The 72,089-nt window shown below is 34.0% G+C and overlaps 1 pseudogene; it reads left to right on the forward strand.

Moving 5' to 3' along the window:
- The first annotated feature begins 24,673 nt into the window (after positions 1-24,673).
- LOC125842874 (subtilisin-like serine-protease S) lies at positions 24,674-43,298 on the forward strand (annotated as a pseudogene).
- The last annotated feature ends 28,791 nt before the right edge of the window (positions 43,299-72,089 follow it).

A 72,089-nucleotide genomic window follows, 5' to 3' on the forward strand; every position in this document is an offset into this window, starting at 1 on the left:
TATGAGTTGAGTAATTGAGTTTAACGAATTTAATGTAGTTTTAACCTTATGTATGCTTGAGTTTGCCTTCCGCTTGTAGTCATCCAGGATGAGGGTTCGCTTAGGGTCCAACAACAGTTCTCGAATCCCGGCCACATCCACGATGTAGGCTTGGTTTGAGAAAAACTTGGTATCAGAGTACAAAGTTAAACTGTCCTAAGGTGTCTATGAAGTCGTATCAATAGGATCATTTTTATGGGTGTGAGGAATCTTAGTACCGGTATATGAAGAGTTCAGTAGTCATAAGATAAGTGTTTTATGAGTATTAGAGTAAGCAAATGTAGACAAGTTTAGAGGCAATGGAATAGATCCATAAGTTTAAAGTATTAGTGATAAACCTATGGAGGAGATGATTAGATGAGAAACCAAGTCAAGTGTTGAGAATCAGATAGCAATATGTTCAGAAAGAGTTAAAGGGATATACCAATTCATTCATTCTTTAGCGTATCCATCAAAGTGCAATCATTACAACATCTTGTTGATGTTTCTAATATCAGAATTGTGTCTATGAACTATGCTCATACACTTCAGAGGGATTCACATCAATGCTTAGTTTCCAGAATGAGGGGTAAAGACTTTAGCCCATTGATCTCAATCTTACTCCATAAAGTTATGGATATCAACCGCATACTATGAACCTATTCATATAAGCACTCATGTCTCATAGTATGCTCAGTATCGCAAATTCATTATTTGATCCCAATGGCTAGCAACATAATGTTATGTCATGTATATTCTTCTATCAGAACTCTCGAATGAATCGTGCTTATGATCTTTCACCCTAAAGCTCATTCGATGATCCTTTTTGTTATAGAGTGATGTTGATGATGGTAGTTGAGTGATGATAGAAGGAGAAGGTTAATGTTTCTTATGTTGGTAGCAGTTCTCTGCTTATTCCATCTAAGATTATAAAAGTGGAGAATGGATGAATGAAGTTTTACTACGAGTAATTATTAAGTGAGAGTAGTTTGTTAGCTCTTGATAGTAATGCATGAAATTTCAAATGATACATATGACGAGAGGATGAGGAATTATTAGTTGGTAGGAGTCCATGGATTGCATGTAGTACTAGGCTTAAATGTGGTGTTGTTACAGGTGGATGAGTACATGATGCATTAGATGCCTCTTGACTAGGACTTAAAGTTTTGTTGAATGTAGTGGTAAGGAGTTGTATTCTTAGGATGAGATTCCCTATAGAGGTATAGAACATGAATCTTATGGTTTAGATTAGTATAAAAATCTCATGTTTAACATCTTGTGAATTAGAGATTTGGCTTGAACACATTAAGAGCAGTCAGTTTAACTTAGACATTGGTAAGGGTAGTCATGAACCCTTCTAGGAGTTATGAGTTGTAGCTAATGAGGTGTGGTATTCAGAAAGGTGAGCATAGTTGAAGAGTGTTGCTAAGCTTAAAAGCTATCAGCCATATCAGTCAAAGCATATTATTTTTACTCTTACTTCATACTCAGATACCTTTGTTTCAGGTAAAGATAGCTTCATATAGAGAGTGACTAGGTTCAAACTCATATCGTTCTTGACTTATGTGCTAAGACAGTTCCAAACTCTTAGTAGGAATCAGTTCCACTTATGTTAGTAGGAAAATTTAGAAGTTAGAAAGATAGTAAGAGTAACCCATTTTCATTCTCAGTCCAACAGTCATTCGAGGATGAATGATCCCAAGTGGGAGATATTGTAACATCCCATAAAATTTTAAGTCAAGACTCGAGCCATTCTTCATTTGTGAAAATGATTTTACTGAGTGATTCTAAACTTTTTTGGTGTTAAGGTCACTAGATATAACACCTCGGATTTCAAAAAGAACTAAAGAAATATTTGTTCAAGTCACCCATCAATTTTTAGTTTTGGGTCAACTTCAATGGGCCATATCTTTTAGCACATAAAAAGTTAGGTGGCCCAACTACCAAATTGAAGGTCTTTGATTCCTCTTTCCAACAACCCCAAGTTTGCTTAATTTTGAGCTCAGAGTAAAAAGTAATACTTGTTTGAGTGAAGCTTCTCTGTTTAAGGCATCTCATATTATAGAAGGGTATTTTGGTATTTTTCTTTCTCCTACTAAGTCTAGCAACGTTTTACTCACCCAATTAAGGGTCTTATCAGATGCTAAAGCATTTTTGGTCGTTCCTAAACACTTAGAAAAATAAGAGAAGAGTTCAAGAGGAGAAAGAGCTACGTTTTGAGCATTTGTCAAGATTCCATCAATTTTCACCAAGAAAATTATTCTTTGCAAATAAATAAGGCTTCCCACAGTGATGGACTTGTTCTTCCTCACGCCATACATCTAATTTATCCGCAAAATCATTGTATCTAAAGGATTCTTGCATATTTCTTGAGTTTGGTTCAATTTTTTAAAACAATGGAGTCATGAATTCTTTTGTATTGGGGATCGTTGGTAAGAGTCATGTTTCAAGGAGGTTTGTATGAGAAATTCTATGATTTTGTGTTGGGTTTGCGAATCAAAAAGAGTTTAGGAGAAATCATTCAATTCAAAACGAGTTAGGACCCTAAATTGAGAGGAAAAATTCATCGGTTTTCTAGGTAGGGGGCTGGGGCGGTGCACCACCCATAGCGCCAAGGCTGAACTTCAGTAGTTCAGGCCCTGGCGCGACATGTCAGCAGTGCGCCAAGGCCTGATTTCTGAACTTCAAGACCTGGGGCGACGCGCCACTAGTGCGCTAGGGTCGCCTGGTCCTTTTTCTTTCCGTGCTTCTTTCCTAACGTGTTCTTTTGAATCATGACTACCTATTCCTCTTTGTATTAGCTCCTAAAGGCTCCATTCATCCTTGAGATATCCTACATGTCTTAGTTCATATTCCAAACTAAAGTGAGTTTCAGAAAAAAGTACAAGCGTTTGTTGAGTTGATTTTGAGCTATTGAGTTCCTGATCGTTTTGGAAACTCTATTCCTAAGTTTTGAGTTGCTATATGTTATGCATTGAGGTTCTTGTGTTGATATGTTCATGTATATATTTCAGCATAAATCCTATGAATTGGGTATTCTTGAGATGATTAGTATCGTCAAGTTTTGAGTTCTTGAGGTCATGAGTTCTGAGTATTGAGTTTCCTATATTGTCATTGAGATCCTTGAGTTGATTCATTCATGTTAATATTTCAGCATGAACTATATTTTGAGTTATAAATCTTGAGAATCTTTTAAATCCAATACATGAGTTTTAAAATGATATTTTGAGGAAAGTTTAAAGAGACATTTTGAGTACAGTTTAAGGGAACTTAGTATTCCCAAATGTATCATTTTTACATTGAAAAAAGAGAAACTTTGATTTCTAAAATGAGTGTATGAGTTCAAAGGTATTTAAGAGAAGTTACCCTTTTTTTAAGAGGATAGTTTGAGCAATTATCTCAAACCAGGGTAAGAGTATATTTTACACATTTAAGCAGGAGTATATATTAGGAGTAGTAATGAGCACCGATAAGTGGATGAGTTCAGAAAACTCAAAATCCTCATAAATGATTGCATGCCAACATGGGTAAAGGATCATACTTTTTAGATGAATCATTAGTGCCTTCAGGTAGATCTTAGTGGATCCACTTAGTTGAGGTGTTCTATACCTCGGCAAGGTATATGACAGTTCTGGCAAAGTGAGCAAGATGCTTTATCATCATTTAGCTCACAGTGATGGATGCCGGTCATAGAATCTCTGAAATAAGAGTAAAGAGTATTTTTATTGTATTTTTATATACATATCTGCCATTTATGAGTCTTTAAACATGTAAATCTTTTGTTACTGCTTTTGTAATGAGTTGAGTTGAGTTTAGTATTTTTCCAGTCTTGTCAGTTCAGTTATCTACATTTTCAGTTCTCCTTGCATACTTGTACATTCAATGTACTGATATCCTTCGACCTGCATCCTTTTATGATGCAGATACAAGTGTTCAGGATTATCAACAGGTGCTTCATTGAGATCACTCTACACTCCAGTTAGCTTTTGGTGAGCCTCCTTATATTCTAGAGGATTTCACATTTACTCTTTGTTTAGTAGCTTTGAGATGTTGGGGGTCTTGTCCGATAACCCTATTTAATAGTAAGGACTTCATATATAGTTATAGTTGAGGAGTCTTTCAATATTTACTTTCTTTTGAGTTGTTTACAAACTATAAGTATTTCTATTGAGTATTTTCTAGACCTTATGAGTTGAGTAATTGAGTTTAACCGATTTAATTCAGTTTTAAGCTTTATGCATGCTTGAGTTAGTCTTCCGCTTGTATCAGTCTGGATGACGGTTTGCTTTGGGACCAACAATGGTTCTCGAGTGTCAGTCATGTCCAGGGTGTAGACTCGGGTCGTGATACATCAGACCACTAAAAACTCACAATCTGATGAGTCAATCTAGTCAAGGGAGATGTAATAGTAGAAAAGTCTACACAGATAGTCGGTAATAGCCCACAAGTCCTACAAAACTTCGAATCTCAATAACCGATGTGGTGTGGTCCAACCCCTCACTGCCTTAATCTTGACTGGATCTACCTGAAAACCCTCTTTAGACATCATGTGTCCCAAAAATGCCACATAATCGAGCTAAAACTTGTACTTAGATAACTTGGCATAAAGCTTTTCTTCCCTCAATCTCTCGAGTACAATTCTCAAATGTCTATCGTGATCCTCCTCAATCTTGGAGTACACCAAGATGTCGTCAATGAAAACTATCACAAAGGTATCCAGATAAGGTTGGAACACCTCGTTCATCAACTCCATGAATGATGCATGGGCGTTAGTCAAACCGAACAACATCAAAAGAAACTCTTAGTGACCATAACGAGTCCTCAAAGTTGTCTCAAGGATATCCAACGCCCTATTCATCAATTGGTGATAACTGAATCTCAAATCAATCTTAGAATACATAGATGCACCCTGAAGATGATCAAAAAAATCATCAATACGATGAAGAGGATACTTGTTCTTCACTTTCACTTTGTTCAACTGTCGATGATCAATACACATCCTCATGTGTCCATCTTTCTTCCTCACAAAGAACATAGGATCACCCCATGGAGAAACACTAAGGCGAATAAATTCCTTATTCTACAAATCCTGCAACTGATCCTCCAATTCCTTCAACTCAACTGGAGCCATACTATCAGAAGGAATAGAGATGGACTTGGATCCCGGCTCCAAGTCAATAGCAAAGTCATTATCCCTATCCGGAGAAACACCTGGATGATCAGTAGGGAACACATCTATAAACTGTCAAAGCACGGGCATATAATCCATGAGAGGTGGCTCAACAGTAGTATCCCGAATGAAAGTCTAGTAGGACAAAAACCTTCTATCAACCAATCTATGAGCTCTAATGAAGGAGATAACCTTGCTAGGGTAAGAACCACTAACACTATCCACTCAACTCTCAGGACACCCGGCATCGCTAAGGTCACATTCTTAGCATAGCAATCAAGAATAACATGATACGGAGAAAACAAATCCATACCCAAGATAATATCTAAGTCTATCATCCCCAAAATGATCAGGTCTACCTAAGTATCATACCTAGCCAAAGAAACAAGACAGGATCGATACACTCGATTTACCACTAAGGATTCACCCATTGGTGTAGAAACATGAATAGGCATAGGCATGCAATCAGAAAACATATCAAACCCAACAACAAAATAGGTAAACACATATGAGAAAGTAGATCCCGAATCAAACAACACAGACACAGGTCGATGGCAAACTTGGACGATACATCTAATCACAACATCAAAAGTCTCAGCCTCAAGACTCCTTAGAAAATCATAACACTGGTCATCTTGGCCGCCTGTAGTCTAAGTAGAACCTCTACCTCCACCTTGAGGAGCTGGAGTACCCCTACCAGTAGTCTTGTCACCTCTATCGGACTGAAATTTTCCTCGACTCCTGGCTGAAGGCACATAATTCCTAACTAGAGAAGTCGAATAACTACGTTGAGGTCCTAAATGAGTCTGTAAAGGACATTGCCGCATCATATGACATGGATCCCAATAAGTAAAGCAAGATATTTGCACAGATAACTACTGCGAACTGGACGAACTACCATGGCCACCTCGGCCAAAAAAATAGGATCCTCGGGCTAACTATCCACTCACAACTGTCACTACAACAAATTTGACTATTAGTGACAAATAAATTTGTCCATTCAAACTAATTCGTCAATCATTAATCTCTAAAGCATGGGTCACTAAATGTATACAGAGACAACTTAGTGTTTCGTCACTAAATAGAGTTGTAATTGATACGGAAATACTTTTTGTCCCCGAATGTATAGTATTGATAACGAACTTGTTTGTCACAGAAATAATAAAATTTTGCAGGTAATAGTATATTTTCATCACTAAAGAGGTTATTAAGGCCGACAATAATGATGCGTCACTAACTATTTAGTTTAATCAATGACGACATCATTTGTCTCTAAAGTTACATGTATTTTGCAGTTGAAAAAATATTATTTCATCACTAAAAACTATCTTTTACATACATATTCCTTTTTGTCCCTAAATGTATAAATTAGTGACAATTTTATTTCATTTACAATTTGTAGTTGAAAATGATCCTATCGTCACTAAAAATATTTCTTTTACTGACAAAAAAAAGAAAGTTAATATGTAGGCAATAAGAAGGCAATCACAATTTCGAGACAAATATTATTCTAGTCACTAAATATCATACTTTTTATGACGAAAATGTAATCGTCTTAAAAAATACATGTAGTCGTCACTAAAAGTTAAGACTTAAAGGATAAAATATTTTGTCATTAATCACAAGTATCTAATGACATCTAATTCATAGCAATACTGTTCACAATTGTATTTTTGATATTGCTTCATTTCCTAGTTTCGGAAGTTCCCAAACTGAGAGACAATTTTTCACAGTGGTGTGGCCTCAACTTAATTCAACGGCCTTTTGTAATGTCATTCAAATCAGTGTAACAACATAAAGAATGTAGCATCTGTGTTGTCAATAAACGCAATCAGTCACTTGGCCTAAAATCTGCCTGAAGTGCAGGAACTAATTGGCCAAAGAGGCAGCAGTTTTGACTAAAATGTAGCAGGAATCAGGCACAAATTACAGCAGTAAGTGGTCCCAATGCAGCGGTAAATGACCCAAAATTCAACGACAAAATGGCCTCAAATCGCAGCAGCAAGTAGTCCTAAAACGTAGAAATAATCAGCTTCAGATTACAGCAACAAATGGTCCCAAAATAAAGAAGCTCATCACCATAATGCAGCTGTAAATAGCCAAAAGTGCAGCTGCAAATCACCCAAAATTCGTCGGCAAAACGGCCTCAAATAGCAGCAGCAAATAGTCCCATAACATAGCAAAAAATCAGCTTCAGATTGCAGCAACAAATAGTCCAAATATGTAGCAGATCAGCCTCAAATGCAGTAACTATTTACAGTAAAATACAGTAGTTACAAGCAACACATAGAAACTGTCCATCGGCAACTCAAGAGTGCAACAACTCAACAGATACAAGATCATGTGATGCTTGAGATTTTCCTCAAGTTATGAAAAACAAGATAATTTAGAATGAGAGTCAAGAAACAATTAGATGGTTTAAATTAGAGTCGAGAAAAAATTAGCTTTTTATAACATGAGAAAAAACATTTTCAGTATCTTTATGAGAATGAACATAGAAGGCTGATTACAAACAAGAATACCAATATCAAACCTAAGAAATTCAAGAAATAAGGGCTATCACCATCCAATTTCCAATGTCGCACAAGTTCAGAAGTTTTCTAAATTCTTAAGCATGGTTGGACCAAATCCAGGAAGAGAGTGAGCATTGGAGAAATATTTTGTGAACTGAAAACTAAGATAAAGACAGTAAAGAAGAAAATAAATCAGGACAGGACATCACTGATACAAACGTAGGACGCCTTTAAACGTTGAATCTTGCAGTGGTCAAGAAGAAGAAATAAATGAATTCATACTTCCATTTCCCAGCCGTTTACTATGAAGGAATAAATTTAGGATGATGAATAGCGGGAAACATATAAATCAAAATCTAGAGGAGTGACAAAAGCATTCAAACATTTTGTTTGATCAATGTGAGAGAAAGGAGCAACACCAAGTGCTAAAAGATGTTACAAGCACACAAATCTAATTATATAAACACGATTTCACCAAACTATAAGTGCTACATGATGTTACAATATTGGAAAGGAGAGAAAGTAATCACTCAAGATTTATTTCCAGGAATACTAAATACCAAAGTTTTCATACATCTTGTATGCTTCTAAATCAGCCTGTACTAGTTCTTAAAAATAGTTAACAAATTTCAGGATGTCTAGAATCAACTTTCGAAATAAGAAAGAGCACATTTCAACTACATAGGAAAAACATCTTAATTCCTTCATACTTTTGACATTAGCGCATATTTGACCATAGAATGAGTACGACAAACATCAATCAATTCACAACGAACAGAGACTTTGCAACATATAGAAATATTCAAGCATAAAGGAATGTAAATGATCATGTGTTCAAGAAATTTTCACACCAAATCTACACCAACGTGAGTACTTAAGTAACCTACCAGAGTCAAACCATAATTTTTTTTCCAATACATACAGTGATTAAAGAATAAAATGAATGCTTCACCAATGAAAGGCCATGAATATTTGTATGAAACTCCTCGTTGGTGTCTCCCCGAGACTTGCTGGAGGATAGGCACCGTTGGGTTTTTGGTGATTCCAGACAATGGTGAGAGATCATGGGATGAACGAAAAGAGAATAGGGTACTGGCCTCACTGGAGATGGAGGCAGCGGCTAGGGGAAGAAAAGAGACGGAGGAAGAGAGAAGGTGAGGAGAGGTGTTTGGTGGTCTTCTAGTTGCCCTCGTGGAGAGGAGTGTGAAGAGTGGTAGGTTCTCATGGTTCTGGCCAGAGCCACTGGTGGTGGAACGACGGCGACCTTTGGCTTGTTCTTGCCGAAAAAGTGAGAAGAGCGTGGAGTTGAGAGGTACGGCAGATCTTTTGGGTTGCGGGAGATTAGGAAATTAGAGTAGGGTATATGGTAGATATCGAGTATTATGCCAAAATTATAATTTTAAACATCGTGATTTAGAAATTATGATATTTGGTATGATTGTTAAAAATTATGTTATTCGGTATGATATTTGGTATTTATAAAATAAGGGGTCGTTTGGTTACTGTATAAGAGACATCTTATTCATGTATAAAAAGTTGCATTAGCTTTACTGTGTTTGGTAGAAGTTTTGTATTAGGTATAAAAGTCAGCATAACTTATACCACGTTTGGTTGGTAAGAATTTAAATGTTGAATAATAGTTATTCATGTATTAATTTATACGGTGTTTGGTTGCATTTTTGTAGTCCTACATAATTAATACCAACATAACTTATGAGGGAATCTATGTATAAAGTTATGCAGGGTAGAAGGTGGAATAAGTTATGTGGGTATTAGTTATACATGTATTAAAATGATAGATTACATATTTACCCTATTAATTTATTTTTTATTTTTTAATTGGAAACTTTACTGTTTCCTATATACGTTTGTTGTTTTTATTTCTTTTTATATATAGATCATTTTCATTTCTTTTAATTTATTTTATTTTATTTAATTGGAAACTTTACTGTTTTCCTATCTACGTTTGTTATTTTTATTTCTTTTTATATATAGACTATTTTCATTTTTTTTTATATTTACCGTTTTTATTTATTTATGCAAATATAAATATTTTTTTAATATTAGAGATTTGATTGTATATTTTTTGACGGTACATATGCTAATCAAATATTAGCATTATGCTGGAGTTGTTCTATCAGTTTAGGATTTTTTTGTTTCCAAATTAGATTATTTCTAGTTGTTTTTGTTTTGTCTATTTTGTTGACCGACTTGGTCACTCTTGGACCTTGTTTGGACACATTTTTATTTGATGAATAAATAGACATGGTCCAATGTTGATTAAAAAAAATAAAAATATTAGTATTGTATATTATTCAATATATTCCACATTTTATTAACATGTATTATTATTTTGTAAATAATATATATTAATAATTTACTACAAGTTTAATATAATAGTTAATAATTCATGTATTGTAATCTCTACATAACTAAATAATACCTACATAACTAATATCCACATAGCTAATACCCGCATAATTAAACCCTGCATAACTAATACCTGCATAACTAAACCCTGCATAACTAAACCCTGCATAATTAATACCTGCATAACTAAACCCTGCATAACTAATACCTGCATAACTAAACCATGTATAACTAATATCTGCATAACTCTAACCAGTAACCAAACGGCCCCTAAATACTTAAGTGTCGAAAATATCGTGTCAAATTATGCAGTTATTACATATAAAATTCATATATATGTAACTAAAATATATAAAATAGTAATTAATTGTTTCGATGTTGAAATTTTGATTATTTTATCTTGATTTAATTGTTCTTTTTGGATGATTGATTAACGAATAAAATTATTTGTACTTTATTTTAAATATTTTTATATGTGTAAGGTATTAACATGACATATTTGAGATGTTTCTTGGAAAGTAAAAGTCGTAATTCTTTATTATACCAAATATATGTAAGTTGAAGTTGACCAAACAATGGTAACTGATTTATTGTACCGCAAAATAACAAAATCAAACTTTAAATTGTTGACCATACCAAATTAATTTGATATGATAATGGTGTAGTATTTTTGAAAACTGTAAATCGAAACTATCAAACCAAACTTTTCAATAGCATACCATGCCCACCCCTAGGTAAAAATAGGAAAGCGAGTGAGATTTAGAGCCCATTTGGATTGACTTAAAAAAATAGCTTAAGTCAAAAATAAAAGTCAAACATAAATAACTTTTAAGTCAAAAAATAAAAAGTAGGGAGAGACCTACTTTTGATTTTTAACTTATTTTAAGTTATTGTTAACATTGTCAAACAATTACGAATTTATTTTAAGTCATTTATTAATTTATTTTAAGTTATATTTATATTTAGAAAACATTTCTAGAAGTAAAAAATTGATTTAAAAGTAGATTTGACCAACTTTTAAGTCAATCCAATTAAGCAACCTCTTAATCTCCACCATCTGATTAGATCATATGAATAGTTGAGATGGAGAGTTGAGTTTTGAATTTGAATTTGGGCCATAGTCTGCTCAATTTGGCTAAAATAACATAAATAGTATAAGCTTTGACTAGAAATTAAATAACAATGGCTATAATTAAATTAATTGAAAAGAATTGGAAGAGATTGTTATATAATAAAAATACTTATAATTAGTAAATAAAAATAGGTAATCAATATTGCGTAAAACCTTTTTAATAAATAATAATATTCATATAAAAATAAGCATCTCATTAATTTATACGTATATTTTGTAAGTTATATACTAAACACACATATATATTTATATATATTAATTATAAAAATAAATATGAAAAATTCATCATTTGGTATCGATAATTGATAACAGTAAATAGCAATGTCACTTTCCCTTTTTCATATGATATAGTTCGACATTATCATATTTATCATTTGTCACTTGTAATTAGCAACATGTGTAGCCAAAACATTATTTTCTATATTAGTAATGCATTATTTTTTTTTAGAAAATAGTTAGATTATTTAGCTACAAATTTTATATAATCGCTATTTGAACATTGCATAATTTGTGACAAAACTATGTTGCCACTAAATCACAGGTTGATTAGAGACAATAAAATGATTGTCACTTACTGTTTATATAATTAGTGACAAAAATGAAGGTCACAATTAATAAAACAATTTGTGGCTAAAACAATCAACATTTAACTATGAACTCTAATTTGTTACTATTTCAACAACCTATTTTTCGTGATAAAATAATTTTTTGTCCAAATTTATAGCTACTTTTAAGACGAATAATAGTTTGTCACAAATTGAGTGTATTAATAGCGACAAAATAAAGTGTCACTAGTAACATTAAATTTGTCGCTAATGATCCTTAATAAGTGACACCAAATTATGTTTTGGTGGGAAACTTTAGAGGACAAAATTTTGCTACGAAATTAGATGTTTCGTCACTAAAAGTGTGTTGCTCATGCATTTAAATACGAAATGTAATTTTTGTCACAAAAGGTGAATAATTAGTGACGAATTTTGTGTCGTACCTAATAATTTCACAGCTAAATATCACATTTGTTGTAGTGTGTTGGCATAGAAGCATAAACCGGCCCACGACGCTAGAAGGAACCACTATCTCTATGTGTACCTCTGCCTCCAGATGAGGCATCAGAAAATTGACCAGAAGAATGAGCCCTCTTGGGCTCCCCAAACTATTCTTAAACCATTAACTCCGCCTCTTTGGCGGTGCTCACAATGGATTTGAAGGAAGTCCCCTCTCTAGCTGCCCTGAACGCATAAGATATGACGGAGAAACTCAACCCTCTCACAAACCGGTGAACTCTCTCTACCTCATCCGACACAATAGTGGTATCATGCCTAGAAAGCTCATAGCAACGGACCTCATACTCGGTCACAGAAAAACTGCCCAGAACCAAGTTCTCAAATCTCAGACGGCTCTGTTCTCTCATGCTCCACGACATGAAGTTGTCCTAGATAGCACTAGAAAATACAGCTCACTCTATAGGATGAAGTCCAACTAGTCTAAACCTCACAAAAGTCCTCCACCACTCTCTAGCACAACCACGAAGCTGAAGGGCAACAAATCGAACAACACGAGCATCCACCATGCCTACAGCCTCATGCATCCGTTGGCACAAAGTAAAGAACACATGAGCATCCTCGCTCTATACCACCCTGAAATTGGAGTGGTTTCATTTTTTGAAACCTTTTATAACACTCCTTATCAGTCGCTTTCAAGATAACCTCCAAAGCAATCTGTGCACCAACAGTCGGTGAGTAACCACGGGTGGCTGGCCCACGTAAACATGAACACCTGGAGTCTACTACTGACCTAGGGTCTGTGCCCATGGAGAAAGGCTCTCTAACACACCAAGCATCCTCAACAAAGTCTCATGAAAGAACAGAGCTCTAAACTCGGGAGGTGTTTACATCCCTACTTTATTCAAATAAGGCAAAACATTGTGGTGACTCAAAAAATAATCAATTAATTCAATTTTAAAAGAATTTTAAGAAAAAAGAGTTTTAAAAGAGTCGCTACCTAATTTTAGAAAAAAATTAGGAAACCAATTAAAAAATAAGTCTACGAAACCATTAGATTCTAGGTAAGGGTTCAAATTATTCCGAAGGGAAGGTGTTAGGCATCCTTCAAAATCCACAATTGTGGGTCCCGACTGAATTTATTTAATAAATTGAGGAGTAGAAAAAAACAATATACAAGTATCATGCAATATACACAAGTAATAAAATAAAACAATAATATAAGACACGGCCAAAGTTTGCCTAACATCGATATATACAAAATAATGAATAGAGATTATAATTTGAACTTCATTTGAATAACTTCAATGGGAAGCAACTTCGAGTACCTGTAAAGACACTTAGTAAAAGTATTAGTAATAAATAAATATGAATAAAAATAAATAAATTAAATAATATTTTTTAAAAAATCCATCTTAAATACATGGGAGGCATTGGAAATCGATAGTAATTTCTTCATCGACCAACTTTAACATATGAAAAATATAAACTTAAACTAAATGTCTGTCTTTTAACATTGGGGAAGCCTAGAAAACCGATGGAGGGATTTTTTCATTGGCCAAATTTAACTTACAAAATTTAAATAAGATTGACAGATAAAAATTCAAGTGAATAATGATAAAACTAACAGGCCAATCAAAACTTGAACAGTAGCAAATTTACCGAGAAAAAACTCAAAATACAATTCATTCAAAATCAATAAATAAAGAATCAAAATTTATGAACACGAAGTTTACTACTAGCTCCAAACATTCAATAAAATAAACACGAAATAAACTAGGCGAAATGGTCTGGTAAACCCTTGTACTTGTATCAGTTTGTATTCTGAACCCTTCTACTTACCTCCTTGTCGTCTGGACCCTTAAACTCAATTAAAATGAGACTTTTAAGTCCCTCCAACCATGTGTGTAGCTCACTCTCCTTTATATAATTGACATGTCATATCCACGTCAGATATATTAATGCCATATCATATCCACATTAGATATATTAATGCGATATCATAATTATTTCATAACTATTTTTTAAAATTATTAACCAAAATTATTTAATAAAATGTAAAATAATAACATTTTAATTTATTTTTGGCAATTTTTAAAGTGAATTTACATACATCCAATTCTCCCTATTTTCACTGTTTCACTACCAAAATCGATCGGAGAAAGTCATCGCCGTCGTCGTCGCCATTTTAGCCGGCGAAATCACATATACTTTCTCCCTCACCCATCTTCATCTCCCCCGCACACCATCACTATTTTTCTTTCCTCCTCCAACCTCCACGAAAACAACAACCTAATCCACCGCACCACCAGATCTGGCCGAAAAACCTCTTCACGGCCATGACCGTACCCTCACCCACCTCATTCTCCCCTCCACTAGCCAGTGTCGCCTCTCTCTCACACTAATCTACTGCAAAACAGTGGTGGCGTGCACCACCAGCGCCGTTTCTCTCTCTCACGCCACTGCGATTCAGTGGTCTCCGGAGAGCGTTGGTCCGCTTTCTCCCTCTACGGTGAATCAGTCACCAAAATTTGCTAAACAATCAACTTTGAATTTCTATTTCCCCATAAGAAATTTCAAAAAAAAAAAAAAAAAAAAGGTGTACCTTTCTAAGAAGTAAGCAAAGGGAGCAATGGAGATAGTAGCAAAAATAGGCTTATATGCTGACTGAACGAAACGATCCATCCCACTATCCATCACTAATTTTGTTATTAGTATGATCCCAGTAAATTGTGGAGAAGGAAAAAAAAAGTTTGGTCACGCGTGAAAATGGCCAAAAAAGACGCGGTAGTGGGCACTAGCTAGTGGGGGAAGAAGACTTACTTTTTAATTAATTGTTTTTTTAAAAAAATATTTCTTTTATAATTTTAATATTTTTTTAACCTAAAAAAGTTATTCACTCACCTTAAGGTGCGTGAAGTCACACACTTTCGCCAACTCAGCCATCTTAAAGACACATAAGCTTGGTCAATGGTAAGAGGGATTTGTTAAATTGTGTTTTATTGAGTTTAAGTGTCCAAATGACAAAGGCGTAAGTAGAAGGGTTCAAAATACAAACTGATACAAGTATAAGGGTCCACCAGACTATTTTGTCAATAAACTAATGAGCAACAACAAATAAATCATATTAAATCATCATTAGGAGTATATTGTTTCTATATACACCAAAGTAACAAAATAAGAAAATATTAAACAAATTAATAATAAAACAAATGAACCAAAATAACTGTAACTATTGATTTAGATATTATGTAGAAAATAATAAAAATTAGAGAAAAAAGTTTAAAAGTAAAACAATGGCTTACAGTAAGTGTGAGGAACGAAACTACCGGAGAAGAAATAACGGTGTCCGGAGTTTAGAGTTGTGATCGGTGGATTTGTTGCTTCGCCGGAGTTTTGAGCTGCTCCAGCTCGTTTGTTATGATAGAAAATGTTAGAAAGGGTTTTGGGTTGCCTAGCGGAGCTCGTAGATGGAACTGCTTCAAATCGCTGCTCGCCTGTATAAATGGAAAAACAAAAACGTAAAGGGGAAAAGGGATGGGAAATGGCAGTGTGCTATTATAACTCGGAGTTCACCGGAGAAAAAAGAAGATTAGCTTTGAGGTTTTGGGTTTGGTTTGGTGGTGGTCGAATTTTGTTGTTGTTGGTCGGAAAACATAGAAAATGGGGTCGGTTTAGTGTGTTGTTCGCTAGAGAAAGAAGAAGATTAGCTTTTGGATTTTGGGTTTGGTTTGGTGGTTGTTGTTGAGGATTATTTGTGGCGGTTTGATGTTGTTTTAGCTGCTGTTTGCTGCTGTTTGGTGCTGTTTCAGCTGCTTCTTAGGAGCTTATTTCAGGCGGCTGGAGGTCTGGTTGGGTCGTGAGTGACTTTTCCGGTGTTAAGCTGGCCGGAGAGGAAGAAGACAACGGTGGTTTTGCCAGATTCCAGCGTCGTAGCTTCATCAGAAAAAGCAAGGAGAAGAAGAAACGGGTGGTGGCTTGGTGATGAAATCTGATGGTGTCAGGCTGGTTGTGAAGGGAAAATGAGAGCCGAGATCTGGTGGTGAACCGGTGGCTGTTTTCTGGTTGTTTGGTGCCGTAAAAAAGAAGGGAATGGGGTGTTTGGGTGGTGGATTTGCCGGATTCCGGCGGATCTACGGTGAGCTTGTCCCCGGAAAATTGTGAACACTAAAAGAAACTTGTAAAGACTAAAAATTCTGAAAATTACCCCCTAAAATCTTATTCACCACCACTAACTTAATAACTAAGAAATAACTTAAATAGACAATCGAAAATCACATATAGTACAATACCACTATCTTAAAACCATGTGCTAAAACCACTAGCTAATAAAATATGTGTATGAAATATTATCCATATTTGAATGCATTTCTATATTGTGCAAAATATCAAAATAAATATTAACAAATGTAACGAATAAAATAATTATTAAAAGATGTAATGAATGTAACTAATGACATGTAAAAAATGCAATTTAACAGAAATAACGATTTAATCAAAATGAACAAATATATGAACGTATTAAACCGATTGTGACAAAAACATAATGCAATTAAAATTAACTAATAAAAAATTCTGAAATTTTAACAAATAAGGATAAATATCGATAAATTTATTTTAAAATTTGAAAAAAAATGTATTTTTGAACTATTGAATAAATAGAACTTAAAAGTTACGAATTTTAAAAATGTTAGGCCAAAATTGGGTGTCAACAATTGTCCATTTCGTTGGATATGATTGATGAAAGAAATCATTGAAATAGAAAATTGACAAACCCAATTTTGGCCGAACACATGACCTTCATATAAACGTGTGGTTGGAATGTGGTGGGAGTTGATCCTCAACTTGTTTCCAAAAGGTTCCACGTTGTGTTGCGTCCTTGTTGATGTAGCCCACACCTATGACTTATTTAAGAATGCATCCTCTAGGATGTTCTCCGAAAAACAAAGATAAAAACTCATTAGTAGAGATAGAATTAAAGAAAAATGTAGCATCTCTTTCTATACGACGAATGAAGATGATTCATCAATAGGATATAAATGCATGTCCATAGGTAGGACGAATAAAAATAATCCATCGGTAAGATCTGAATGTATATCCTTCGATGCCAACCTCTTCCGACTTCAACATGGAAAAGATAGAGTGTGCATCCTTCACCTATGAATAGATAAGACTTAAATGCAAATATCTTTCAACGCAAGTCTCCTTCGACTTGAACGTGGAATAGATAGGGTGCACATCCTTCACCTCCGAATAGATAAGGCTTAAATGCAAATATCTTTCAACGCAAGTCTCCTCCGACTTGAATGCAAGATAGATAGGGTGCACATCCTTCAACTCCGAAGAAATGTAACATAAAATGAAAATATCTTTCAACGCAAGTCTTCTCAAACTTGAACGTGGAATAGATAGGGTGCACATCCTTCACCTCCGAATAGATATAACTTAAAATGCAAATATCTTTCAATGCAAGTGTCCTCCGACTTGAATGTGGAATAGATAGGGTGCGCAACCTTCACCTCCTAATAAATGTGACTTATATGCAAATATCTTTCAACGCAAGTCTCCTCCGACTTGACTGTGGAATAGATAGGGTGCACATCCTTCACCTCCAAATAGATATGACTTAAATGCAATTATCTTTCAACACAAGTCTCCTCCAACTTCAACGCGGAATAGATAGGGTGAAATCCTTCACATCAAAATAAATGCGACTTAAACACAAATATCTATCAACACAAGTATACTCCTATTTGAAGGTGGAATAAATAGGGTGCATATCCTTCACCTCTAAATAGATGCGACTTAAATGCAAATATATTTCAACGCAAGTCTCTTGTGACTTGAACGTAGAATAGAAAGGGTGAACATTCTTCACCTCCGAATAGATGCTGCTTAAATGCAAATATCTTTCAACACAAGTCTCCTCTGACTTGAACCTGGAATAAATAGGTTGCACATCCGTCGCTTCCGAATAGATACGACTTAAATACAAATATATTTCAACGCAAGTCTCCTCCGACTTGAAAGTGGAATAGATAGGGTGCAAATCCTTCACCTCTGAATAGATGCGACTTAAATGCAAATATATTTCAATGCAAGTCTCCTCCGATTTGAATGTGGAATAGATAGGGTGAACATCCTTCACCTCCGAATAGATGCGACTTAAATGCAAATATCTTTCAACGCAAGTCTCCTACGACTTTAACCTGGAATAGATAGGGTGCACATCTTTCACCTCCAAATAGATATGGCTTAAATGCAAATATCTTTCAATACAAGTCTCCTCCGACTTGAACACAGAATAGATAGGGTGCACATCCTTCACTTCCGAATAGATGTGACTTAAAATGCAAATATCTTTCAACGCAAGTCTTCTCCGACTTGAACGTGGAATAGATAGGTGCACGTTATTCACCTCCGAATAGCTGCGGCATAAATGCAATATCTTTCAAGGCAAGTCTCCTCCGATTTTAACGCGGAATAGATATAAGGTGCACATCCTTCACCTTTGAATAGATGTAACTTAAAATGCAAATATCTTTCAACGCAAGTCTCCTCTGACTTGAACGTGCAATAGATAGGGTGCACATCCTTCACCTCTGAATATATGTGACTTAAATGCAAATATCTTTCAACGCAAGTCTCTTCCGACTTGAACGTGGAATAGATAGGGTGCACATCCTTCACCTCCTAATAGTTGCGGCTTCAATGCAAATATCTTTCAACGTAAGTGTCCTCCGACTTAAACGTTGAATAGATAGGGTGACTTCCTTCACCTCCGAATATATACGACATAAATGCAAATACTTTCAATGCTAGTCTCCTCCGATTTGAACAAAAAAAAGATAGGGTGCTCATCATTCACCTTTGAATAAATGCGACTTATATACAAATATCTTTCAACGCAAGTCTCCTCTGATTTGAACGTAGAATAGAAAGGGTGCACATCCTTCACCTCTGAATAGATGTGTCTTAAATGCAAATATATTTCAACGCAAGTCTCCTCCGACTTGAACGTGGAATAGAGAAGAAGCACATCCTTCACCTCTAAATAGATGCACTTTAAATGCAAATATCTTTTAATGCAAGTATCCTCATATTTGAACTTGGAATAGATAGGGTGCACATCCTTCACCTCTGAATAGATGCGGCTTAAATGCAAATATCTTTGCACCCAAGTCTCCTCCGACTTGAACACGGAATAGATAGGGTGCACATTCTTTGCCTACGAATAGATATGACTTAAAATGCAAATATCTTTCAACTCAAGTCTTCTTCGACTTGAACATGGAATAGATAGGGTGCACATCCTTCACCTCTGAATAGATGTGGCTTATATTCAAATATCTTTCGACGCAAGTCTCCTACGACTTGAACGTGGAATAGATAGGGTGCACATCCTTCACCTCTAAATAGATGTGGCTTAAATGTAAATATTTTTCAACGCAAGTCTTCTCCGACTTGAACGAGAAATAGATAAGGTGCACATCTTTCACCTCTGAATAGATGCGGCTTAAATGCAAATATCTTTCAACGCAAGTCTCCTCCGACTTGAATACGGAATAGATTAGATGCACATCCTTCACCTCCGAATAGATGCGACTTAAATGTAAATATTCAACGCAAGTGTCCTCCGACTTTGACGTGGAATAGATAGGGTTCACATCCTTCACCTCCAAATAGATAGGAATTAAATGCAAATATCTTTCAACGCAAGTCTCGTCCGACTTGAACGTGGAATAGATAGGGTGCACATCCTTCATCTCTGAATAAATGTGACTTAAATGCAATGTCCTTGGTGAATGAAAATGCAATGTCCCTGTTGACAAATGAAAAATGCAATGACCTTCTTGGCAAAAAAAATGCAATGGCACTCTCGGCAAATGAAAACTGCAATGGCCCTCTCGGCAAATGAAAACTGCAATGACCCTCTCGGCAAATGAAAAGTTCAATGATCGTCTCGGGAAATGAAAAATGTAATGACCTTCTTGGTAAATGAAAAATACAATGACCCTCTCGGGAAATGAAAAATGCAATGATGAATGACTCAATGATTGTCCACTGTAACAAGATAGATGGCTCGGTGATTGTCCACTGTAACGAGGTGGATGGCTCGATGATTGTCCAATTGTAACAAAGTGGATGGCTCGATGATTGTCCACTGTAATGAGGTGGATATCTCGATTATTGTCCACTATAACGAGGTGGATGGCTCGATGATTGTCCATTGTAATAAGAGGGATGGCTCGATTATTGTCCACTGTAACAAGGTGGATGACTCGATGATTGTCCACTTTAACGAGGTAGATAGCTTGACTTTCCAACTATAACGAGGTGGATGGCTCAGTGATTGTCCAACTGTAATGAGGTGGATGGCTCGATGATTGTCCAACTGTAACGAGGTGGATGGCTCACTGATTGTCCACTGTAACAAGGTGGATCGTTCGGTGATTGTCCACTGTAACGAGGTGGATGGCTCGATGATTGTCCACTGTAACGAGGTGGATGGCTGATTTTCCAATTGTAACGAGGTAGATGGCTCAGTGATTGTCCACTGTAATGAGGTGGATGGCTGATTTTCCAACTGTAACGAGGTAGATGGCTCAGTGATTGTCCACTATAACGAGGTGGATGGTTCGATGATTGTCCACTATAACGAGGTAGATGGCTCGATGATTGTCTTGAAAGTGTCATCCTCTTAATGCTTTCATCTGTCCATGTGTTCGAAAATGAACGATTAGTAGATACAATGTCTCTTTAGCTAGCAACTTGACAAGAAACTTTAAGGAAAGATTCACAAAAGAATGTGTTCAGAGTGCCTGATCACTTTGACACAAGTGAGCAATCATCATTTTGCTCTTGAACACTTAGTGTTTATTGTGACTTATATCTTATTCAGAGATTTATACGAGGCGCTGGTGGCTCGCATCCTATTTTTTTTTCTCCATTATGGCAATGTTGTAGATTTTGAAGTCGAGTTTGAACTTCAAGCAATGCAGGAGATCATTTGAAGTTGACAGTATTGGTTGGAATTTTTGAGGTCTTCCTGAAAAATTCTGTCTTAATTAAATCTTTTGACAAATCTCGAAATGATCTCCAATCTTGACTTGCTGGGGATAACATCCTTATTGTGAATTTTTGAGATGTTAGATCTCAAACATTCTGTCTTAGCTTTTATGACAGGGAGAAAGAAAATCACACTAGGTATATGACCGAGCCGTTGTGGCTCCTACATATCCTGTTGAGCTAGGATTCAGGTCAAATGTAGTTCCAATCCTATAGATGATGAATACTGCAAAGAATCTGATACAAGGTCATCAGTAGAAAATGTACAATATGAATATGATGAAATAATAAGATGATATTTCTTGCGGTATTCAAAGCCTAAAGACGAAAGATATGTCACATTTTTGGGACAAAGGACCTAATAAAATAAAATATGCATCTCACACTGACGCGATTATCCTAACGTCACATTTTACATAGACAACCCAAAAAGAAAATGCAAATTATTATTTTTACAAGAAAGACAAAAAATAAAAAAAAATGTTTCGAAAAAATATTAAAGGATGGGTGTTTGCTCACCCTGTTTTTTTTAAAGAATAAAGAATGTGAAGAGATAGTCAAGTCTTAACTACAATTGGTATCAGGAATTAGGATCACATGTAAATCTCTCCTTTTTTTTTTCTTTTTTTAACTAAGATTGAATTTAAGTTAATTCCTACAGCTTCAAGTGGTACCTCAAACATACTTAAGTATTAACAAGATTTGTTCACCTTGCTTCAAACAAAAAATTTGAATTGTAACAATTCTCATGTTTCAATTGCCCTCACAACAAGAAAAGTCCTATTCCACACATATTTGAAGCGTTTGATTTAAGGCCATTTTTCAAAGTGCACTCACAGTCACAAGAATGTTCAATGCATGCAACTGTGATACCATATGCTTGACCCTTATGTAAATCTCCACTAATGTGAGAACATTTGGAATGAGATCATGTAGGGCCTGTTATTGTCTTGTAATGTAGGCTTAGGGACGGGTAGGATATTTATTCGGGATAAGAGTAACTTAATTCCTCCTTGAGCATCACAGTGATTTTGTGCATCTAACGATTGATACGCCTTTGGAGTCTTATCCTTTTTTTTCGACTTCTCCTGAATCCTTATTCGTTGGAGCTTCTCCTTTTTTCACCATTTTCTTTTGTTTCTACTTCTTTTGAGTCCTTATTTGTTGGAACTTTCTTTTTTTTCCACCTCTTTCTTTTGATGTTTTCTCCATTTTTTAAAATATTTTCCTTCTCTTCTTTCATTGACTCTGTAGGGGTGTTGTTGTCTGTTTTTATTTCTTTCAACCTTTATTCTTTCTTTCTTTCTTTTTCTCTCTCTAGAAGTTATTTTTGCTTCCTTGACTTTGGGAAACTCAATATCATTTGCCTTTGGCAGCTTCAAACTCTGATATTCTCTTAAAATTTGTACATCTTTGGTGTGCTCAAGAAGGTTGGGCCAAGAGAGGGATAGTGCATGTAAGCACTCAGAAGGGTAATGGCTAAGATGTGGTTGTCCAAAGATATGGCTTCAAGCTCAAAGTGGGAAAAACTAGGAATTAATGTCATTTTGTAGGCTTTGGAAGGCACAATCGGGTCAAAAAAGTCTTACAATCCTTTCCCAAACCTAACATTACTTAGAATTTCGTCTCCAAAAACATTCAGGCCAAGTTCTAGATCAACAGTGCAATGCAATTGAATTTTAATCTAAAATCTCTCCACACCATGCACATAAAACCATAAGGTTGGTTTTATTCTTATCTTGAATGCCTACAAGAGAATTTTCAAACATCGCAAAAGAACAAATGAGAGGTACCAAAAGAGTCTATAGTTTACCACAAAGTCAGTCCTTTCCATCATATTAAATATTTTTACATTCTCTTAACTGCATTGGTCCCATTTGAACCGAAGACATGACTCTTATAATATGTACACAATTTGTTTTTTGAAAGAATGAGTACCGAACTCGAGAATGGCTGCCTACGTATCTCATCGAAATGAGGGGTACAATTTCGGTGCTTTTCAATAGATATTGGAAAATTAGTGACCAATTTTCTTGAGGTCATGGTTGTTCTGTCCTTTATAGTAATTGTTGAGCCCAAAACATTCTTCTCGTAGTTATTACTTAAGTGGTGTCTGTTTCTTCTGATGTAAATAATGTTGAGGTTGTTGCTAAGCTATCATATTGAAATTGATTGTTACTGCTGATGTCCTAATTGTTGCTTGCAGTTATGATATAATTTTTTATTGAAGTTCCCTCATCTCGTGATGATAATCATTTGTCAAATAATACTGTGCTGAATATTATTACTCTTGCAGGTTTTTTCCTAGGATACAAACTTACAACAGAGTTCATTATCCCTCTCTGTTGCTTTTATCAATCGATATTATCTGTTGTTTCAGTGATCAAATTTTTATTACTCGTTAATTAATTTTCTCGCGTCAGGGACAATTATAATTTAGTAAAGACAGTGAGGCAAGCAATGGAGGGATTGACTTTTCAACACGAGAACCTAGATGGCAGGCGACTAATGCAACTGAAATTCCCTTCATAGGCAGATCTGAACCTCTCTTTCAATTGTTTTCAACACCTTGGTATTGTTATTAATTATTCCAATTCAGATCCTTATTTTTCACTATGTGAAGTCATGCCACATTGATTTTGTTTTCATCTTTACTTATCTTTGATGGGCTTAATTATTGAATTATATTTGAATGATGTTTCCTGAGAGTTGGTTTAAGAGTAAGAAAATTTTAGATGCTCAAGAAAAAAAAAAATTAGTTCTATCATGCAAAAATACAATAAACAGTGTGTATGTTGATCATTACATATATAAAGTTCTCTTGGTTTTGTTCAGATACCTTCCAATATTATAAGGAATATAAATCCTGAAATTGGGCATCCTTAGAGGATAGTTTAGGACATTATTACGTGTTACTCCCATGGCTGAATATTTTGGTTATGTGTAGATAGATGTGTACTACAGATTGGCGTTTACTGATCATTGGCTGTGTAGCAGAGTTGGTTGTGGCGGAGGAAGTCATCGGAGAAGAGTCTGAGTGGTGAAACTGAAAGCTCTGCCGGATCCATTTCATCCCATGATCGGGTTTCTTCTTTTTCAACTTATTTCTTACTTCCATACAATTTTACACTGTAACTTTTCCCCCAAACTCCTGCCTTTACTGAAAATAAGAAGTGGGAGATGTACGGTACTAAAGATAATGACATGCATATTGGTGTAGTGCAGTCCTCATTTCTTGATGTATGCTTACTAATGTATCTTTATTTGTTTTTAAAGGTTCTTCTGAATCACAACATTCAATCACCTAAAGTCACATCTAAAACAGTTCCCACCGATGTAGAACTTAATGAAACATTCAAGACACTATCTTCTAAATTATCATAAGCTCTTGTGAACAACCATGAGAATTAAGGAAGATTTGGTAAAGCAACATGCAAAAGTAGCCAAGGAAGCTGTCTCAGGTAGAACCTTATTTCCTATTTTATGTTGGAACTCGTTCTCTGACTTTAATAGTGGTCTTTATTTCCAAGCATTAACAAATAGCAGTATAATATTTGGTCCTTCCTCCATAGTTTTAATTACTGATCAAATAAGTTTCATACATGAAGCTACATAGCAATCAATTTCGTCTATCTTGGTAATAATTCAGTTTGTATCTTTTAATGTCAACAGAAACATTAATTAGTTTTTGTTTGTCTTTATGGTTGAAACAAAAGAGAAATTCTTGGAGTGGTATCTGTATATCTCAATACTGAGAAATACCTGAACACAACTCATTCATGGGATTTGATGGGGCTCATTGCTGATGAAACAATGGAAATCCCAGATTTTTACACCAAAATATAAGTTAATGTAATCATTGATTTAATTGATACATGTGATCATTTTTCTGTTCATTCAGCTCAAGCTATCTTAATTGCAACTATCCTTTTCCAGTTAGGTGAAAGCTATGATCATTAGTTTAGGTCGGTCCCTTCATTTGTTGTGTTGTCACGTAAAAGGCTCTCATTTCAGGTTACTTTTGTTTCAAAGAGTAAAATAACGTAGCTTTGAAAAAGTGTTGTGTTTGTCATTTAGGTGCATATGGTTGAACTTGGGGATAATAGTTTCTTTAGTATTCTGTTTCCTTTTCATCAAGTGTAGGATAAGTTTTATCACTCATCAATCAATTCTTGGTTCAATCATTTGCGAATGATCAGATATGTTTGCTTAGATTTTCTTTAACTCAAGTTTATTCAGTTTTTCAATTTATTCTTTGCATTTGCTGAACTCCTTGTCAATGTAAAATCATCTCTTTATTCACAAACTTATTAGATCTTAATGTTTAGCTCTTACGACATTTACTGAAACAGGAATTTGACCTGAATCTCCTAGTTTTAGTGACACCAACATGCCTCCGGTGCCAACTGAATGGAAAGGAGAATTCCAATCAGAGGAAGCATTCAATGTCTTAATATGCAACATGTTTCTTTTATTTCCAACCATTTCTTGCAGTTTATTGTTTTGTTATATATATGATAAGTGCAATAAGAATTTTATCTCATATAGGAAAATAATTGGGGCAAGATATTAAATGAGTGGTTATGTAGCTGAAGCAGATGACCAGAAGACCATGTTCAATTTTTCCAAGGACACTACTAGTAATGCAAGTCATACACCTTCAACTGATGTTGGGAGTTACGTAGCTAATATAAATTTCATAGGTTTGGCATCTGCAGGAACTAGAGGTGGTGCCCCAATGGCCACGATAGCAGTGTATGAAACTTGTTGGAGTTCTGGTTGCTATGATATTGATATATTGGCTGTATTTGATGATGCAATTAGAGATGGGGTGTATGCCATTTCTGTATCTTTGGATCCTGATGCTCCCCAATGAGATTATTTCAGTGATGCTATTTCTTTGGGGTCATTTAATGATATTAGTCGTGGGATACTTGTGGTGGACTCAACTGGAAATGAAGTAAGCTCTGGTTCAGCCACAAATTTATCTCCCTGAATGATCACAGTTGCAACCAGTCCAACCGACAAAGATTTTACCCCTGATATTATACTATAAAATAGAGTTCGGTTCATGGTTATCACATTTTTTAATTAATTTACATGTTTAAGTAATTTTCAATATGTATATCCTCAATATGTTCTTGTTTTTTGGGAGGGTGAAAGTCTTCGCTTATATAAAATGAACACATCTTCAAGAATCATACTTGCTTCTTAAGGTTATGATGGATATTTCACTCCCTATCAATTCGGGTACTCCCTATTTTTTAGATGTAGATATATATGCACTGAAAATTATATTGAAGTACTTTTCCCTTTGTTTTTCACTAGTTATTGCTTAGATAGTTCTTTGAATAGAACTAAGGCTAAAGGGAAGGTTCTTGTATGTCGACATTCTGGAAGCTCAAGTGAGTCTAAGCTAGAGAAAATCATTATAGTTAAAGAAACGAGTGGAGTTCCAATGATCCTTATTGATGAAGTAGACAAGGGTGTGGCCATCCTCTTCAACATTCCAGCAACAACTGTTAGTTAAGGGATTGGAAACAAGATCCTAGCTTTCATTAATAATACACAGTTCACTTCCTTCTTAGTGGCTATTACAATTAGTTTTATTATTCTTTGATGTTATAAGTCATCATCTCATCCAATTTCACATCTCTTTTAAATTAACAGCTTTCCTACGATAAGGGTTCTCTCTTCTAAAACATTTTTGGGAGCTCAACCTGCTCCTCGAGTAGTAGCTTTTTCTTCAAGAGTTCCTAATTCATGAACTCCAGAAACTTTGAAGGTAATTTGTTTGCTTATGATAGTATCATGTATATATTCTTGGTTAAGCTTGAAATGTCACTTGCATGCTTTGCTTAAATTTTGAAATAATGATATTATAGAGTTCCTAATTCTCGAACTATGCTAGATAGTTTAAATCTGAGTCAATGGTTGATAAAGTTGTAGATTTTAGGTAAATCATTTAAACAAATTTAAGGATGCTAAGCTTAATCCAATTTTGTGTGACCTCTGACTTTGACCAAAATCCTATTTTATAGCCATTCACCACCCTAGATATTGGTCTTTATATTGTTTTAGACAAGAAAAACTTATACACTAGCCTCATCTTTTTCAGCATAGTCCCGAGCTCCTGGTAATATGGAATAAACTTTGACATAGCCTATGCACAATTCAGACCTTGTCTACCTTTGATGTATTTCAAATTCTTTTGTGTTGACAGGTTGATCTTTCCTACCAAGAGATTAACCTACTAGTTTGTTAGAGAAACTATTTACCAAATTAATGCTATAACTTGAGAAATGCTAGTTGAATAAATAAATTTATTATAAGAAGTACTGTGTTCTTCTTGCTTAAATTTGGAATTGAACTTCACTTTTTTTTTGCTAATGAACTGATTGTGGTGTTATTCATTATTTAGTTTGTATTTGAACTTGAGTGCATACAAATTACTATTTAATTCTTCCACGATTTTTTAAATATTTGTCTTTAATGACTTGTTATACTTATTAGGGGAATTTGCACTTGCATTTTTTTCACTTGTTAACTAAAATAGTATCCAAATTATCCACCAAGTAATTACTCTCTCTCTCCCTTTAAATTTCAGAAGCATTATTGTGCATTATAGGTGCATTATTAGAATTTGTAAGTGCGGAAGGATTTCCTTTCTATATAAAGGAAGGAACATGTAACATGAAGGACAGACTTTGAATACGAAGCATTTTCATAAACACTCTCTCAAATATTTAATACTTAAGCTATTCATATTTAATAGATAATTGAACAAACTTCAGATATCATGGATAACCAAGAGGCAAAGGTATATTGTTCAAAAAATATACAGAACTAATTTCATATATTCATGAATATCATATATATGATTGAATAAATTTATGTTAGTTATTATGTATTAGAATTATTTGTATCATGATTTTTCGGTGCAAAATTCATATTATGGTAGGTGAGGGATTCATGATATTTTTGGTAGTGTAGTAGGTGTGGAATTCATGACTTTTTTGATAGGTGTACCATTTTTAATAGGTGAGGAATCTATTTTAAAGATTTTATTATAATATTCTTTTGCTAAGTGTTTTAATCTTGATAATTCTTTAATATTATTATGATATATTCTAGATATAACATATCTTGGATTCTTAGGTACATATGGAAGATATAAAACTATTAGAACAATTAATGGAAGAAAATTTATATATGTACCTAAGAACCCAAGATATGTTATATTTAGAATATATCATAAATAATATTAAAGAGATATCAAGATTAAAACATTTAGCAAAAGAATATTATAGTAGAATTTTTAAAATGGATTCCTCACCTACCAAAAATGGTACACCTACCAAAAAAGCCATGAATTCCCCACCTACTACACTACCAAAAATATCATAAAAATATCATGAATCCCTCACCTACCAATAAGATGAATTCTGCAAGTAAGAGAATACATACCAAAATTAGCAGGGAAATTAAAACTATTACAACAAAAGTTAAAGAAAGATGTAGAATACCAGTTTGATAAAAAAAGACCAAACACAAATACAAAAAATAAAATTATTATGTAAGAACCTACCTAAACTATATTTTCCGGATGAAAACAAAAAATTTACTTATATAGTAGAATCAGACGCCAGTGAAAAAAGTTATGGAGGAGTCTTAAAATACAGGTATGATGAAGAAAAAATAGAACATCATTGCAGATATTATTCAGGAACATTTACTAATACGGAAATAAAATGGGAAATAAATAGGAAAGAATTATATTCAGTATATAAATGAACACTCTCTCAAATATTTAATACTTAAGCTATTCATATTTAATAGATAATGGAACAAACTTCAGATATCATGGATAAACAAGAGGTAAAGGTATATTGTTCAAAAAATATGCAGAACTAATTTCATATATTCCTGAATATCATATATATGATTGAATAAATTTATGTTAGTTATTATGTATTAGAATTATTTGAATCATGATTTCTAGTTTATTAGCACACTGGAAACAGGGAGAAAACTTCTATACTATGTCATCCTAATATTGAAACCGGTAGGCGAGGAAAGCCGTTTAGGGGAGTAAACAAAGTTGAGACGCTGATAAGAAGGAAGTATCCGCTAAAGTACGATGCTAGTAATGACAAGAGAACATGATAAACAGACAATCTAGTTCATAATGGTCTAATATGAATTTAATCAATTATGAATATGATAGGAAGGAATAATTGAAAATAAAAACCTGTATGATAAAGAACATGACTACATACATGCATGATGAAATAATAAAAAACTATGAAACTTTAATCCTATATATACTTAAAGGTATAGAGATAATTGAATTAAGAAGAATCATATGGAAAAAAATATTTAATAATAATGAATCAGAAAATATATTAAACCAACAATGGTACCAAAAAAGTCATGAATTCCACACCTACTACATTACCAAAAATATCATGAATCCCTCACCTACTACTACACTACCAAAAATATCATAAATTCCTCACCTACCAATAATATGAATTCTGCACCGAAAAATGGTATCAGAGCTATGGATGAAAAGAAATATAAGAAGAAATGCACTAGTAGAAAATTAAGAAAAATAAGAACAAAATTAAACAAATTGTATCCGGAATATAAACAACTCAATATCACAAAAATTGATAACGAAAAATTAGATCAATTAATAGATAATATATCTAAAATATAATATAAATATATTCAATATTTAAAAATACAATGAATAACGAGAATAACGAATATAGACAAAAACTTACTGAAATAATTATAGCAAAAAGACAAGAATTAACACATAGGCAAAGTAGACTTAACAATAATATATTCGCAGAAACTTGTAAAAAATCTACAAAGGAAAACTATTTTATATCTACAAATACAGATAGAAAGTTTAGAATATAAACTTCAACACAATCTATAAATGAATAAGAAAGAATATGCCATAGATGAAAAAATATATGAAAACTATGACGGATTTAAAATAAAGTTAATATTTTCTAATCTATGAAGAAGATACAAGAAAATAGGCAACAATATAACTTTAATGTTAGAAAAAAAACGGTAAAACTAGAAGATAGTTTAACTGCTATGATAAGAATAACAAAAGAAAATGAAGAAATAGATAGAAAAACGGAAATTGAAAAAATAAAACAACAAGCAAAAAAGGAAGTACAACAATTAGAAGAAGTAAAAAATATTAAAATAATAGAACTACAAAAAGAGCTGACAATGTTAAAAGAAATGTGTGAAATGAAACAAAAAGAAAAAGAACAAAAAACAAAATTAGTAAATGAGATAAATAAATTTAAAGAAAAATTACAATTAGAAGATGAATTAGAAGAAAAAGAAAAAAATAACCAAAATAATCTACCTGAAATAAGAATTGATGAAATAAATGACAATGATCTAGATGAACAACATTCGGAAACAAGCGAAACATATACGAAACTTTTAGCAAACATAGATAATACAAAGAATTTAGAAGTAAATACAGGAGACGTAGATATGGATGAAAAACCTAGTACACCAGGAGTAAAAAACCCAAAAAATTTAAAATATTATAATGCAAACTATGGACAATATGATAAAGAAAAAAGTATATGAGATAAAAGATTAAGTAAAAAATGGACACCTAAACCAATAACTGAACAACATGATTTTTTAGATTTAGACTATGTAGCAGATGTAAATAAAACAATCCAATTATGGATGAGATATATATCAAAATAATTAATAGATAACAAAATGGGAATGACAGAAACACCATGATATATAGAATGAACACTTATAGGAACAGTAAAATTATGGCTACAAAATTTATCGGAAGAAAGTTTAAAAACTCTAAGAAGTAATAAAAAATCTAATGGTGAATTAGCTACTACAACTATGGAAATATTATATAAGTACGAAATAGCTATAAGAAATGAATTTAGTAGTATGACAACAGAAGTAGAAGAACAAAATAGAGAAAAAATCATAAACCAGAATCTAATGATAAAATTAGCAATATGTAATATGTGTTATATAGATGAATATACATGTGCATTTAGAGAATATTATTATAAAAAAACATATAGCACAGAAGAAAGTAAGGAAATAAGAAAATTATATTTTACAAAATTACCAAAACCTTTTAATTCAAAAGTAATAAAAAGTTTGAATGAAGTAGAATTAACAGATACCTTATGAGCTAGAATAAAATTCTTACAACGATGGTTTATAGAACTATGTGAAAAACATAAAGAAGAAATAAAAATGGAAAAAATACTAGTAAAAAATTTAGCATGTTGCAAAAATAAAACGGCACCCCAATTTGGTTGTACGGACAAATACTATAAAAAGAGATATAACAAAAAATATAGATCAAAATATAAATATAAAAAACCAAGAAGAAGGTACTATGTAAAAAACTACAAAACCAAAAGACCATAAAGACCAAAAAGAAAACTAATGGAATGTACTTGTTATAATTGTGGAAAACTAGGACATATAGCTAGAGATTGTAAATTTCCTAAAGATCCAAAGAAAAAAGAAATATCAGAAATAATAATAGACGATGAAAAATATATGCAAATAGAGTACGTAGATTATGAATTAGAAAGTGAAGATAGTATATATGAATTATCAGAAAACGAAGAAAATAATCCAGTAATAGAATCAGATAATGAATACGATATCAATGACTGAAACAGATATACAAATAATAACTAAAGAAAAATATCAAGATGAAGAATCGGCAGAATAAAAAATAATATTTGATAATAATATATTTGAACAAATAAAAGGAAAAGAACTAGACCTAAGCGTAGAAAAAATATTCGAAATACCAACAATAAGAAACTGGTTTAAACGACCAAAAGAAGAATATTATGTAGTAAGTCAAAGAGAACATATCATAGATTGCAAATACACCAAAGGAAATGCTAAAATACCAATAATAAACATACGAATAATAAATAAAGAAATACAAGATATTAAAGCTAAAAACCTAATTAAATATGTACATTTAGGAGGAACGGAAATACTAATAAAAATATGTTTTAGAGAAGGAATAGATGCATCCATAGAAATATACTTAGCAGATGATAGGATCATACAACCTATAGAAAAAAGTATAATAAGTGCAGTAAAAGGTAACCTCATATACCAAAAATTTAAATTTATAAGAAGTGTTAACTACTCAGTAGCAATAAATGACAGAAATATAGATAAATCACTAGTATTATATTGAAAAATGTCAGGAATAGAACTAGCCCCGGAAAATAAAATATTTACAGCTATATGTAAAAACTTATATGTTTTAACAACAAAACATAAAATAACAGCAAAAAATAAAATAAATAAAATAAAAATAGAAAATCCTTTTGAAAGGATAGTTACAGTCATAGATAATAATGATTATAGTTATAATGAAATTGATATAGAAGAAGATTTGGAAATAGTAAAAGAAAGACTAAGTACATCAAAAAGAATAAACAATGAGATACCCCAAATATCATCAAAAATGAGTACCTCAAGAAGAATAGATAAAACTCCACAAAAATCAATGGAAGAAGAAATAAAACCACATCATTACTACATAACTGGAGTAATGGAACAACGAAAATATTTAATATTAATAAATACAGGACAAGAAGAAAACTATATTACAAGAGAATTAGTGACGGAAGATGAAATAATAACTACTGAACAATTATGCCCCGAACTATCAAAAGCATTAATGTATACCGAAGAAACTATAGAAAAGGAAATAATCATTGGAGGAGTACAAATAGTAATAAAATTCAAAATATATCAAGGAGATAAAAATATCACTTTAGGAATAAAATGGCTAGAACAAGTAAAACCATATAATTTAGAAGACAAACAGTTAACAATAAATTATAATAATAAGAAGATAATAATAAAATGTTTCTTATGATAAAAACATGAAAATATATATACTTGCAAAGATAATAATAGAGGGATATTACAACAGATATTATACACCAATGATAGATATGAGAGCAGAAACTAATATATGTAAATACAATTATTTACCAGAAGATAAGTGGGAAATGTTAAAAACACCGATAGTAGTAACATGATTTAATAATGAAGGAAGCATGATCACATATAAGGCAAAAAATATAAAAATACAAATATGGGATAAGATATTAACTATAGAGGAAATATATAACTTTGAATTGACCACAAAATATATGCTATTAGAAATGTCATTTTCAGAAAAATTATACCCACATATAATAACAAAAACACACTGGTGGTTCACAACACCGTGTAAACAAAAAATAGGAGCAAAAAGAGTAAATAACAAAACACGAAAAACAACAGAATGGATAAAAGGAAGTGAAAAAATTACACAAAAATTAGAAAACATAAAAGAAGAAGACCCTAATATAGAATTAATTATATTCTCTATAGATTAAGTAAAAATAATCCAAGATAAGTTAGAATTATTATATAGTGAAGATCCTTTACAAGGATGGGAAAAACATAAAACAAAAGTAAAAATTGAGGTAATTGATAATAATAGCATAATAACCCAAAAACCATTAAAATATAATTTTAATGATTTAACAGAATTCAAGATACATATAAGCGAATTACTAGAAAAATGGTATATACAAGAAAGCAATAGCAAGCATACAAGCCTAACATTTATAGTAAATAAACATAGTGAACAAAAAAGAGGAAAAAGTAGAAGAGTTATTGATTATAGAAATTTAAATGCAAAAACTAAAACATATAGTTACCCAATACCAAATAAAATATTAAAAATAAGACAAATATAATGATATAATTACTTTAGTAAATTTGACTGCAAATCTGGATTCTACCACTTAAAATTAGAAGAAGAATCTAAAAAACTTACAGCATTTACAGTACCACAAGAATTTTATGAATAGAATGTATTACCATTTGGATATAAAAATGCCCCAGGTATATATCAACACTTTATGGATAACTACTTTAAACAACTAGAAAATTGTGTAGTATATATTGATGATATATTACTATATTCTAAAACCCAAGATGAACACATAAGATTATTAGAAAAATTCATACATATTATAGAATATTCAGGCATAAGTCTAAGCAAAAGGAAAGCAGACATAATGAAAAAGCAAATATAATTTTTAGGAATACAAATAGATAAAAATGGAATAAAAATGCAAACACATATAGTACAAAAAGTAATTAACTCAAATGAACAATTAGATACAAAAAAGAAATTACAATCATTTCTAGGACTAGTAATCAAGTAAGAGAATACATACCAAAATTAGCAGGGAATTTAAAACTATTACAACAAAAGTTAAAGAAAATTATTAGTAGAATCAAACGCCAGTGAAAAAAGTTATGGAGGAGTCCTAAAATACAGGTATGATGAAGAAAAAATAGAACATCATTGTAGATATTATTCAGGAACATTTACTAATACGGAAATAAAATGGAAAATAAATAGAAAAGAATTATATTCAGTATATAAATGTTTATTATCATTTGAACCATATATTGTATATAACAAATTTATTATAAGAACGGACACACAAGTAAATGCTGTCTAACAAGAAAAATACAAGATTCGGTAACTATAAAAGAAATAAGAAGATTGGTATTAAATATATTAAATTTTACATTTACTATTGAAGTAATAAAAACTGACAAGAATGTTATTGCAGATTACTTATCAAGACAAAGCTACTCAAACTGAGAAAGAAAATACAATTGAAGATATACTCAAAACCATTACTACACTTTGTATCAAAGTGGACAGTATGGACAAGGAGATACAAAAGCTAAAGACTAATGAAGATAATCTAAAGTCTAAAGCTAGTACAAGTCAACAACATGACTATAAAAATGCGGAGCTAAGTCGATCGGAAGACTTTAAAAATCCAGAGCTAAGAGGTGACGTTGGGAAACACCTTAAAACCATAATGATTATCTAAATATAGCTGCAGGTACAAGAAGACCAGTTATTGAAAAACAACGAAATACAAATCTAAATCAGTTATTTGAAAAGCCATTTACACAAAAAACAAAAAAACCATTAACCATAGAACCACAAACTTCTACGTATGCAGATAGCCTACAACATGAGAAAAAGGTGTATAACCACATCACAAGGACATACCTTGAAAATATATACAAAATACTGAGTTACCTAAACCTAAATCCCAGATCTACCACTACAAAGATCCAAACCAAGACTATATAACCCAAAAATTACAAGGATACAATAAACTAATTGCACAGCCAAAAATCAATGCTAACCTAGTTAAAACATGTTATAATTACGGATTAATATGTACTGCATATACTTATGACGGAGAAGAACTAAGTGGCATACCAGAATTATACAAAGCATTTATTATATACAAAAGAGTGACCAAAGGAAATTTATTTTATGTAAAATTCTATACGGCAACAGCAGAGATATTACATGAGGAGATAAAACCTCCTATTCAGGTTGTAAAGATAGGCCTGACCAAAGAGATGATAATACCGGAAGATATTGGAGAACAACCAGAAATACCGAAAATTGAGATACCCAATTTCTATGCCAATAAAAAGATAATTGGTATATCAACTATAATACAAGAACTAGCCAATAATTATTTGAATGGAAATGCTATATGGAGTTACTATTCCAGAGATCAATTAATGATTTATGCTAATTCAAGGGAGCTAAGAAAGTCAGATATGGATGAAGTCCAGAAATGGATTTTATCATTATTAAAGCCAGAAGAAAGACTTACAACAAGAGCATTAAAGACAGGATTTATTTCATTAGAACTATTAACTAGATACTGTAAACTAATTGGACATAAATATCCTGACCATATATGTTCAAAATGTAACGGAGAAGATAATGTGATTCCCGATGTCCAGCTGGAATGATCAAATGAGATAGAGACGAAAGATGATAAGAAGAAGACAAAAAGAAGAGGACAAAAATTTATTCTACTGAAACACGTGATATTCTTTCTTGAATCTGTTGATTAGCTACATTTTTTAATCAAAATAATATTATTCTCCAATTATTTAGCTAGTGAATAAATAATTCATTTGTTTTCTTCATGAAGTAGCTAGTATGAATTTTGTCACTTATCAAACATAAACTTCTTCTGTTAACAGATTCAAAATTTGAAGTCCGAAGAACATGTCCTTTGAAGAAATTGCAGAGCAAGTACAAACACAATAGGTCTACATTATGTTAGTGATGTTTTAAATATGTTATCACTTGTACATACGCTACAATTTTACTTTTTTAGTTTTGAAGAAGCTGATAAAAAGTTAATGCCTTACAATTTGGATGGTTCATTATGTGGTAATATGTACTTTTGATTTCTTTTCTAATTAACAATGAAATTTTATAATAATATTTGATTATTTTGTATATATTTAGATGTTGGTGTGTCTATATAAGTATGTTAAAGCACATGAAATAATTATTAATTACTTTCTTCTGCCTATTAATCACAATCAATGACAATAAGAAGAGGTAAAACAATTGAGAATAGAGAATGGGTGGAATGAAGGCCTGCTGACGGAAAGCTTCAATGTTGAGGTTGTTCAATAGATATATGAAGTTCTTGGGAATATACAGATCATGGATAGGAAAGACAAACCCTGGTGGATGCTCACAGGGCCTGGGAAGTTTACAGTAAATAGTGCTTGGGAGCTAGTGAGACAAAAAGAAGAAGCTAATAATGAAATCATGAACATTTGGGGAAAAGGAGTTCCATTTAAAGTCTCATTCTTCATGTGGAGAATTTGGCGTAAGAGAATCCCCATTGGAGAAGTGTTGGTTAAGATGAAAATCATAGACTCTGTACATTGTTGTTGTAATAATAATGTGCAGGAGTCTTTTGATCATTTGTTTATCAATTGCACTGACTCTAATAGTGTTTGGAGGTACTTTGCAGACCTGCTGCTGGGATTCAGGGGTCTTTTGTACAACTCAAACAAGTTACAGAGGTTTGGTGGAAAGCAAAGTGTGCGGTTAAACTTAAATCTTTATTTAAAGTTACACCGGCTTTCATCATTTGGCATATATGGAAGAGGAGAAATCTGATTAGACATGGAAGTAGTATGACCATCAGAGCAATGATTTTGGGAATCACAAGACAATTGATTTGGTTTTTCAAGACTAAGTTCCCATGGATGAGTGGTGTTCCTAACACATGGCCAGAAATGGTTAAATATCTAGAGAAGTATAGGCCTTTAATTTGCAGCAAAACAGTGATATGAAAGGCACCATCTAGTAATTGTTTCTAATGTAATATTGATGGGGCTACTAAGGGCAACCCTGGGCTTGCCTCAACAACATTCTATATTAGAAACTCAGATGTAGATTTTATTTATGCTGAAGCCAGAAAGTTGAAAGATTGTATAGCTATTGAGGCTGAAATCAGGGCTATTGAGAGATGCCTGGAGTATTGTCTAGCTAATGGATTGACACCAATAATCATGGAATATGATTCATTAACAACTATGGAGATCCTAAATGGTATATGGGAGGTACCTTGGTTGATTTATGTGAATGTGAGGTCTATTCAAAAGATGATGAACAATGAGCATGTGTAAATAGCTCATACATACAGAGAGGGGAATAAGTTGGCAGATTTTTTCACTAACTATGACTTTACTTGTGCAGGTATAAGTATTAGTCAGTTTCAGAGAATACAAGACATTCCACAAACTACGAAAACTATTGTACAATTGGAGAAAAACAAATGTCCAAATTTGAGAATTCGTAAATATCAAAATAGGGCACCATACAATATAAGTGAATAAAGAGGAGACATTTGATTACAGATGCTACAAACAAAATGTCTAATGGATTCATACAGACTATAAGAAAAATGCATTTTGACATTCATGGAGGTGAACTCATAGATACAACCAGAATGTCAAGGATTCACATATGTTGCAGGAAAAGATAATGACACTCAAGCTAAATTGGAACCAGTTGATAGAGTTACCGAATACTAGAAGGGCAATGCTACAACTAGAAATATTAGGCATCCCAAATATAAGTGTAAAGTAATGTCAAAATAGCAGGAGGAAATCAACAGAACAACAACTACAACTCAATTCTGCAAATACAATCAGCTGAATGCAATGATAGCTCAGTCTTCGAATCAATTTTGACAATGGAAAGGTTCCAATTGGAGTCTTTAAACAGTGGTATTAGCCCCGCTGGAGCTCAACCTGTTAGGGATGAAGAAATGGATACCTACCTATGAGTAAAAAAATGTATAGTAGGGGGAATCAACAGAACAAAAACAACTCAGATCTGCAAATACAATCAGCTGAATGAAATGATACCTCAGTCGGCAAATCAATTTTGACAATGGGAAGGTTCCAAATCGGAGTCTTTAAATAGTGGTATTAGCTCCTCTGGAGCTCAACCTGTTAGGGATGAAGAAATGGATACTACATATGGACGTACTATAGTTATGAAGCCTTTGGGAGCATACTGCATATTCCTTCACGGGCACCACCACGAGCCATGGTGCCCTTCACGAAGCGTCTAAGGGATCGTCGGAGGGGAGCCCATCTTAGCCAATCACTGGATACCCCCACGAGCGCTACTACGAACCGTGGTGTCCTTCACGGCCCGTGAAGGGCTCCATGAAGGGTGCCATGGCTCCGTGGAGGGCTGGTGACCTCCACTTGACTCTCTTTTCTAGGTTTCTTGATTCCGGGATGTTATATTATCTCCCCCTTGGGAACATTCGCTCTTGAATGGCAGTTTAGACATCTCATGAAGAAAAGAACTCTAAACTAGCAACTCATCATGCATGCAATCACATAAATGCACATATCCGTGGGGAAACATCAACTGCTAGAGCAGCTCTTTTTCGCGATATAGGTGTAATTTCATTAATTCAGTCTTGTTCTTGGTCTAAAACAGTCAATTTAATACAGGAATCAATAAACAATCATTAATTACCTGGATTACTAACAATTCTATGAACCCTAGATCAAACCCATGATCTCAATTATCCAACTTAGGGTTGTTTCCACCATAAAATCTAAAACAAAACCTCCCCCATCAATATTCACTCATTGTATTATGTTCTACGGATCGAAAAATGGATTCAGGGAGTGAAAAGCTTATCTTTAGCCTCAAGAATGGTGAAAAATGAGTAGGAGTCACCTGGGGATCGTTCCTTAGCTCTAAAAGTCAAAAAGTGCATAATGAGGTTGTTTAGGGGTTTATTAACGACTTTAATTCGCGTCGGGCCTGCCACAACGGCCCCGCCAAAGCAGCAAAACCCAGCACCAAAGTGGCATTCTCGAGACAGAGAGTTATTTCAAGAATTCCAAAATTCTCATTTCACAACACACCTCTAACCCACGACGCTCAGTAAATACCTTTTACGATAAGATCGATTCCGGGAGTTCTACTCGCCTGAATTCAATTCTGTAAAGTCGTACGGATTCCTTAACAAGTTATCTAACTACTCATGTAATCAAAATCATAAATGATTCACCCGATTGTTGTCAAATTTCCCTACACCTCAATGACTCCGATTTCGTCCAATTCTGGACAAGGTTGGAAAAATCCAAATACTACGAAAAAAGTTTTCCGGCCCCAAATTTTCCCCAGTTGGCTTTTATATAACGACGGGAACAGGTTGTTACATATATATATATATATATAATCACTTCTCATTATTACTGACCTTTATCACTTTTTTTTCAAAATAACTTTCAAGCCTAAACCTTCATCACTTTTCCATTCTCTTCCACTTTCCATTATCATAAAATAATACTAACAAGAATTAATACCCACCAAACTATCCATGTTTTTACAAAATAAAATTGAGAATTGGATGAAGTTTTTACCTGTAGTCGTCGTCTTCCTTCGAGGCCGTGGAAGCTTATATTATATTTCTTCTCTCTTCTCTTTTATAAATAAAATAATTATGTACTAAAAATGACAAAACCTATTAACTTATTGTAATATATATATGGGCCTAATGGTATTAAATAAAGTGAAAATTTTATAAATAACATTTATAAGACTAATAATTTCAAGTTATAACAGTATAATGATTCTTTCAGGCTGTAATAATAAATAATTTCAGGTTCTAACAATTTATAAAAAAAATAATTTAAGTAACTGTAAAAAATCAGTTTTGAAAAAAATAAAAAGATAAAAAACGGATAAAGGTATATTAATTAATTTAGAACTTATTGATGATAATTGTTAATTGGAATAAATTTAGGAGATTCAAACAAATTAGGAATATTTATTTTCCTTATTTCACTCAAATTTGTTAACATTAATTAAAAAATCAAATTTTATTCATTTTGTTCAAATGTTTCTCTCTCTTCATTTTTTTTTCCAGAATTTGGTGTCTCTCACAAGTAGATTCAATTTTTTTGGTTGAATAATTTTCATTTTGTTGTAATGGACGACTTCTTATCTATATTAATTAAACATGGTGGTAGATGGGATCGTCAGGTTAGTATTCTTTACGATTTATTGTTTGTATTTGTATATTACTGAAACGTAAAAAAAAAAAAGAACAATGAAATTGTAAATGACATTTTATGATTTTGTTTATGTATACTGGATTTAAGTTGTGATGTTTTTTGTATGAACATTATTTTGTTCATAATACGTTATCATTTTTGTGAAACTGGAGTTAATGTTGGTATGATTGCGTTTGTTATTTTTTTTTTGGTTATTTTGTATACTGTTTATACCATGGATTTGTGTGATATTGGATTAATATCTGAATAATTTGAGTATAAGTGTATGGAATATTAATAGTGTTAGCATTGTAAAGTTATGAAATTTGTGACAAAAAATATATGAAATGTGTTTAATGGTATGGAATGTGTTGTAACATTGTTATGAAACTGGTATTTTTTTTAGTCAATTTGATAATACTAATGAGATGAATTCGGTATGCAGTTTAAAATTATAATATGGGATACTGTTTTTTTTTTCTGAAAATATAAATAAAATGTATAGGTTGGAATGAATTTGGTAGTGTATTTGACATGATATTGGTATGAATAATTAATCACTACTTTGTAAAAAATATGAGTAAGAAGTATAATGATTTGTATGAAATTTGTATTAGGTTGGTATAAAATTTGAATATAAATACAACACATGTTTGTGTACTTTTGTGTTATGTAAAACTGACTGAGATTTCGTAATGAAACAGAGAAATATGTTGATTTTCATATGGAGGAAATTATTTTTGAGTCTTCAAGTCTATATAGTGGGCTAGTAAATGCGATAACTTCGTAATTTAGAATAGATGCTAATATTAACGACATTGAGATCAAATATATTGTTAGCGATCGATGCCCACCGGTTTGTATCCATAATGATGTGGGTGTGCAAGTATTTTTGGATCAAAAGAAAGTTAATGTTGACTTCTTTACAAAATATCCATTGTGTATAACTTTGAAGAATATGGCTATGGATAATCCATAATCTAGAGTTTTTGCTGATAGAAGGGATTGTGATGTTAGTAGATCACTAACAAATTTGGATTTATACTCAAATAATTAAATTCGTTTGATAGGAATGAATTCTGGTGGAGTTGTTGATGAAAATTATGATGAAGGTCATGAAGTAATCCGTGACCTTACTAATATGGTGATTACTGAAAATCAGATTTACAAAGATAAGGGGACACTTATGGAGTTGATGCGACATTATGGAGTTGTCCAAAAATTCTGATTCTTGTGTCTCGTTCCAGTTCTACTTGGTAATAATATATTTTGCTATTTGTATGTGTAATTATTTTTGTATGAATTTGGTATATAAATGTTCCATTACTGATTTTTTAAACAGCTATTACCTGAAGTGTTCTTCTGAAAGTTGTACCTGGTTAATGAATTCATCAAATTTGAATCAGTCGGGGCTATTCAAAATCTGAAAACATTGTGGGGAGCACACTTGTTTGGTTAAAGATAGAATTTATGTAAGGCGTCGAGGAATCACTGGCGTTATAGCTGTTATGATATTAGATAAATTTGTTGATCCAGAAATTGTATACACTCCAAAAGATATAGTCAAAGACATGTTGAAATTACATGATGTTACGCTAACATACATGCAGGCCTGGCGAGCTAAAAAGAAAGCAATAAAATTGCTGCGTGGAGATTCGGCTGATTCATACGCTAAATTACCAGGTATTTTTATTTTACTTTATCTCTAATTGATATCAAAATGTAAATTAATAGTGGAACTAAATTGGTATGCATTTTAACAAAGCAAAAAAATGGTAGCCATTTGGCATACAATTTGTTTCCAGATTGGTACACATTATGTATTCAATTGGTTTCCATTGTGTATCCAATTGATATTCATATTGTACCCAATTTTGAATCTAATTGATATCCATTTTGTATACAATTAATATATTGTTGTGTTGTGATTTTTAGTTATCAAATTGTAAAAATAATTGTAACAATTGAAAAATTTCTAGGTTATCTATACATATTGGAGCAGACCTAGCCTAGCTCTGTTTTGAGCTTGAAAATAAAAGAAGGTGAGATCTTCTTATATGCATTTGTTGGTTTCAAAGAATGTATTAGAGGTTGGGAGTATTGTAGGCTAGTTATAGTGGTTGATGGGCCAGTGTTAAGAGGCGCATATGATGGTACAATGTTGACTGCAAGCACTATGGATCCAAGAGGTATTATTTGAATCTTTATATTTATATGCAAATATAATTATGATATAAGTTGTGTTTCCAATCTGTATGATTTTTTTTAAAATAATGCATCAGGTCACATACTTCCGCTTGCTTACGCCACAGTGGATTCTGAGAATGATGCATCGTGGACCTGGTTCTTTTAACAATTTAGGGACGCATATGGAGAAAGGAAACACATGTGTTTTATGTCAGATAGAAATGAGAGCATATGGAAAGGAACTGGAAGAGTATATCCTGGATTGTAATATTATGCTTGCATATGGCACTTATGCTGCAGTGTTTTGAAGAACTCCCATAGGAATACTGAAGATTTGAAAAAGCTTTTTTTTTCAATGGAAAAGGCATATACAATACAAAAATTCAAGGAGTTTATGTCAAGAATAGACCAGATAGACCCAAGGATAAGAGGTTATTTATTTGATGTCGGTTATAGCAAGTGGTCAAGGATTTATTCTAAATGAAAGCAAACATGGACCATAACTTAAAACATAGCTGAATCTTTAAATAATGTTAACATGTTAGCAAGGAGGTTTCTAGTCGTATCACTTCTTGAATTTGTGAGGATAACAATTCAAACATGGATTAATAAGCACAACGAGGAAGCTACAAAAACTAGATTAGAGCTGACAAAAAAATATGATCTTAAGCTCCAGAAAAGTGTTGCTTTGTCTACCAGTATGAGGGTATGATTTTTCCTTTATTCATTATGCTAGATAACTTAGACATTTTTATGTTTAAAACCAATTGTTTTTATGTGTTAGGTAATACCATCAACGATTGATTTGCATGTTGTTGTTGATGGACCAAAACGGTACATAGTATGCATAAGAATCAATAAATGTAGTTACGAACGATTTCACAATGATGAGATACCATGCAGTCATGGAATGGTAGTTCTCAGATATAGAAGACTGCATGAAATAGATTACTGCTCTCCTTTTTATAGCTTGAAGAATTTTGAAGATACATATGCGATCCCTGTTGAACCTCTCCCATGCAAGAGTACATAGGATATACCAGATTATGTTTCTGAGCCAAAATTGATGCCGCCTGGTTCAATGAGAACTGTAGGAAGATCACAACTTGTATGCTGAAAGGGTTTGCTGATGTGAAAATCAAAAGGTCTAAAGTTACTTGCAGTAGATGTCGTCAAGTGGACAACAACAAGAAGAAATGTTCAATTACCCTGCACCAAAAAAATGATAGTTTATTTGCTTAAACTATACAAAATTTTTATTTTATTTTGTCTTTTAGACTCATATTTTTTTTTTATTGTGACAATGTATTCATTGTTTTCCAATAATATTTATTGACAATGCATATCAAATATATACAAAATTGATATCAAATGCATTCCAACTAAGTGTTTAATATACTGTTCATGTTTTATACAAGATTCATTCAGTAATCATACCAATTGCATACTGTTGGAAATCAAATTCATACCAATTTAATATATATGGTATTGTTCATATTAGTGAACATTATATAAGGAAATTATGGTATGCATTTGATATCCATTTGGTATGCAACTAAATACCCACTGATATTATTTAATGTAATTTACCATGAGTATTAATTTGGTATTCAATTGGTGTCCTACTCAAACCAAAATAAAATAAGATGTAATTGATGCTGGTGCAAAATTTAATGATCGTTGTTTTAAATTGTCAGATTTATTTCTTCTAGTATTTATACAAATTGTATACCAACTTCATACATCTTTAAAATAGTTAATCCACGCTTGTTAAGACAATATAATTTAGAATTAGTATTAATTTGGTATCCATAAGGTGTCCAACTTGAATAAATATAAAACAAGATGTAATTGAGATTGGTACAAAATATAATGATCACTATTTTACATTGACATAATCATTTCTTCAAGGTATTTATGCAGGTTGGTTACCAACTTCATTTATTTTTTATTTTTTTATTTTTTGTGTTAGAATATGAAGTAAAAAATACCAATCATGTATGAATTTGGATGCTAAAAGTATATAGTTTGGATATTTAAGACAAAGTCAGTTCATGAACTCTAAATTGGTGTTCATTTTGTTTCAGTTAATAAGACACTATTAGTTCATGAACTCTAAATGTTGAATCCAATTGGTATGCAGTTTGTATATAACTGTTATCCCGAAAAATATTATACTCAATGTGTAATTTATCTTTTGAATGGTGTATCCAATTGGTATGCAGTCTGTATATAACTAGTATCCTGAAATTATAATAGCCAATTTGTAATTCATATGTAATTGATATCTGACTGGAAAAAAACAGTGAATATTATATATCACCAAATACTTAAAACTGTATCAAACAAAAAAATATTGTCCAAAAGTTAAAAAAAAAACTTGTAATTCTAAAAAGTCTATGTTGCAATCAACTATCTCAAATTTGATCTCCGGGGTCTTGGTGTAGGATAATTGATGGTATCCGAAGCATGTTCTTTTGCTATACGAGTCCACCAAATTTGCTAGCAATAATTCTAGTTACTTCACTCTCACTGATCGCGCAATCATCATTCTTTGTTTTTCCATAATGTCATATGATTGTGGCATACCTTTGACGATGATACTTTGCATCGATATCAATGGAATGCATATCAAAAACTCCATTACTGACATATTCAACAAATAGACATGTACATGTACATACCACAATCACTGGAAAAAAATTGGGAGAAAAATAATTTTAAGAAACAAATTGAGTTACCTTTTCTGATGAAATCATTAAAGTATAGAAATACGTACTTTGAGGTTTCATCTTCTTGAGGCACATTCTTCATATGCTTGACTTCAAGTGGGTCGGATTGAGATTTGTCAGCATATTTAGGAAGTTTATTGGCATACAGATCAAACCTTTTACCATAAAAACATGTGCTGGTTAAAAATAGTGGTACCATTGTGGCAAGTTTGCCAACAACTATATTGACATTCTTGTCGTGAAGAGCTCATCCCATCATCAAATCATGTTTATGTAGACATCTAAGATTGATTCGGAAGACAACAAAAAATCAATGAAATGAGGTACTAAAATTGACAGGAATAATGACATCGTCAACTCTGTCCCAAGGAATGTTGGCAAACACTTTGTAACCTCTAATGCACTGTCCAACATCGTGATCGGGAGAAATAGATCTCATGTCGTAATTGAAATCTCTCCACTGTTTCTCAATGTTATCAACCCACGACATAAACCAACAATCAACTGTACTGTATGATAGTGATTGTGGAGAATACTTTGGCTTCTTCCGTAGATAATACATAATGATATTAACATGCTGTTACAAAAAACTAGACACAAAAAAAGATTTCAAATATATACAAAACATATATCAATTTCATTGTAGCTACATGTTTAATATATAGTTCATGTAAGTCAGCATTTTATACCAAATTCATTAAGTAATCATACCAATTCAAACTACATACATGATTTATTCCAGTTTTATACAAGTTTCATTCAGTAGTCATACCAATTGCATAATGCTGGACATCAAGTATTGTTCATAGTAGTGGACATATTATACCAAAGTTATTCAAAAATCATTCAAAATGCATACATGATGCTATTGTATAAGAAAATTATACATAATGGATATCAATTTCATGCCAACTAAATATGTAAAATCTTATTCTAAAAAAGTTACATTTCATAACATATATAAAATTAAAAACTCCAACAGTAATTAGAAAAATCTGCAAAATGAGTTACAAATTAACTAATAGAAAAGTTAATAGATATGACTTGCCCCGTCTTCCCATGGTCTGCCAGGTTTAACCATTACGTTGAAAAAAATTATTTCTGAAACTTTCACAACACCAAAATTCATTTGAGGTTCAAACTTATCTTTGGCCTTTGAATAAGCAGATTTCCTGTGTACATTAAGAATATAAAATAAAAAACGTTCTATACGAATTGTTGAGATAGTATTTTAAAAAGAAATTGGCTTTGTTTACATATATACCTGCCACGCCTAGATGAAAACATCTTTGAAAACCCATTTGTTAAATTCATCGATCAAATTATTTGTGACCTCAAACCCATTGTGACTTTCAAATGGATGTTTGATACGAGAGAAAATAGGACGTCTTCTTACACTGCTTTTGCCTTTCGATAACCGAATGTACGGAGATGTGTTGTACTTGTCGCGTTCCTATTTCTTGGTTGCACATCTGGAGTAGTTGTCACATTGAGTATTGGCTCAAGTTAAAAAATCTGTGTCATGGTCAAACCAGGATAATCATCTATAGTTGGTGGTTTTGAAGCTGATGATCCAGGTAAGTCAGCATTAGAAACACCACCGACTGTTTGGTCAATTAAATTTTGCGCTTCAGCTACATATTCAAAAAAAAAACTAATGTTAAAAAAACTTTGTAAGTGAATATACACATTATATTAGGATTGGTTTTCATACCATCGGTGTTTGAAATATCTACATATTCCCTCATCGAAACTGATGGATGATCCATTCGAGCTTTTTCAGTTTCTTCAACATGTTGATGGACATCATCCTAATGTATACATTAAAATAAAATTTATTCAGACCAACAACAATAAATCATGCATAAAAACTGTCTCTTACAAATTTAATACAAGATTAATACCAAGTTTAAACCAACAACAATAACCTATCATGAATAGTACCTTTCACAAATTTAATACTATATTAATACCAAATTTAAACCAACAAAAAATAATGTATAATACCATTTCATACAATATTCATACAAAGCTAATACAAATTTTATAATACCACTTTCAAAACAGCAACAAAAACATGCATAAGAACTACTTCATTCAATATTCATACCAACATAATACCAATATTAAACAAACATAATACTGAAAAATAATGCATAAAAATTGGCTCATACAATATTCATATCAATACAATACCAACTTCAATCCAAAATCATACATTAAAAAATTCTTAATTACTGGCTCATACAAAATTCATACCATGATAAAATGAATTTTAGACCAAAAATAGATACACAACAATTGATCAGTTCTAAACTTTCTCAAACCCTTTAATACCAATTATATAAAATTCATGCAAAATTAAGCAGTTTTTATAAATACTTACAAATTTACGATGATTGAGTATGTGCAGTTTACCTCTTGGTGTAATGTTTGTGTTGGTTGACCTCTTGAAGACCTAATCTCATCGATTATCAACTTTGTCGAATTATCGACATATGCTTTCAATTCGATCATGTGCTTTTCAACCTTCTCAACATATATAAACATATATATTAAAAATTAAAAGATTACAGAATAAGATGTAATATTAAGTAATGAAAAAAGGATTGAGAAAATAATCATTATCCTTCAGTTCTTTCAACTCCTGCCGAACCTGTCATTAAACATTAAAGAGTGAATAAATTCTTTAAAATATGTAAAAATATATATTAAATGATAAAAAAATTTGTATACTAACCTCTGCAATTTCATTCTTCAACTCAACATACTTTTCATCTAAGTCAACATCGTTCCTTTCTGATGTTGCTTGATTTTCTGTCTCATGGTGACTATAAGATTCATGTAAATTGTTCTGATCAATGGCATTCATCTCTTCAACCGTAAGAACTATGTTTTTAAATTTATGTTGTAGTAACAAAATAAGATGGGAGAATTAAAAATTATAAACAAAAAGATAATAAATGATAATTATTAAAGGACAACAAATAAAAAATGACTTGGTTGCCATATGTTCTGAAAAAGGTATTTTTTAAGTCCTCAAAGAAAATAATTCCATTCGATGTCTTCCAGTTGAAAATACGAGGTGTACCATTCGCAACACGGATAGCAACTGTGTTGTTAAATGGATGACAACACTCATAAAACCAAATTTGCAAGGCTTAGTGAAATGCGCTAAATTTGAATGATGTAGGATTATTTCCCAACCTTATGACTGCAAGCTTTTAGAGTCAACCTGAAACATTCAGTACCCTATGGGAAGTTGACATACTGACCAGTCTCAACCAAATCAAAATACAGATTAGGTATAGTTGTTTTGGAGGCATCAGAACCTGTCAGAAATGTACTAATGAAGTATAGAATACCAATTTTAAAACGGTCTTCGGGCTCAAAGAAGTTAGCCTCTTTAAACTTATTCAAGAAGTCTAACTTTGGGACCTTGGTCATTATACCAAAATAATTTTCAATAAGCCTATTTGGAATAGACGGATCTGAAACAAAGTCTCTAAGGAGTCCACATTTGAGTTCCTTAATCCCAGAACGTAGTACTGTACCGTTTATTTTGATGACAAACATGTCGTCCCAGATGTTTTCAGTTTCAAAAGGTAATAAATGGCGCAATAACTAACATTGAATCTTTATATGGGGTAGCTCGTAAAATACACCGAATGGTGTTTGTTTAAAAAATTGTTGAAAGCTCTCTTGCCCGAGGAATATCAATAGGTTGCCTAAAACATTCATGTTTGTGCATGAAGCGAGTGTGTGTATGGCTTTCTTGCCTATAATATAAAATTATTCATACTAAATTAAAACATACTTCATACCAATATTATTCATGTTTTATACCAACACCAACATAGTTTATAAATAGTTATAATTAAATTATATCATAGAATTTATACCAAAATTAAATCAATTTCATACCAACATTCATAAACCATATATAAAGTTAGTTCATACCAATATTATTCATGTTTCATTCCATATTCATATACATAAATTTTAGTAGTACATCATACCAAATTTGAAAAAAAAAATTCACTACTAGAAAATAGGCCTACGACAATGCATCAAAAACCGTTGAAATAGATAGGACAATCATTGCCATAGGGCTATCGCAACAGTTACACATGCGTTACATCAGCTCGCGTAGCCATAGAGCTATGGCAACGGTTGGTGCAACGGTTGTCAAAATGTGTTGCCATAGGGCCTTATTCTTCCTTCTGTTGCAATGGAAATAGTTTGTAAGTACAACGGTTTAAAACCGTCGCCATAGAATTTATTGCACAGTAATTATATGATCTATGGCAACGGTTATTATCATCTATTGTGGCGGTTACATTTTCTATGGGAGTTTTTTGCATTACCTATTGCAACAGTTTTTCATACATATTGTTACGGTGTAGATGAAATAGCAATCTTTAATAAATCATAATAGAAAAAAAATATAATTTGTCCATCCAAAAATTTTCATATACATTCATAAATTCAAATCTCCAGCAAAAGCTATTGTAATAATACATCCCTAAATACTAAATGTTTAAACCCAAATGAGTAGTTACATTTTACATGATTAAACAGTTACGATAAGAAACAAAAAATTATTTATAGCGAAATGAATATTTAAACTATCAACAGTTCAAAATTCTTCTTTAAGTAAGGTCAAGTTTGTCTTCACTGCTATCTTCTTCCCTTCCTTTTCAACACCTACAAAAGAGGATAAATATGTCATAGAATGCACGACTATATCAATAAGACCCCGCTAAATCCTGTCCTGCCCCATTTAAGTGTCAGTTTGTTTTCCCCAGTTTTTTTTATGCTCTGTCCAATACCAACATAATAAATTTTAAAAACATAAAAATATTATAAAAATCAGGAGAAACTAACATGTGACTAACAAAAATACTGTCCAGGAGACTTAACTGTCACTAATAGTTATTCATACCCAAAAAAACAAGTAAACTATTACCATACCAATTTTCAGCTTAACTACTTCCTAAAAAAAATAAAGAAAATCAACTACACTTTGCATCAGGTAAGTACAAGTCATCCCAATTTTCATACTCTTTTCTTTAACCTCTATTAGAATATATTAGATTGTACTAATAGTGTTAATAAATCACAACAATAAGTTGTTGATCTGTTTGTAGCATAATACATCACACAAAGACACACATCAATTGGCACCAAACGAAGACATCCCTAATCACCGTTAATTCGCAGTAATCTGTTTGTAGCAGACTACAAAAAGACTTACACCACACAAAGACAGATCTCAAATCTATAATTGATTTTTTGTTGTTTGTCTCATGTAAAGACAATAAACTAAACTTCTTCAATAGTTATGTAGGATATACAAAATTCAGGTAATGTATATAAAATTCAATTCCAAAAATCCCACAACCCCACCATCATACTTTGTTTCGCCCTTTCCCTTATTTCTAAGTTGATTCATAATGCAAATATACACAATTTTAAAGCTGAAAACTGTGCATTCATAATGCAAATATAGTCTGAATTTCATATGAGTACAATTGTATGGGTACATATTATGTGACTGACCATAGAATGACAATTTTGAGCTTCATATGAGTACAATTGTAACAACTCCAAATGGGTAAAAGTTCTATTTTTGAGAAAAATCAAGATAAGTGTTGGCTTACAAATCAACAACTCAATCAATTGATTATCACTTGACTACTAGTCACATGCTTCACCATCGCCGAAAGAAAACAAGAGCTCTAGTCGCCAGAGCTCTGAGGTAGGTGAAGGGTTAAAATGGTTAGCCTCAGACAATCAATTATTAGTGAAAAAGTTTAATGGAAAAGGAAATGACCCTTTGATGGAAATGAAATGCGGAGGATTTGAGCATCAGATTTCAGAGTACATCAAGCAGAGTGATAACTCTTTGATTCAGATATAATTTAGAGATCTTTATCTTAAATACACCATTAAAGCAGAGTGATTAATTCTGAATAAGTCATATAAAGTCTCGTCCTTGCAACAAATAACATGACTAAACTCCTTATCTGGATAAAATAAAATCTGCATTATCTCATCCTAGAAGACATACATGAGAGTGAGAGAGAAATAAATGTGACAGTAAATAAAATATAGTGATACAATCAACAACTACATATTCAACAAGCAACTATTGATTCGCAATTCCAACAAGCAATAAGCAACCAACATAAGAGAACCATGATGGCGTACAACCAAAAAACAAAAGATTTCACCAACTTTAGACAAGAAAATAAATTCAAATAGATGGCGTGCATGAATCATGAATCATGATCACTCAGTTTCTTGAGATAGAGTAGAATAAGGAAAAAAATCTTGAACAAATAGTGAAGAAAATATTGGCAAAAGAAGAAGAAGAGTAGTAGTAGTAGTAGTACTGACCTCGAGTGTTATTACGAACAGATAGATGATTGATTAGTTAAAGAACAGGCTCGTCTCCTAGCGAATGAACATTGAATCTTAGCATGGTAGAATCAAGTGTTAATCCTGGATTTAGATGCTAAAGCTGTGCAATGATGTTCATTGTAACATCTCGTTCCATGGTATCTTTTTGTGCATTGAAGTTTTCTTGCATTCTTTGTTGCATCCTCTCTTCAATTTCCTTGATTTTATCTACATCATTTCATGATTAACAGTATTTGAAGAGGGACAAAAATTTCCCTGTTTCTGTTTCAAGAGTCTTAGTTACTCAACTTCCATATAATACTACTCGACATGGATGATCACATCCCATAACTATTGTAAATGCATCACTACCATCTCCACTTTCTTGAGTTTATATTCCCTCCATTTCAGTCTACAAATCAGGTTAAAGTTAAGAGAGTTCAATTAAATTGAACTGATCAGATGTTTAAAAACAAAAAAATTGATCTCGATAAAAATAGAATCAGAAGATTTTATACTATTTTTGTAACATTCGACAATTTGAAATAACGATGAAGAGGCTTAGAATTGGAAATTTTCATATTTGGAAAGAATTTAAAAATCTGGAAATATTTTTGGCTAAGTATGGAAAATAATGAATTTTTGGCCAACTTTGATCAGTTATAACTCCTAGCTCAGGATGATCTAGGTGTGGTTCTAGTTATGTTTGTAAAGTTCGTGGATTGGTATTTCCAACGCCATAAAGTTTGCTCATTTCCGAGTTCGTATGAGCGAGTTATGCCTTTTGAAAGTTTGGGGCAGTTGGTAGGAAATCTGTCCGGAAATTTGTAAGGGTATTTTGGTCTTTTCCCTAGCCTTGTCTTTGGATATATATTAAGGTGTAAGACTTATTGTGATCAGTTTTTCCCTTTTTAAAAAGAGTAAGGTTTAGGGTTCTTGAGAGAAAGGAGAGAAAGGAGAAGAAGAAGCAAGATTTCGTCAAAAGATCGTCGTGGATATCGTCAGGGGTGATCCCTTTTAGGTATGTGAGTCTTTAGTGTTGGGTTGATCCTTTCCCCCACACACCAAACTCATTTTTTTTATTATTGAGAAAAGATTGGTTGTGTTGTTGAAGTTGTTGGTTGGAATTATTGAAGTTGTAGTTGTGTTGTGTTGTAGTTCTTGTTGGTTTGGTGTATGTTTCTGGGGTTTTTTTGAGTTGAAACTAGTGTATGTTATTCGGGGAAAAGGGTTGGGGCGTTGCACCAGCCAACGCGCCCCAAGAGGGACTCTGAGGTCCAGCCCCTAGGGCGCTGCCCCTACCAGAGCCCCAACCAGACCTCTCTGAAGTTTGAGGCCTGGCGCTCCGCGCCTCTCAGAGCGCCAAGAGTGCCAATTCTTCCCATTCTTTCCCCACTTTCTCATACATGTTTCTAGGTGTTGTACCTATGCTCCCTAGTTGTTTCCAACACTCCAAGGTACGTTTAAACGTCAAGAACTCATCCATAACACGTGAGAAAATACCTTGAATCCATGATTCCAATTCAAGGAGAGTAAGTTTCCAAATCAAGGGAAGTTAAGAGTTGAGTCTAGAAGTTCAAGAAGGGAGTCAAAGCAAGTCTTTAAAGCTTTCCAAGAGTCTTTGTTGAATGTTTTAACTTCATTTTTAAGGCTCAAGTTTCAAGTTAAGTTAAGAGTTTCAAGTTGAGTAAAGAGTTTAAAGTTAAGTTCATTTCTCAAAAGTATTAGGGAACTATGTATTCCCAAAGAAGTTTCCAAATGTTTTTACATTTGAGTAAGAAAGGAACTATGATTCCAAAAGAGCCTTTGGGCTAGTTTTCAAGAAAAAGGAACATTGTTTCCAAGTGAGCCTTCGGGCAAAGTTTTGAGTAATTATCTCAAATAAATAAAGATGTGTTTAAAACACTTATGAGCTAAAGTGTTTTTGGGAGTAGTCTTGAGCACCGAATTGGGGACACGAGTTCATATAAACTCAACTCTCCATAAGAACCATGCGCCAACATGGGAGTTAACGAGTCATACTTTTAGATGAATCTGTAAGATTAAGCTAGTGGATCCACTAAGTAAAGTAGCTTCCTATATCACGGCAAGGTATAGGATGGTCCTTGGGCAACGTGAGGTAAAACGAAAGAGTCTCCCACTAAGGTTATATTACTTTTATATAAGTAAAGTTGAGTTGTTATTGTTTTATCTTTAACAAGCCAAGTTGTTTACATGGTTTTACAAGCTTTATATATTGCATGTATCGTATTGCTTTATATATTGAGTTCAGTTATTCAAGAGTTAAACAGAGCCAAGGTAAGAGTTCCTTTGTACTCCTTTCAAGCTTGAGTTGTAGTTTAGCTTTCCAGCTCGCATACTCGTACATTCAATGTACTGATGCCAGTTGGCCTGCATCTTATGATGATGCAGATACAGGTACCCAGGGCCAGCATCCGGTTCGCCGTTGATCCAGTTGAGTACATCAGAGTCAGTGGTGAGCCTCTTTGTGTTCCGGAGGACTCGATTATGTTGTTCTCTCAGTTTTGTTTTATTAGGGTGTTATGGGGTCTATCCCAACATCCATCTCAGTATTATAGAGGCTTCATAGACAGTCAGTCAGTTGGTTTGGAGTCTCTCATCTATGTATATATGTAAATATTCTATTTTGAGACTCGAGATGTCTTTTTGACCAGATTTTATTTCAATCAGGTTGTTATAAAACCTTGCATTGCATTGAGTTTTCCGCTAAGTTAAGAAGGCCAGGCCAAGGGTTCACTTGGGGGTCAGTAATGGTCTTCGAGTGCCAGCCACGTCCAGGGTGTAGGCTCGGGGCATGATAATTTTAGCAATTGCATCTTCATGTGAGTCCTTATATACTCGAAAAGGTTTTCTTGTTCAAGTAGCCCCAACGAAGTTCTTACTTGACATGGCATCAAGTGTTTCCTATGTCTACCAATGGAGGAACTATGTCCACAAAAGATCAGTGTAAGATTCATCATACAGGTCAACTTCTTAGCTTGAAAAAGAAAACTATGAAATCTATTGATATTGGGACTACCTCTAATAGAATACAGTAACCTGAATTGTGAACAAAATCGCTAATCAGATTGTAAACTCAATGAGATACAACAAACATGCAAGCTTCTCATCTTGAAAACCCAAGTAAAATTAAAAGTATTAATCTAGTTCACTTCAGATTGTTTTATTTCTAGAGCATGTTCAGGCTAATCAACCCCAGCTCAAGTGTCCATAGAAAGAGCTACATGAACATGGACTTTTGATGGACAAATAATGTTAAAATTATCGGTTAAGTCAAGTTTGTGAAGTGAACTCACATTAGGTAGTCATCCCGGATTGGAAATGAAACTCTCGTGTAAAGCAGCATCAACAAAATGGCATCAATCATGAAATTTTAAGACCTAACCACTAACTGAAAAAATAACAGTTTCAATAGCTTATATATTTTTTAGTGTAAGTCTATGACAACAGTTATCATGACCCCGCGAAAAGATTCTTCAACCCTCTCTACCATCATCTCTTCTTTATATTAGAAGTATATGGAATGACAATGAAAAACAAGAACCATAAAATGCCTTGTATAAAGGAATATGAAGTAATTGCTTCTAGAAATCAACTTAGAAATTAGAATTAACAATTAAAACAATGTAACTATGAGTTACAGAAGAAGGATAAGTTTTAAATCCTTGTCCGTATTCAAAAAAAGAATAGAAAAATCTAAATGGAAGTCACACAAATATAGAGATTTCTTGGACATGGAGCAGGATATCTTTAGTGGAATCAGTAGCTCTTACATTAAAGTCTACAGATCTGTTGCTTTACTTGAGAAAATTCTGGGTGCTTTTATTTCTAATTACTTCTCATTTTAATAGTTGGATACATTAAAGGGACAGTTCAACACTTTAGTTTGAGATGGTAAAATAAGGTGTAATGTAGAGAATAGCATGTGAGATGTTTAAGGAAAGTAGTAGAATAATTAAGCCTTCAATTCTACTAGCTTTGAAGAGTATTGGTTTCTATTAAGTCTAAGTCTAATAAGTTGCATCCTTATTGTTATTTCAGAAAATTAAGGGTGTAGAAGTGTGCCTCTTTGGCCATGTATGTTCAGGAACTTGGATCTGAATGCGCACAATCAAACATTGCCACCCAAAAGTCTAAAAAATCTCCAAAAGCAGACAAAATCGAAGATTGGTGAGCGAATTTTTCTCATGACAACAAAAGATTTCAAACTCTTAGATATGTATGTAAAACTAAAGGAAAGTGTACAATAGAATTTGTAGATACAAATCACAAAAATATATGCTAATTAGACAATCACAAATATCCATAAACTCAATAATTTGAAGAATTATGAAGAAATCAAAAGACCATACGCCAACAGTATCAAACTACAGATTCTTCCTTCAGCTGCTGGCATAGATTTCTTTCTCCACATATTTTCAAAATCTACCCATCAAAGAATCAACCCAAATGACTTCACAGTTCAGTGAGGAAGAACATAAAAAATAGACATGACAAAAAAAAACCCTTAAATTAGGGCTTTATGAAGTTTAGTACTGTATGAAGCAGCAATTTTAGAGCTCTACTAGTCGTGTGAACACAGACACAACTTATATCTTTTGCAGGAGTGAATACACGTAAACTAGAAGAAACTTAAATGCAATTTCAATCAAAGAATTAATTTTTCTGGACACAAAAATAACTTCACTGAAGATGCGATTTTGAACTGAAGAAGCAATTTTGAGACTGCGATTTTAAGCCCTACAATTTTGGGTGTGTTTTTATGATTTTCCAAAGATTTTAGGGCACTAGTAATATACAGAACTCTCATGTTTTATTATTTTTGGGAAAATAAGAAAAATTAGAAGTTTAAGAAAACTGAAGGTATATATATTTTGGCGGTTTAGTGAAACTAGGGAAAATTGAGGAGGGAAATCAAAACTTAGCAATTGCAAAATAAACCGTTGCCACAAATATTCTATTGCAACAGTTGCACAAAGTCGTTGCAATACCAAATCTATTGCAACGTTTTTTATGTAATTGCAACGGTTTGGTACATAATATGTGTTAATAGCGTCATGAACCTTATGCAACACATCGAACCGTTGCTATACCTATACTATGGCAACAGTTTAACAACTGTTGCTATAAATATCGTTGCCGTATGCCCAATTTTCAGTAGTGAATACATCAATATTATTGAAACATCATACCAGATTCATGTGCACCGTGGCATTTAACAAGCTACTTTCATAAATTTATCCAACTACAATCAAAATAATTTTCAGAACAATATTTAATATCAACTTATACCAATTTCATACCAATGTTAAAAATTGAAATACATTAGTGGAGAAATTGAAAAAAAATCTTCCTATTAGGAGAAATACCAATTTCATAGCAATATTAGTCATAATTCATACAAAAACAAGTAATTTAACAAACTGCACTAAAATTACCTAATTGGACTGATATCAAACCAATTTCATACCAATGTCAAAACACATTTCATACCAGTTGCATACCAATATTAAATCACATTTCATACCATATTCATAAATCATATTTTAAAGTCAGATTCATATCAATATTATTCACATTTCGTACAAGTTTCACGTCAATACAAGTTTCGTACCAACAATATGCATAATATAATATTTTTAACAAAAAAATTACTAATTTGAATAATTTGAAAATAAATTAAATATAATACTTACCCTAATCACTTTTTTGCCTTTTTTGGATATTGGTATTTTTGAGTCCTCCTTCGTTGTTGGTCTTCTTCTTGATGGTTTTGAAGACTGACCAATTTCGACATTTGTTGCATTTTTTATTTTTTTATTTTTTTATCTCACTTACGAAATCCGAATCCGAATTAGAATGGGTTTGTACAATTTCCCCCTTCCTCCTTTTTCCCTTTTATATGCAGGACTTACCATTTTCTTTGCTTGACTATTTTTCTCCTTTTGTGTAATCTAATTCTTCGATTGAGAGGAACCACCCTTTGCCGGAATTTCATTCTTTTTTGACGGCCGGGTTTGAGTCAATATGTTGAATGTTGGAGCATGTATTTCATCCGTGGAAGTTACTTCTACTAGTCGAGGACTCTTTCGAGGTGTTAGAATAGGTTTCTTCGACATGAAGAAGATGAGAAACGGAATGGAGTATGTTTGAGAGAGATGAATTTGTGATTTTTGAAGGTGGGGTAATGGGGTGGTGGCGTGTTGTATAAGATAGGAGTGGGGCGTGGGATTAACGTGGGTGGGTGGTGAGGCGTGTAACGGTAAAATTGGAATTGTAATCGATATAAATTCCTAAAATTGTGTAATTGATAATTACTGAGTTTAAAAAAGGAACTGTAATAGATATAGTTAAATTATTAATAATATAAAATTATAAAAAGATTAATCATTTAATAAAGTAAAATTTAATTGATTTTTAAATAAAGTTAAATTTAATTTTTATATTACAACCCATAATTAAATTGTTATAAGTAAGCATTTATTAAGAATGGATTTAAAACCCGTAATATTATCTCTTAAATGTGTATATGGTGTGATTTTTTCCTTAAGTAAATTATAGACAACCATTCACCAGCAACTAACAAAAAATAATTATTTTATAAACACCTGTCAACTAAGTCACCGTAGTAAAATAAATAGTTCAAAATCACCATTCAAAATTTACGGGAAGAGTTGAAATAATTCTAGTACTCACAATGACATTACAAGTCGATTCAGGATCCCCATGAGCACCTTAGGAATTTTAAGGAGGTGTGTGGACCCTTTGTGTTCATGAATATCTCCCAAGAAAGCATAAGGTTGAGACTATTCCTGTTCTCTATAACGGGAGAGGCTACAAGGTGGTTGGTAGAGTTACCAACTAATTCTAGTACTTCATGGGATGAGCTAAGGAAGACGTTCTTGGAACGATTATTTCCACCCTCGAAGATGGTAAAACTTCTTCTCCAAGTCCAGAGATTCAAAAGTCTTGGAGGTGACCCTTGCATGAAACAAGGTTGAGTTCAAGAAGTTACTCTTGCAATGTCGAACGCATGGCGTTCCAGACAATTTGCTGGTACAATACTATTATGGGAGCCTTGATTCAGTTAATAAAAGTGTGGTTGATCAATTGGTCCATGGTGGATGATGAGGCAACCTTATGATGTAACAACATTGTTGTTAGATGAAATGATTATGGTCAAACGAGAATGGCACACAAGAGAAGACCAAGCACCCTTTCGAAAAGGGGGTTTGATTAAAGAACAAATCCAAAGGGATCATGAAAGGGATGAGAATATGGAAAAATGATGATCCAAATCAATTTGTTGTCCAAATACGTCATGGGAGGTGGAGCTAAGTCAGTAAATGTGATTGAAAAAAATAGTGGGAAGTTCCATGATGATGCCAAATTTGATGAATTATACAATGAAGAGGGTCAATACTTGGGAAATCAAGTTGGGGGTTCTAACAACAATTATCAACATCAAGGTGGGAACCATGGTTTGAACAAGGATAAAGATAGTGGTTGGAAAGATTGGAGGAGTTGAAATTGCAGAGATAGGGAGGTAGAAACAGACACATACGTGCCTCCCCATGATCAACAATGCCCAAAAGATCCTGGTTTCGAAGGAAGCATGATGGATACATGCTTGTGAGGATCTATAACAAGGTTGAGGGAGCCAATAAGGTGTTCAAGGATTTGAAAAATGATTTCTCCACTTTAACCCAAATGGTGACTTCACATTCAATTTCAATCAAGCAGCTAGAGACCCATCTGGGTCAGATTGACACTGATGTAAATTCAATGCAAAAGGGAATTTTGCCCAGTGATACCATCCCAAACCCCAAGAATGATTGTTGAAGTTTGAGGACTATGTCGTGCAACGACATTAAATAAGGTGTTTCTTGGGAGGCTACCTAAGTCTTTACTGTTGTTTTTACTTTCTTTCAAATAACATGTGTTGGAGTGCAGGTGAAGAAGAGTTTGAAAGATAGATAAGGGCAGATTGGGTGAGGCCATAACAAAAAGGGAAATGCGCGAAAAACACTAGGTGGACTGATTCTTGTCCGCCCTTTGAGCATGAAATTATGGCAAAGTGAACTTTAATATCGGCGGCCAAAAATCCAAAGGGTGATTCACCGAAGTGCATAAAGCGGACTACATCGTCCACCAAATCAACCTTTAGGTTTGGTCATTCTTCAGGTATGTTCGGCGAGCTTAAGCTCCAGACAGCGATATGATGTTAGTAAGTGCACCAAACGGGTCTGCTATAAAACGGTACAAGGTTCTTTTAATTTCAACAATCAAATCCCTTTGAATTTTTAGATCCTTTTTAATTCCCCTCTCTTATATAGTGCATTCTGAGCGATTTTGTGCCACGTGTGAGTGTGTTGAAAGTGCTCGGAGTGCATTTGAGAGGATATCGAATCAACTTAACCCCGGAGTCTGGGACATTTTAGGGTCCCCAAACTCATGTCGCTCCATCAACCCCGTCTCCTTTGTGACTCCCACTATGGACTAAAAGCAACCCTTCTCATGGGATGACCTGGATAATACCATATTTTTAGTATAGGACAACCCTATAACAAATTTGCGGGTCTTCTCAGCCTCATCAAGGATAGTAGCCAGGCTATGTCTTGACAACGGTTAGAAATGAGTCTTATACTCTACAAGAGAAAGACTATCCTACCTCAAGTTCTCGAACACCAATCTTCTCTCCACCCTCAAACTCCAAGAGACGAAATGGTCATAAAAGGCACAAGAAAACACATTGTAGGTCAGCGGTGGACATCCAACTGGTACATATCCTAAAAAGACTCTCCATCACTATCTACCAAGCCCACACAACGAGAGTGTAGCATACGAAACCACGTGAAACTTAGCCAACCCACTGGTCTAGAGAAACTTTTGGCAAGAAGTCATGAACTCGTGCACATCCTTATTGTTTCCATGCAGAAACTGAGGTAGATCCATCCTTCTTAACTTTTAAAACTGACGTTGCTCATTCTCATACAATACAAGTTAATGTGCATTTCAATTCCAACTCCCGGTAAAGGATCACCCACAAAGATAGGACCCACTTGTGGCTGCCACACCAGACCTTGAACAACTGAAGTGTGATGCTAATCTAGGAATTGAGCCCACACCATATTTTGAGAACTCTCTTGTATGACAGTCGCACCACATCTCAGAGTGAAACCCTAAAAGACACCCAACAACCTTAATAAAGTATCTATAAGCAATGGGGAAGTAGCATACACATGAGGAACTTTGTCATCTCTATCATCCAGTTGTTGCATGGGAGATGCACCTCTTCCACGACCTCCCACTTGTTATGCCCGTTCTGTACAACCTCCACACCTCGCTCGAGCTTGGCCCCTACCCCTATCTACGGTCTCTACAACATGCTTTGGGACTGCCTTCCCTCCTGTACCACAAATATTAGATCTCATCCTAGCAAAAAGAATAAGACAAATTGGTAATCTATGGGTAAATATATGCCACTTTTAAATCAGCCCCTTCCTTGAAATCGAGACAGGTCTTTATTTTATAAGACTAGTCACACAACACATCTCAAACTCGGGGGAGAGGGTACTGATTGCGACCAACCATTGAACTACCTTCTCAATCGCAGAGGCCTATCCACACAACTACAATGACCAAAGGTGGTCAACCCTACGTGATTCCAGCCAAGAGGCTACGTGGTTGCGCTAGCCACGTGCAAGGCACTTGGCAATTGCGCTGTTAAGGTGCATATTCCTCGTGATTGCACTTAAGGAATTCACCTGCACCATTAGCTCGTGCATCATCCAAAAATACCAAGGCGATAAATCCCTGACGGGATGCTTGAAATTCGTTCAAAACCCCATGAATGCAAATGAGATATGCTACCTCACAAAATTTGATATTCTGGACTCAATTGAGATGTCGAAGCTTCCAACTAAGGCCGTATCAACAAAAAATGGGTCCCATATCCAAACTCTATTCTAAGTCTTATTCCACAATAGGGTTCATGATGAGCCTAAAAGACTCAAGATCCACACCAAAGGTGTATCCAACCAAACCAAACGTTTCCAAGCTAGCATAATTGCATTTTGAAGTTGTCTTCCATAAGTTTTGACCAAAGTCAACCATTCAAGTTTCAAAATCTCTAAAACTCATAAACTTTCACAAAATTCAAACGAACAGCTTGGTTACTGAAGTGTCAGTTCCAACAAGTCATAAATTACTTCGGGTTGCAATAGGAACGCTTTTGAATAATGATAGGAAGGCAATAACACATAAATAACCTAGAGCATTTCATATTAGTATAGAGAACATATGATATGGGTAGGATGGAATATAAGTGTCATGACCTAAAAACTGAGCATGATAACACATATCCTATCTCACTAGGCAATTCATCCTAAACCGAACTCAATCATGTAATTGTAGAAGTAACAACATAACAAAAATAGCTATCACAACACGAATATTGTAGATAAAGATTAAATAACTCATAATACCCCTAAAATCTAGTGTCACGTGTATAAGCCTCTAGAGTTTACACTAGGTTCAAAGGAAATACAAGTTTGAATGACTTTGTATCTAGAAAAGGACAAGGACATGATGAAAGAGTAAGTGTTGTATGATGAGAGGACAAGTAGTACCTGACAAACTCTATAAGCAAGCCTCAGACGAAGATGAGAAGGGAAAGGTCTAGACGATCCAGGATTGTAACCTAAAAACTGTAAAAAGCAAGGGAGTGAGTACCAAATAACAATGTTACTCAGCAAGCATCCCAAACCAACTCTAAATAAAGTAATACAAAACACAAGTACTCCAACATACCATCCGAACAACTACAAACTACAACCTACGTAGAATAATATCAACCCAACCTAACAGTTCTCACTCAATAACAAAATAAAGATCTCTTAGAACATCACAATTTGCAATTCAACACACACGCACACATAAATACACACACAAACCCCCCCTCCACATATATATCATCAAATTTTTTCATAATTCAACAATAAAAAAACCATATCATCACCCATGAAAAATAGGAAACAAGGATGAAGTACAATTAATGCAATGTATTTCAATGCCATAAAGAGTGATGCATGGCTTTCCTAATGATAAACACCCATTGAATCTCAGTTTGGGACACATAGGGAATTCTTCAGTCCCTTCACCTACCACAACATGTGGAACATTCCTTTTCTTGATATCAATCCACCATGGCATGAAACACATTCCCTTTTTCTCAATATGAATCTACCACGGTGTGTGGCATGTTCCCTTTTTCCTCATCATTTCCACAAAGCATCATCACAACAGTATTATAGCACCAATGCAAATAGATATGTGCAAATAGTTAATGAGATGATAATAACTTCCACAACAACGACCCGACACAAATAATCTTGGCACAACATCAAGACTGAGTCAATAAAATTGTTCAAACCATTCATGGCACATCATACATCACAATACCAATAAGGTTCCTTTTTTCACCACACATTATAGGAACTAGGGTTTATTCATCATTTAATAATACACCTAATATATTAAATCCTTCACCAATTCCCATTACTCCCAATCACGCTATGATATACAAGGTTCAATATAGTTAACAAAGGGTAAAAAGGTTCACTTGCCTTAAAAGGAGCAAAGCATCAACTTGACACTGGAACATTCCCTCTACGGTAGGTCTCCGAATCAAAACAATCTAAATAAATATTGAATCACAATAAGAATTCAAGAACAACAACGCCAAATCTTTAATTTTGGAAACCGGGTCCAAATCGACCCAAAAAAGTCATTCTGGAGAGCTAGGGTTAGACCTAGAAATTTATATAAAATAATGTTACCCAAAGGTTTTCAAACTTAATAGTGAAAATCACATTAAAAAAGAGTTGAAACAAAGCTCAAACCTTCATTTTATTAAAATTGAAGTACTTGAGAAAACCCACAAATTTTAAGTTTGAAATCAGTGATTAGATATTAAAATCATGATATAATTAAGGGGGAATGAAGATGGAGAATTAAAAATTGTTAACCTATCGATGAATCTCAAAATAACACTTAAAATCGCCTCTACCAAGCTTCCAATGTTCAAAATGGTGAAATGGGAATGAAACCTCAACTTTTAAAAATAATTCATTCTAGGTCAAAATTGCACTTTGTGATAAAGACTTCAAAGCTTCGCAATTGCAATGAAGAATATGAGGTCAACTTATTTATTGGCCTTCGCAATCGCGACCAAGGTCCACACGAATGTGAAGCTTGAGGACCTATCTGTACGCGATCGTGATAGAACCCATGCATTCACGATGTGCAACAAAGCACGCTTGCACAATCGCAAGAGAGAGCCTCACAATCGCAATAAACAACACAGTAGCACTAGATAGAAGCATCAACAAACATCACGACTTAAAAAAATCATGATTGAACACTCACAATATTTTTGGAATCCCATAAAAAAAAAGATATGCTACCCAACTAAATTCGATGTTTTGGACTCAATGGAAATGTCTAGACACAAATTAAAGGTCTCATTGACCTGGAACCCATTAAAGTTGCAATAAAGTGGCATTCACTCAAGAACAACAACCTTCCCTCGGAACTTGTGAAAATTGAACCAAGAGCTCGCCTAGGCCTAAAATATTTTACTAAATATAATTGAATTGTAAGAAATTCAAAGTGTAGGAAAATTGAACGTTGACGAAAGTACACTCATGGCCTAATTATACTTAAACTTCCAACTAAAGAGTTGAAATCCATGAATGGACTCTGAAACTGAAAACGACGACACTCTTAGATCAAATTTTGCATTCTAGAGCTAATGGAACTAAAGAAATTCAATTTTGTGATTCTTCACTACAGTTGTTGCCAAAAATCAGTTTTTAACAACTTAAAGTCTTCAAAACTCTAAAGCTTCCAAATATCCCAACTTTTCTATCAAATTTCAAAACCAACTCCGTAAACTAATAAAAAATATCTCGTTGCAACTATTTGTCAAGCCCCTAAGCTACCCCCAGGGCGTAAACAGGGGACCTAGGATCACAAGTGACCCAAAGCTAACCCTGAACTGGCATATCATAAGCTTACTTAAAAGAAATATTGTGCGGAAGCATAAGATATGAGATAAACTAAAATGATAGGGAATACCTATTACTATCTGAATAAATAAACTGAGAGTTGAAGGACAACTGAAAGATCAAACTCCAAAGCTAAAACTGAATCTAGCTATGTCTGAAATAAAGCCTCTAACTGACTAGAAATGTTGAAACATACCCCAGCTAAATCTGGAAAAAACAGAAACTAAAGACTGAAAGTAGAAAGATAATCATATCAATCGTCTTAGAAGAATGAGGACTCACCACTGATGTTGCTGAACTGGAGATCAGGAACCAATCTATGCGTGGTATGAATGTTGAGGACCTGAACCTACATCATGAGAAGATGTAGCGCAGAGTATGCGTCAGTACTTGAAAGGTACTAAGCATGTATGATAGAATAAAGACGAATAAAACATATAACTGAACAAAGCGATAAGGCAATTCTATAATTTGAACATGATAAATATGCTAAACATGTTGAATATGAACTAAATGAATGTAGTGACCAAGTTTATAATGTACTGAAATTGAAGACTGAACTATAACTGATAACATGGTCAATACACTAGAATCTAAATGTGGGAGCTACTAATAACCGACATAAAACCACGTGAGCTAAACGTGGAGTCCGATGTATACGCCCCATCGAGAGGACCCAATATACCCTGCTAGAGGTATAGAGGTATGACTGGCGTGATCACTAAACTGATGCCCACAGAGGGGACTTATAACATACGGGGGCACGTAGTTCTGGGACTTGAGGGTGACTGACCCTAGTCCAACTCAGTTTAAAGCCTACTCCCAACTGAATGTATGAAAACTATAACATAACTAAAGTAAATTGGATAGCTCAATAACCTAACATGCAAATCTGAAAATGCAACATTAAGTACTTATAATGGATCATTCAACATCTGAGGCATGTGTATCTGTTTAAACTGGCCTAGTTAGTGTAATTCATGAACTAAACGAATCTACACTACTAGGGTTCTGAATATCATGCAAGGAACTAAGCAACAATATGATAATCAGATTTGGATTATTCTAACAGCTAAAACCCATCAATTTCTAACATTTAAGAAACCCTAGGTCTAGATAACATCAAGGGGGATCAAAAATCTCACTGAAATCTAAGGACCTAATGGGTGAAAGGAACCCACTAGTGCAGTCCCACATACCTGGTGACAAATTTCATGGAGAAATCTTTCGATTTCAGGGCTGGAATGGATGAAACCTTGCTGCGTTCTTGGACTAGAGCTGCTCGACTTTTTTCTCCTCTTTTCGTCCTAATTTAATGAGTTTTGGAGAATGAATTAACTTGGGTAAGTTCTAATTTAGTTACTAGGCTAAAAGTGACCAAAACTACGTAGTTTAGTTGTTAAACGACATAGTTTAGGGGTCCAACGCAGAGGGAAAAGACCAAATAACCCCTGAATTAAAAGTTGTCGACATCACCGATGGTCCGTGGATGGAACGACGGTCCATCTTGGCAACCGTCGATGGGGTTCTGGGAATGACATCTGAGGGGTCTGATCCACGGACCAGGACCACGGCCTGTGGTCTGACCTACTGTCAGTGGGTCGACCCTTAGTTAGTTTTATGGGCTTTTTTGGGAGGGGGTTGCAGGTGGTGAACCACGGGCCTCCAGGACGGATCGTCGATCACTCTACGGTCCATGGGTGGTGCCCGTCAGTGGCACCTGCAACTTTTGAAATCTGCATTTCGGTAGTTCTAGCTTACGGGGTGTTACATAATCTCCCCCTTGGGAACATTCGTCCTTGAATGAAGACTAAACTAGCTGAATATAGAGGAAAAGAGCTGCAATCCCTACCACTAAGTATCGGAAACTGAAATCTGACTGAACTAAGTTCCAAGAACATGAAAATATGCTGAACATGTAAGTATAGCTGAAGGAATATGATACTAAGACTGAGTTTACGCATGAGTAACTGAAAGACTGGAGAGGAGCTATTACCTCAAGCTGGAATGGAATCGAAAGGAAAGAGATGAGGATAATTGGCCTTCATGGCTGCTTCTGCTTCCCAAGTAGCTCCATCTACGGACTGACTCCTCCACAAAACCTTAACTGAAGTGGTTTCTTTGTTTCATAACCTTAGAACCTGATGATCAACAATCTCAATTGGCACATCCTCATAAGTGAGACTATCTTTCACAGCCACACTCTCTAATGGCTCTATAGATGTTGGATCATCAAAGCATTTCTTCAACAACAAAATGTGAAAGACTGGATGGACTGCTGCTATTTCTGCTGGCAACTCTAACTCATAAGCCACTTTACCAAGCCTCTTCAGGAGCTTGTAAGGACCTACATATTTGGGACTGCGCTTCCTTTTCTTTCCAAATCTCATCACCCCTTTCATAGGTGACACTTTCAGGAAGACCCAATAATTAATTTGGAACTCCAAGTCCCTTTTACTTACATCTGCATAGGACTTCTGGCGACTCAGGGCTGTCTTAAGTCTATCTATAATCAGCTGAAACTTTTCCATAGCATCATTAACCGAATCTAGCCCTATCAAGGCTGCTTCACCTACTTCAAACCAAACAACTAAAGATCTACATCTATGCCCATACAATGCCTCATAAAGGGCCATCTGAATACTGAAATGGTAACTATTATTGTAGGGGAACTCTATAAGAGGAAGGTGATCATCCCAACTACCCTTGAAGTCTATCACACAAGATCTCAACATGTCCTCTAAGGTCTGAATGGTATGCTCTACCTGACCATCTGTCTATGGATGAAATGTTGTGCTAAGATTTACCAGGGTACCAAGACCTTTCTGAAATGACTTCCAGAAATGAGAGGTAAACTGAGAACCTCTATTTGAAATGATAGACAAAGGAACCCCATGCAACCTAACTATCTCACTAATGTAAAGCTTGGCATAGTCCTCTACCGAATCTGTAGTCTTAACAGCCAAAAAGTGAGCGAACATAGTAACCCTATCAACTATCACCCAAATGGAGTCATGCTGCCTGTGAGTGCGAGGTAAACCTGTAATGGAGTCTATGTTGATCACTTCCTACTTCCATGTAGGAATGTTGATCTCTTGAGTCATAACTCCTGTTTTTTGATGTTCTACCTTCACTTGTTGACAATTGGGGCACTTAGCCACAAAATCTCATATATATCTCTTCATGCCATTCCACCAAAAGACTTTCCGTAGATCACGGTACATCTTAGTGGCACCTAGATGAATAACATACCTAGAGTTATGGGCTTCTTCAAGAATCTGTTGTCTAAACTCACCCACCTTAGGAACACATAAACGACCCTGATAGCGAAGCACACCATCTCCCTTTGGGAGAAAACCTCAACCCTCTTTTGATGGAAGCAATATAGGATCATTGTCTTGTTTTTCCTTAACCGCCACTACTAATGAATATTCTGAGCTGTTTTGAATTGTTACACCACCATCTAATATGCTGATAAGGCGAACTCCTAAGCGAGCAAGCCAGTGAACATCTTTCGCTAATTCCTTCTTTTCTTCCTCAACATGTGCTACACAACCCATAAATATTATGCTAAGAGCATCATCTACTACATTGTCCTTACCAGGACGGTAAAGCACATTTATATCATAGTCCTTGAGGAATTCAAGCCATCTCCTATGGCGAAGATTCAACTCTTTCTGGGTGAACACATACTGAAGGCTATTATGGTCTATGAATACATCTACGTGAATGTCATACAAGTAATGTCTCCAAATCTTAAATCTTAAGGGTAAATACCACTGCTAAAATCTCGGGTCATGAGTCGGATAGTTCTTCTCATGCACCTTAAGTTGTTTATAAGCATATGTTATAACCTTACTTTGCTGCATCAACACACAACCTAGGCCAATTTTAGACACATCACAATAGATAACATAACCTCTTAACCCTCTAGTAGAGTCAAAACTGGAGCTGTAGTCAACCTAGTTTTCTATTCTGCGAAGCTCTTCTCACACTCATCTAACCACTGAAACATAACCTTTTTCTCAGTCAACTTAGTTAATGGAGAAGCTATGGATGAAAATCCTTCCACGAACCTTCTGTAATAACCTGCTAGACCCAAGAAACATCTTATTTGATCTCTGTAGGAGAGGTAGGTCTGGGCAATTGTTTCACTACTTCTATTTTCTGAGAATCCACTTGGATTCCTTCGCTAGATACTATTTGCCCAAGGAAAGCAATTGATTGCAACCAAAACTCACATTTGCTAACCTTAGCAAACAACTGGAGATCTTTAAGAGTTTGCAGGACAACCCTCAAATGAGTCACGTGTTCTTTCTCATTTCTAGAGTAAATGAGGATATTATCAATAAAGACGATAACGAACAAGTCCAAATACTGCTTGAACACTGTTAAACAAATCCATGAAAGTTGCAGGAGCATTAGATAGTCCAAATGACATAACTACAAATTCATAGTGACCATACCAAGTTTTGAAGGCTATTTTCAGAATGTCATTATCTTTGACTCTGAGCTGATGATAATCAGATCTAAGGTCTATTTTTGAAAAATGACTAGCACCCTGAAGTTGGTCAAAAGAGTCATCAATCCTGGGGATAAGGTACTTATTCTTGATTATGACTTTGTTCAACTGCCGATAGTCAATGCACATTCTGAGAGAACCATCTTTCTTTTTTACAAACAACACTAGTGCACCCCACGGGGAAATACTAGGTCTGATGAAGCCCTTATCTAGAAGGTCTTTCAACTGCTCTTTCAATTTCTTAAGCTCAGCGGGAGCCATTCTGTAAGGAGGAATGGAAATGGGCTGGGTATTTGGAAGGAGATCGATTCCAAAGTCGATTTCCCTTTCGGGAGGAATTCTAGGAAGATCTTTTGGAAACACTTCTGGAAACTCATTAACTACTAAAACTGACTCAAAAGTTGGGGTTTCAGAGCTTGAATCCTTAACCCGAACTAGATGATAGATATACCCCTTGGAAATCATCATTATGGCTTTAAGGTAAATCGATCCATAGGCTCTAAGCTACTACCCTTCCATTCTAAGATTGGTTCGTTTGGAAACTTGAAACGAACGATCCTAGTTCTACAATCGACTGCGGCATAACATGAATTTAACCAATCCATGCCTAGAATGATATCAAAGTCTACTATTTCTAACTCTACAAGATCTGTTGAAGTGACTTTCTGAGAGATTGAGGGCAATTTTTGTCTACCTGTCTAGCTATAATTGGGTCACCAACTGGGGTAGAGACTGAGAAGGATTCTGAAAGAGTTTCTGGACTAACACCAAAGTTGACTGCTATATAAGGAGTTACAAAGGAAAGAGTAGCCCCTGGATCTAACAAAGCATAAATATCTAAGTGAAATACTCGTAACGTGCCAGTGACCACATCAGAAGAATCTTCCTGGTCTTGGCGAGCCTGAAAAGCATACAACCTATTCTGGCGCTGACCGCCACCTGTACCTGATGAGTTACCATGCTGAGTCGGGCGACCTGCTGGTGCTGCTGAAGTTGTAAACTGAGCTCTACTATTATTACCTCCTTGAATCTGTTTAGAAGAAAGAGAATCTCTCAACTTGTGACCAGTCTGACTACACCCAAAACATCCTTCCTTTCCTGTAAGACACTCACCCGAATGGTTCTTACCGCACTTTGGACAAGTTGGGTAGGTTCTAGTGCCTGAAACACTTCCCTGAGACATAGAGCCTGATGCCCTACCTTTTTGATAATGTCAAAACTTGGAGGATGGAACACAAGCTGATGAAGGTGTCAAAGCTGAAGATTTATGCTAAAACTTAGAGCGATTCCACCATCCGATTTCTACTAAGAATACTCATAGTTGCCTGTCCTAGCCTTCTTATCATCCTTAGCCTGTTCCCTAAGCTTATCTCCCTCAACCTACTGAGCATGGGTCATAAGCCTAGGATGTTCATATTTTCCAGCAACATAGCATTTATGCACTCCGTTTTTACAAAGTCTAACACTCCATACAAAAACTTATTCATTTGTTCCCTTGGATCAGCAACCATGTGAGGAGCATACCTGGAGAGTTGGGTGAACTTGAGTCCATACTCTTGGACTGACATTTTACATTGCCTCAAATTCATGAACTCCTGAGCTTTTGTCTCCCTCAACCCTATTGGAAAGAACCTGTCCAGAAAAGACTCACTAAAACACTCTGAAGTGATAGGAACTGCATCCGTACCCCTGTTTTCTTTCCATTGAGTAAACCAGATGTGAGTTATACCCTTAAGCTGGTAGGATGCCAACTCTACCCTATCATTACCAGTCACTTGCATCACTCCAAAGATCTTCTTGACCTCATCTATGAAGTTTTGGGGAACCTCACCAACTTGTGACACTAAAAACTCAGGCGGATTCATCCTAACAAAATCACGAACCTTGGTTGCCACTAATCCACCACTAGCATTTGCAGGAACTGGAACCTGCTGATTGTTCTGGTTAGTCACTGTCATGACCCGAGCCTATACCCTGGAAGCGATACGGTGTATAAGACTCCGAAAAGTCTCATACAAGCCTCATAGCATTCATAACATTCGATATACGGAAAATGGTACGGAATTAAAACCTTTCTTTAAGTCCATACAACCAAAAAACTTTATTTAAAACATTAGAAAATAGAGGAAGTCTATTGTCTCACATGACTATCTAAACAATATCTTGAAACAAAAGTAGGTTCACGGCCCTTTACAATAGAAAGTCTAACAAATGTCTATTACATGAAGGAAATGGAACATCAAAGCACTTGTCCTCAAATCCATGAGGACATACCACTTAGTCTTGGAAGAATCTCAATCCAAGCTTCAACTAGAGAGTATCAAATTGAGTACCAATGCCTACACTTCA

This window comes from Solanum stenotomum, chromosome 10 (assembly GCF_019186545.1).
Source record: "Solanum stenotomum isolate F172 chromosome 10, ASM1918654v1, whole genome shotgun sequence".
Classification (NCBI taxonomy): Eukaryota; Viridiplantae; Streptophyta; class Magnoliopsida; order Solanales; family Solanaceae; genus Solanum; species Solanum stenotomum.